The 60,948-nt window shown below is 32.3% G+C and overlaps 7 protein-coding genes, 1 long non-coding RNA gene and 2 pseudogenes across 10 annotated transcripts; 5 read left to right on the top strand and 5 right to left on the bottom strand.

Moving 5' to 3' along the window:
• Positions 1-6,837: 6,837 nt before the first annotated feature.
• LOC146926724 (protein FAR-RED IMPAIRED RESPONSE 1-like) lies at positions 6,838-8,092 on the bottom strand. The gene is made up of 3 exons (XM_085706958.1): positions 7,256-8,092; positions 7,094-7,169; positions 6,838-6,899 (listed from the first exon to the last, which is right to left on the bottom strand). The coding sequence occupies exons 1-3, from the start codon at positions 8,090-8,092 to the stop codon at positions 6,838-6,840; spliced, it is 975 nt and encodes a 324-aa protein (XP_085563084.1).
• Positions 8,024-9,339, bottom strand: LOC146926725 (protein FAR1-RELATED SEQUENCE 5-like; annotated as a pseudogene).
• Positions 9,340-10,865: 1,526 nt separating this feature from the next.
• LOC146926726 (uncharacterized) lies at positions 10,866-12,081 on the top strand. 2 transcript variants are annotated; one of them, XM_085700223.1, is made up of 2 exons: positions 10,866-11,059; positions 11,465-12,081. In XM_085700223.1, exons 1-2 carry the CDS (start codon positions 10,982-10,984, stop codon positions 11,801-11,803), a joined length of 417 nt encoding a protein of 138 aa, XP_085556349.1. In that variant the 5' UTR covers positions 10,866-10,981; the 3' UTR covers positions 11,804-12,081. The 2 variants fall into 2 exon arrangements, with proteins under 2 accessions (XP_085556349.1, XP_085556348.1); XM_085700222.1 differs by having other exon boundaries at positions 10,874-11,092.
• Positions 12,082-19,204: 7,123 nt separating this feature from the next.
• LOC146926727 (rop guanine nucleotide exchange factor 7-like) lies at positions 19,205-21,393 on the bottom strand. The gene is made up of 4 exons (XM_085700225.1): positions 21,248-21,393; positions 20,893-21,171; positions 20,044-20,400; positions 19,205-19,741 (listed from the first exon to the last, which is right to left on the bottom strand). The coding sequence occupies exons 1-4, from the start codon at positions 21,362-21,364 to the stop codon at positions 19,574-19,576; spliced, it is 921 nt and encodes a 306-aa protein (XP_085556351.1). The 5' UTR covers positions 21,365-21,393; the 3' UTR covers positions 19,205-19,573.
• A 2,639-nt stretch (positions 21,394-24,032) lies between these two features.
• LOC146926728 (uncharacterized) lies at positions 24,033-25,695 on the top strand. The gene is made up of 2 exons (XR_015008139.1): positions 24,033-24,807; positions 24,939-25,695. It is a non-coding gene; the product is annotated as an uncharacterized LOC146926728 (long non-coding RNA).
• A 300-nt stretch (positions 25,696-25,995) lies between these two features.
• Positions 25,996-29,775, bottom strand: LOC146926729 (protein FAR1-RELATED SEQUENCE 4-like; annotated as a pseudogene). The gene is made up of 6 exons (XR_015005476.1): positions 29,664-29,775; positions 27,302-29,455; positions 27,159-27,230; positions 26,962-27,057; positions 26,823-26,879; positions 25,996-26,734 (listed from the first exon to the last, which is right to left on the bottom strand). The product of XR_015005476.1 is annotated as a protein FAR1-RELATED SEQUENCE 4-like (transcript).
• Positions 29,776-30,606: 831 nt separating this feature from the next.
• On the top strand, positions 30,607-31,087 carry LOC146926730 (uncharacterized). The gene is made up of 2 exons (XM_085700226.1): positions 30,607-30,699; positions 30,785-31,087. Exons 1-2 carry the CDS (start codon positions 30,661-30,663, stop codon positions 31,061-31,063), a joined length of 318 nt encoding a protein of 105 aa, XP_085556352.1. The 5' UTR covers positions 30,607-30,660; the 3' UTR covers positions 31,064-31,087.
• A 4,510-nt stretch (positions 31,088-35,597) lies between these two features.
• Positions 35,598-40,517, bottom strand: LOC146926731 (rop guanine nucleotide exchange factor 7-like). Its single transcript, XM_085700224.1, has 7 exons — positions 38,870-40,517; positions 38,463-38,585; positions 38,203-38,357; positions 37,765-37,839; positions 37,409-37,687; positions 36,443-36,799; positions 35,598-36,160 (listed from the first exon to the last, which is right to left on the bottom strand). Exons 1-7 carry the CDS (start codon positions 39,147-39,149, stop codon positions 35,801-35,803), a joined length of 1,629 nt encoding a protein of 542 aa, XP_085556350.1. The 5' UTR covers positions 39,150-40,517; the 3' UTR covers positions 35,598-35,800.
• An 11,608-nt stretch (positions 40,518-52,125) lies between these two features.
• On the top strand, positions 52,126-54,410 carry LOC146926732 (putative glutathione S-transferase). Its single transcript, XM_085700228.1, has 2 exons — positions 52,126-52,514; positions 53,903-54,410. Exons 1-2 carry the CDS (start codon positions 52,191-52,193, stop codon positions 54,239-54,241), a joined length of 663 nt encoding a protein of 220 aa, XP_085556354.1. The 5' UTR covers positions 52,126-52,190; the 3' UTR covers positions 54,242-54,410.
• A 3,550-nt stretch (positions 54,411-57,960) lies between these two features.
• Positions 57,961-59,392, top strand: LOC146926733 (putative glutathione S-transferase). Its single transcript, XM_085700236.1, has 2 exons — positions 57,961-58,369; positions 58,780-59,392. Exons 1-2 carry the CDS (start codon positions 58,049-58,051, stop codon positions 59,134-59,136), a joined length of 678 nt encoding a protein of 225 aa, XP_085556362.1. The 5' UTR covers positions 57,961-58,048; the 3' UTR covers positions 59,137-59,392.
• Positions 59,393-60,948: the final 1,556 nt, after the last annotated feature.

The raw sequence follows: 60,948 nt of genomic DNA on the forward strand, positions 1-60,948 counted from the left end.
TATTTTTGTCCCTAAATGTAACCCCCTTTTCAAATTACTAGATGCATTTATTACTTTTTTCCTAAACATACCCCTAATTAATACTACTAACTTATCTTGAAATATGAATAGTCAAATTTAATACACATACAAACAAAGGACAATTTGGTAATATTAATACACAAAACATACACATTAATTACACTGACAACTTTTCTTAAGAAATGTGAAAAATGCAAAGGGGGGTTACATTAAGGGTGCGTTTGATGGTCAGGATAGGGGGACAGGATATGATAAATTAATCATATCCTGCTTAAATCTCATGTTTGATGCACCAAAGGGATAGGATAAAATAAACCATTTTCCTATCCTATCCTGACTTTCCTTTGTAATTTCTATCCTAAGTATAGGCTGTGTTAGAAATTATCCTGATGGGATTAGAAGATCATTCCTTATTTATTATCCTGATATTCTGCCATTTTTAAAATATTGTCATTTTTAAAATAATGATAGCATATATTTTCTATTATAATTAATAACATTCCATTTTTATAATATTTAATTAATTATGAGAGCAATTTTTTCATTTAATTATAATGATATCATGTTTGTTATCATGTGCGCATCAAACACATGATAGGATTAATGTTTATCATGTCCTTATCATATCCTATCTCTATCCAGCTTTATATCATATCCTGCCTCTATCCTATCATGACCATCAAACGGACCCTAAGGGACGGAGGGAGTAGTTTTTATTGCCTTTAGAATTGCTCAAAATTATCTTTTATGACATTTCATAAGTGAGCATATAAACAACAAGGCAACAAGAAATTTATGCAATCATATACTTAATATTTGGTGCTATGATTGACAAAACTGAGTCTAAAGTAATTTCACAATTACAACACTTTAATAGAATAATTCCCTTCTATAAATGAGATTTTCACAAAAAATATTTTAGACTCACATCCTTAGGAATATATGTCTCTCATTTTTAATCAACACCAAAGATATACACATTTCACAAAATAAAATTTATTCCCATAAATAAAAATATGAAATCAATGTTTGAAAATTATTCCCAATCAAATTACTTGATTTTCAAAATAAATCAATCCACCAAAATCAAATCAAATCATTTTAAATATGCAAAATTTGATCCATAAAATATTAATCATGGTGTCTCCTTCCGAATTTGAGATAAAATAAAATAAAGCTCGATGGAATATTCATATGGTAATCATGCCAATGTTTATACACATTAGATGCACATACACAGTGAATCACAACATGTAAAATTTGTTTCAAAAAAAACTGCAAACCTTTTGGCAACAGAAACAAATGTAAAATCAATATGCAGTGACAAACACAACATCAAAAGGAGTGGCACAAAAATTACATGATATAAATTTGAACATGGCTACTCAAAATTGTCTTTGGATCCACATAAGCAATTATAATTGAACCATGATAAACATAGTCTTAAAACCAATTCAACTTCCCAATAAACCAAATCTCAAATCCACTCAAATAATAGAGTAGAAACGATGATCATATATAAAGGAAACTATCCATAAACTTAAGGGAAGAAGGCAATCATAGACAAGGCAATCATCAATCATCATATCATCATAAAAATAAAAGGAACCTTGCAAGCCAAATCATAAATTATTATCAAATATTATATTGATTCTCATAAATTATTCACCCAAAAGATCACTATATCACAAAATATATTGTTCCAAAAATTAAGGAAACAAACAATAAGTCTGGGTAAATGATTTCCACAAAAGAAATAAAACAACCCACAAAATAGATGATCGGAAGTTCGCAATTTTTCATGAAATAATTTTGCGTTCAAATTGATTTTTGAGATATCAATTCGCATTCAATGAACTCTCTTCTCTTTCAAAAAAAATTCGCATTCAATGAAATTGCAGAAAGCCAAGTTCAATAACAATTTTAGTTTCGATTCCCACCGAAAAAAATAAAAATAATATTTCTAGTTCACTTTGATATTATAAAGTGGAACCAAAAGCAAAAATTTGATAAGGATTAATAATTATACACAAAAATAAATAATCAAAAAACTCTATATCGTTTTTACCATGAAATATTCACCATAAAGGCAATTGAAAAATACGGTTAAAGCAACTGTACAACCTTAAATTACAACACCAAATCAATTTGAATTGTATATATATATATATATATATATATATATATATATATATATATATATATATAGAATAACTAAAATTCACTCAAATTTAATTGAGACGAAAGGTGTTTATTAACATGTTTACACAGTGCCATAAAAATAATGATGTTAATTTGTTTATATACAAAAGCAAATCCCAAAAAATTGAATCAAACAAAACGTGATATCACTGTGCATATTTGCCGAAAAGAGATATTCACAATTAATTGAACATAATCATGACATGTAGTTTACTCAAAAAAAATAAGGTTTAAATGTGTCATTAGTCCCTGCAGTTACACCATTTTTTGGGTTTAGTCCCTGCGCTTTTTTTTGTTTGGTTTTAGTCCTTGCACTTTATAAAAAATTTGGCTTTAGTCCTTGCCGTTAGTTAGCCGTTAAAAAAAAGGTTAAAATTAACTGAGTGCCACGTGGCCCAATCGTTACATGTCATGTGGCACATCAAAAAGAAATATTTACAATTTTAATTAAATAAAATAAAACAATTTATTTATAATTTGTTTTATTATTATTATTAGAGCTTACTGTTCATCATCCCCTCCAATCCCACATCAACACTTTCATTTCATTGTTTTGTTCCGAATCACTCACACTTCCTCAGGATACCCATCAATTTATTCATCAATTTTTACCATTATACCCATCAGTTTCCACATTTCCCTTTCATTGTATCGGAAAAACTACCCATTCACCCAACCCAACCGAACAAAAAGCACTCTACAATGTTCTCAACTCCATCAACCCAGATTTCCCATGGACTACTCGCTTCCCCGGCGACCTCTGTCGCTTACCACCACCCGACGTCGTTTGCCGTTACTCCTACTTTCGTTTTCTGAAGTTTCTAGTAGTAATTTTTGCGAACTTGAATTGAAGCTCAAATTAAAGTCAGCTCTGAAAATTGTATGGATGGGATGAGATGCGTGTGTTATAATTGTTTTCCTTTACAATCCATAACAATGTTAATCGTACTAGAGTAATTTGCTTTTGGAAATTGGAATTGAAAGTTAGAGAAGGTTAATAATAGTAGTCCTTTGGAGAAAGATGGGACTCTTATGTGTATAATTTGGTGTTGGGTGGGTTGTGTAAAGCCAAGAAAATAAAGGATGCACGGAAGGTTTTTTTTCCTGGGTTGGATTGGGATTGATATGAAGAAAGGAAGAACAGTAAGCTTTAATAATTATAACAAAACAAATTATAAATCAATTGTTTTATTTTATTTAATTAAAATTACAAATATTTCTTTTTGATGTGCCACATGGCATGTAACGATTGGGCCACGTGGCACTCAGTTAATTTTAACCTTTTTTTTAACGGCTAACTAACGGCAAGGATTAAAGCCAAATTTTTTATAAAGTGCAAGGACTAAAACCAAACAAAAAAAAGCGCAGGGACCAAACCCAAAAAATGGTGTAACTGCAGGGACTAATGACACATTTAAGCCAAAAAATAATCATGACATGTAGTTTACTCAAAAACCCCTTTGCCTTTTTCACATTTCTTAAGAAAAGTTGTTAGTGTAATTAATGTGTCTATTTTGTGTGTTAATATTACCAAATTGTCTTGTTTGTATGTGTATTAAATTTGACTTTACATATTTCAAGACAAGTTAGTAGTATTAATTAGGGGCATGTTTAGTAACAAAAAAAAAAATTAGGGGCATGTTTAGAAAAAAAATAATAAATGCATCTATTAATTTGAAAAAGAGTTTACATTTAGGGACAAATATAAAATCAAATGGGTGGTTACATATAGGGACGGAGGGAGTACCTTTTAGCCATAATTGATCAATATGTTGGAACTTTGTTGTGCAAGCAAGACCCTCCAAGTTAATACAGATTTTGAAGGTTGAATGTCCTTGCTCCAAATGGACTTTGTTTGCGTAATGTAAGTGTTGCCTAATGTCTCTGCGTCTGGCATATGTGCACGCAGGGGTGGACCTGGACTAGGTCCGGTGTGGCAAGTGCCACACACCAGTCTAAGCCATTTTTTTAATAAATTTTTGGGTTAATAGACTTTTACCCCCTGTAATATAGGTGTCTTTTGGTTTTGCCCCCTAGGAATTTTTTTTTTTTAGATTCCGTCCTCGTAAATTGAAGATTCTTTGGTTTTGCCCCCTGACCCCAACGAGTCAGCAGAATCTCCTACGTGGCACGCTACGTCAGCAGATTCTGCTGACGTGGCGCGCTGACTGTATAATTATTTTTATTTTTTTATTGGGGTACACGTGGCATTTTTTTTAAAAAAAAATTTAAAAGAAATAAAAAAATTCTGGAAAATTGAAAAATTAATAAAAAAATTAAAAAATTATGGAAAAATTAAAAATTAATAAAAAAATTCTGGAAAATCGAAAAATTAATAAAAAAAATCTGAAAAAATGAAAAATTAATAAAAAATTCTAGAAAATCGAAAAATTAATAAAAAAATCTGAAAAAATGAAAAATTAATAAAAAATTTTAAAAAAAAAATTCTGGAAAATTGAAAAATTAATAAAAATGAAAAAAACGGAAAAAATTAAAAAATTCTGGAAAAATTAATAAAAATAAAAAATGATTAAAAAATAAAATAATCTAATAAAATGAAAAATAATGAAAAAATTCTGGAAAATATTTAAAAAAAATCGAAATTTAAAAAAAAAATAAAAAAGATTAATCATTTTTAAACAAATGATATTTTTGAAATTTTCATTCGTATTTTTCGAAATTTTGATTAGTATATATGTCGAGCTTAGGTTTTTTCAGTGTATTTTTTCCCTTATTCTCGGTTTATAAATACACAAAAGTTCCCGGTTTATAAATACACAAAAATTCCCGGAAAAAATACTAATGAAAATTTTGAAATTTCGAAAAATACACAAAAAACCTAAGCTCGGTTTATAAATACACATATTTTTCCCCTTATTCTCGGTTTATATATACAAAAAAATTCCCGGAAATTTTTTGAGAAATACTAATGAATATTTCAAAAATTCGAAAATTTCGAGAATTTTTCATTAAAATTTCATTTTTCCAGAATTTCATTTTTATTTTCGAAAATTTAAAATTTCATTAAAATTTATTTTCCAGAATTTTTATTTTCGAGAATTTCTAGAATTTTTATTTTCCAAAATTTCATTAAAATTTAAAATTTTGAAAATTTGATTTTTCCAGAATATTAATTTTTTTAGAAAATTTCGAAATTTTATTTTTTCCAGAATTTTTTCCTTATTTTTCATTTTATTAGATTATTTTATTTTTATTAATTTTTTCAGATTTTTTTTTATTTTTTCCGTTTTTTTCAATTTTTTCATTTATATTAATTTTTCAATTTTCCAGAATTTTTTATTAATTTTTCATTTTTCCAGATTTTTTAAATTAATTTTTCGATTTTCCAGAATTTTTTAATATTTTTTTCCATTTTTTATTAATTTTTAATTTTTCCAGAATTTTTTATTTTTTTTAAAAAAAAATGCCACGTGTACCCCAATAAAAAAATAAAAATAATTATACAGTCAGCGCGCCACGTCAGCAGAATCTGCTGACGTCACGTGCCACGTAGGAGATTCTGCTGACTCATTGGGGTCAGGGGGCAAAACCAAAGAATCTTCATCTTACAAGGACGGAATCTAAAAAAAAAATTTCTTAGGGGGCAAAACCAAAAGTCACCTATATTACAGGGTGGTAAAAGTCTATTAACCCTAAATTTTTTAGCTAAATGTTATATTATATAATTCAATCTTTGTAAATTAATCACATGTGTATGGTGTAATTTTTTAGATACATATTTACGCATCATTTAATTTCCTCCTTTCTTTGGCTCTATTATACTATACATATACGAGTTATTTTATCTCCTCTTTTCTGGATTCGGATTGACGGCAGTTGCTTACACTATGTTTGGTAGAGGAGAAATAGAGAAGGGAGAATGAAGGAAGAGAGAAGTTGAAAAGAGAAAGTGAAGTTACCCTGGTAGTGAAGAGAAACATGGAAGAGAGACTAAAAACATATGGGTCTCAGAATATTCTTTTCCCCAAAACCTATAAGAAACACAAGAGAACGAGAAAGAGGAAGAGTCACACATTTTGACTATAGTACATTCTTTTACATTGACTATAGTACATTGAACGTGGGTGGGTGATGAATAGGCAACGTGGCTGCTTGTAATAATAGTGGATTAATCCAATGGTGTAGCCTTGCATGACTGCAGTGACTGCACGCTTTAGCGACTGCAGTCGATCAAGGTCCCTCTTTCTATATATACTTCTTTCTATGTGCTTTCTCGCACGCACTGTTCTCTTTCTATTTCCTTTCAACTCTCTCTTTCTCTTTATTCTATTACTCCATCACGGGGTGGGATTTGCTGCTGTAAGAGAATCCCCAAGTTTCACGCTGTAGCTTCAACTTTTTAAATCCATTATATTTTATTGTTTTTATTGTCCAAAAAGTACATGACTTTTTTTTGTCCACTGTTACAGCTGCATCTAATTACATAATAGCCTTCACAAATAACATGTGCAAAATACTACATCTTTCAATTCTTCAAATAACATCTTTCAAATACTACACCAAAAAAATTGCCTAAGCCAACACATTTCAATTGAGATTTGCTGGCAGCGCAGGTAATAAACAAAGCCGAACAGAAAATGAGAGTGCAGGCCATCATAGCAGAACAGCAATAGCTGCAGGATGCAAAACCAAAACCTGCATGAAGATGCTAACAGCTGCAAAAACATTCAAGATGGAAGGTCTGCAATGTTGAATATTTTCATCCATCATTGAGTGGCTCCTACATTATTCAATTAAAATATACATTGTGAATACAAACTGTAATAAAGTAATTTAGGTGGTGAAACTACAATTAAGAGACACAAATATCTCACCATTAATAATCTAGTGAAACTAAAGTTGTCCTCACTTGTTTGAGAAAGCTCACATGCTGATTGTGCTAAAGTTGATGTCCCAGATTCCATTTGACTTAGAGAATCACGATCCTTCAAAAAATATGAAAAATTAACACCTAGTTAATGAAATTGAAATAAGCAAAAGTTTAAGTAGATGAATTGATTAGGATTTACACCTTTGATCTTTGACGTGGTGTAGGTTTTACAATTGTTGCTTTGCTTTTTTTCTTAGACATAAGCTCGACACAACTCTTAAGTCGTCTACGATTTTGTAATCCAGGCTTAATCTTAAACCCCTTTGCTTGTGTCTCATATTCTTTTGTTACTGTTGGGACATCACCTTCATCATCAGCATTCTCTATTTCTCGTAACCGGGCCTCCATCACCAGCTTACACAAGTCATACAAACCCTTTTCTACAAGCTTATGTAGATATTCAGATGTTGACACGTCAGCTGCCAATCTAATCATAGTGGAGCATAATCTCTTATATCGATGTGTACTAAACAATTTAGGATCATCAACAACCTCATTTCCAATATGATCAATAATAACACCATCACGGGCATCTCTTGTCCATCTTTTTAAGATGTATTGATTGGGGATCAGTTTAACATCATTTGCCTCAATGACTTTTAATGCATGACAACAGAGTATGCCAAAAGTCTCAAATTTTTTACAAGTACATGATATAGAGAAAGTTGTTGGATCAAATAGTACTGTCCACTCTCCTTCCACTTCAAACATGGTGATAACATATTCAAATGGAAGTTGAGACAGATTCTCACTTTTTTTGCTAGCAGCTAAGAATAAGGAAAACTCATCATTGAACATATCAAAGATTTTATGTGTGTACACTTGTGCGAGTTGCATTAGAATCGGAGAATGTTGATATCTTATCCTTGGTAGTTTATGTCGAGACTCATACTCACATACTAACTCGTTGTATCGTTTCTCCTCAACAACTTTATCAAAGTGTTGGAATAATTGAATAACACTGACACCAGGTCTCATACAAGCCTTAAAACTGGAATTTAAACTCTCACTAAGTTGAGTGCTTCGCATTCCAAGTGTGATAGCTTTGTTCATGTGACATGATGCCCATTTTTGCTTGATACCATACATTGATTTCACCCAATTGTTATCAAATAGATCAAATTTTGCAACCAACTTGCTCCAAGCTGCTTCAAACTTCACCTCTTGATCGTATTCATACATGCACTTCTTAAAGTCAAATAGTAAATCACTTCCCCCTTTCATCAAGCAACCTAGGTGTTTGATCCCATTTTGCATCAAATTCCATGTACATAACCCATGTCGAGTCTCTGGCATCACCTCAACTAGTGCTTTAGCCATTGCTTGGGCTTGGTCAGTGAACAAGGTTTGAGGCTTTTTATTTCCATGTGCTTCAAGAAATGTTTCAAATAACCATTTGAATGAGTCAGCGGTTTCATCATATAGTAGTGCAGCCCCAAAAAGGATTGTGCCTCTATAATGGTTAAAGCCTGAAAATAATGCAAGTGGTCGATTAGCACGGTTGGTGCTATGTTGTATCCAAAGAAACTACATCACCGAAATATCCATAATCCAGTATCATTCTTGCATCAGCCCAAAATATGTTTGTGATTTGTTCATCACAGTCCATTTGATATGCGTGGTAAAATGATGGATTGTCCAACATCTGGTGTTGAAAATACTGCATAAGACTACCAACTTCCCCATACACCATGCTACGTTGTCTTCTTGCTTTAAGATAGTTTTTGACATCCAATCGTGTAAATCCGAGATTAGCTCTACCTCCTGCCTGTGTGCTCATAAGTTGAAATGAAGACTTTTGCATTAGTCCAGATTCCTCTGCCATTTCGATCTCATAAGCTTGAACTTCCGATATTTTACGATGTGATGCTAGCATGTGTGTTGTTTCTGTGTGTTGTAAAAGATGGTTGTGGGTTTCCTCAAACTCATGTATTACATACTTCCCATCTCTTAGACGGAATGAAATTCTTACTGGACACCCTGATCTCGTATCAGCCCTAGGCTTTTTAACCAAAGAGGATCTTTTGTCTTTCAACCTACTGCCCTCCTTGGAACAAACAAATCTGCCGGATGTAATCAAGCCATCTACCTTTCGTTTGTTCAAGTAATCATTTCTAACTCCAAAACCACATTTCTTACCATATTCAACCCAAAATTGCCAAGTCGTATCTACGCTATCAAATTCCAAACCAACACTCGGTTTCGCATTAAGTGCCATTGTTTTCCAAATCTACCTGGTACAGGGAATCTACTCCATTTATTGCTTTAAGTTCTAATATTTTCTTGGGTAACCCTTTGGTTTTAATTTATTTTAGGAAAATGCTATTTATCTAGAAAAATAGCATCAAGAATTTTTCAAGACACATGTGGCAAGTTTTAATTGCATGATTTTTTTGTCCACTTCCTACACATGTGGCAAATTTTAATTGCATGATTTTTTTGTCCACTTCCTATTTTTCAGTCACACCTCCTTGAATTGTGACAAATAGTGCATTGTGATTGGTTCCTCTTTATTCTTGAAGAATTCTTGATGTTTTTTTTCTAGATATATAGCATTGCTCTTTATTTTATGGCATGGCATTCATGATCCACTATAAACTTTAGAAATTATCATTTGTCATCTTCGTCTTATGTAATTTTATTGTTTTTACTTTTTTTTCCTTGCAAATGAATCACTAAACAATGTCATTGAAAGATACAATTCATACAAGAGATGATTGTTTCTTGCTAATAAATTAATTAAACAAATTTTTTGTAAAAAAACTACACTTTTTTATTCTTTCTAAAAAGTCACAAATTGTCATTTGTCAACTACGTTTTATGTAATTTCATTGTTTTTACGTTCTTTTTTTTTCCAAATAAATCACTAAAGAGTGTCATTGAAAGATACGATTCATACACGAGGTAATCGTTTGCAACTAATAAATGAACTAAACAATTTAATTGTAAAAAAAGTCTTGCACATTATATTTGACAACTTTTCTCTAGGAACTCTTCGTTGAATTCAATTGTCTCTTGTTGGTAAGCATCTCATAATTTATGTCTTTATTGAAGTGGTCCCTCACGACTAAATCCGATTCACCACTCAATGACGGGGCTAAATCCGTCACCACTCAATGAGGGCCATAGTTTTAAAACTCGGACCGGTCATTGACTCGGTGAGGTTACTGGGTCAATGAGTCATTGGTTGAACCATTGAGTTACTGGTTGAACCGCATGATGAAACCGGATTAAATCGGATGACTCGGTCGTATAACTCGGTCATCAAAAAAAATTATATGTGTGTTAAACTATATCAAATTGAATGACTTAGTTCGTAAAAATTTATAAAATAAAAATTCTCATACTAATATTTTTTTATTTTGACAAATTAACATAATTTCACAAACTCTTTATTTAAAAAAGAAAGTCTTTTAAGCAAAATTGAAAAGGTAAGAAGCAGTAGTACAATGAGTCAAAGATAGTTAGTTCCTAGGTGTTTACTTTTATTTACGATTAAAAGTAATAAAGAATGATTTGGTCAAAAAAATAAAATAAAGAATGATAAAATAAAGATTGATAAAAAAATAATAAAGAATAATAAAGAATGGGACCCTTATAAAAGTCAAAAATGAGGGCTAAATCCGTCAATAGCGTCAATACTCAATGAGGGCTAAATCCGTCACTCAATTTCCTAAATTCTCAATTTCCTCTTTTCTTTGGTTCTATATTTTTTTTTTTTTTTGAGAGATTCTTTGGTTCTATATATGCACCTTTTATTTCCTTTGTCACACGCACTCAAACAAACAAAGTTCTCTTTCTATTTCCTTTCAACTCTCTCTCTCTTTATTCTATTACTCCATCACACTTTACAATTTGTTTGGAAAAATGATGGACTATTTTTTCCGTGGACAATCTCTGCTATCGAATCTGGTTTTCCGTGGACTTTCTCTGCTATTGAATCTGGTTTTCCGTGGACTTTCTCTGCTATTGAATCTGGTGAATGCTCTAACACTTCATCTTACTTTTTTGCTTTGCATTTTTCAAACATTGTTAAAGTTATTATATCGATTTCTCTTCATCTTACTCAACATATTTTTCCCACAAAAAAAATTATAAAAATTGAAACTTTATGTGAAATTGTTGACAACAAAGAAAATTAACACTGACCCATTGTTCTCTTTTTTTCCTTTAGAACACTGAAAACTTTTTTTCTACAAAAATAATTGAAATTTAAACTTTTTGTTCAATGGTTAATTGAAATTGAAGACGTTAGCTTTTACTTTTTGCTATGTTTTGAGCCTTAACTCAAATGAGTTGAGCTAATCAACTGATCCTCAGTTTTTGACATGTTTATTTTCTGTTTTGAAGGGGTTGATCTTCGCCGCAGCTATCGTCCTCCAATGTTGTTTTGCATCTGCAACTAATGAAACGGGGAGGACAAGAAAGTTAGTGAACAGCCGTACAGAGTCACCACCATTGCAGGCAACAAATGTACAGGTTGATGTTCATAATGATTATAATTTGACTCTTGCAATCACTCTGCCCATTGGAGCTGTCATCTTATCTGTCATAGAATGGGCTATATATAGGATTTTCAACAGGAGACCAATACAGCAGGCTGAAGAAGCAGAGGTTGTTGCTGATAATCCACCAACAAAGGAAGCTGAAGATGCAGTTGCTGTAACTCTAAATGTAACAGCCCAGTAATTTCATATGGAATTGGAATAATTGAGTATACAAAGTTGATCTACAAGGGTATATCTGTAATGACCTGTAAATTTTCAACCACCTAGTTTTAATTACTGTTATCAATAAGATTAAAACCCAAAAGTCATAGGGGATGTTTGTTTGAGCGATAATGATTTATTCCTCATTTGTGTTATGAGTAGCTTATAGTTAGTTTTGTTTATGCCATGTTCTTTCATAGTTACTGTAATGTAAAGTTACAAGAAAGCAAATAATGGAACTACTTACCACTGCATCCATGTATGGTTAGTGTTATTATTAGATTCGTTGAATTTGGTTATTACTGCTTAGCATCGTCGAATTTGGTTTCTAGTTTTTTTACTGCTTGTCACGTTGATTGGTCCATTAGTTAGAGTGTTCGGCATAGCTTTGTCTTAGAAAATTGATGTTCACACATTAGAGAAGGCTGGGACACACATGTAAAATACGCTTTTGCCCCCTCGGCAGTTAACTGCCGAGGAATTTGAAATCCGGCTGCAGTTAACTGCCGAGGAATTCCTCGGTAGTTAACTGCGGAGGAAAGCATTTATGCAGACAGCAGGTTCTGCATTAATGCTAAGCATTTCCAAGCCATTTTTCGGCCAGTTTTTACCTGTAATTTTACCAGAGCATTTCCATATGCAATTCAAATTATACAACAATGAAACTCGGTCATAAACAAGAAAAATACAATATCTTTTACATATGTCCATAATTAAATCAAACCGACATTTGGTTCAAACCACACAAAAGTTTGAAATTCATCAAAACGGAACATAGTGTCCATAATCAAACAACACATTACAAGTCATTACACATCATTATACATCATTAAATTAAATCCCTACTTACATTCATTACAATTGCATATGGAACGAACATATATATATAATACATTATTTTCCACCATATTCCTAAACATAAATCCGACGTCGCTATCGTCTTTAATAAGCCAAGGCATATAGCTTGCCGTTTTCCATGCGAATTCATCTCTATCTTCTCCTAGGTCTATCATTGGCATTAGAGCAGACAAGTGACGTGTATATTGATTTTCACCAAGATGCTCAAAATAAGTGTTAAGTTGTGTCTTCAAATCATCAATAGAGTCTGTCGGTGTTATCATAACCTTAACCGTCTTTTTAAACGCGCAATACCTAACACGACCTTCAATTCTTGCAACCTCTGACATGTTTCACTTGACAAAAGCTTTAACAAAATAATCATAGATTAGAACAAAATTAAATGGAATGTAATAACGAATAAATCAAATGCGTAAACATTAATAAGCTATAAATAAGTATTGCACTAGTTTCAAGTCAATAAAAGTCATATTATCATATATATCAATATCATTTACATAATGTTACTTATATATTGGCCACAAAAAATTGGCATTACAATTTTGACCCCAAAATATACGTCGGTGTAATTTCTACCAAAAAAAAAGGACTAACACCGACAAAAAAATCCCTAGTTAATTGCCAAGTGATTGGAGAAGATCAAGCGACATAAAATCTTCCTCATCTTCCGCAATAACTTCAAATTGTTGCTTTGGTTTTTCGGGAGTGTCCAACAAAATAGGCGCCGCTTTGTTTGATTCCTTTTGTGGTTTCGGCGGTTTGTTTCCACTTTCAATAGCCATGAGCTTTCGGAACAACTCATGTTGATCCAAATACTCATCTTCCCAAGTCACCGCATCTTGTTTCTTGTGATTGTGCCACTCCGTAGATGATGGAGGTAGTGGACAACCATTCCTCAAGTAAATAAGCACAAAGTGATTAGGAATTACCCCAAGGCACATGATGGGAGTTTTTTGCTTGCCCGGCGGTGGTGGCCCTCTTAGTGGGAAAAAAGATTCTGAGTTACCAACTTCAAGATTTGTCAACACAACCACACACCTTTTGTAATAATTGGCAACAATGTGCCCCATGTCCGGAAAAGTCAACCACTTATCAACAAGATGTGCACAACTTTTTGTATTTGCGGGAGGATGTAAGCCATTTAAAATGTAGTTATAACGATCCTCACCCGCAAATACTTCAACATAATCATCTCTATGATCTTTTAATTCTTGAATAAGATGTGTACGAATTAATTCTTTTAATTCTATGCTCTTTCTTGGCTCCCTTGGTTGTTGCTTTTTGTGGTGGTGGAGACATCATGGTGGTTTCAGGAAATGCCAATTGCCGCAAAGCCTCCTTGACTTCAAGCTTCATTTGGAAAGGGAGTTTCTTGAGACGTTCTACAATACCCTTCAACTCATCATCCACCGAAAAACCAAGTTCATTACTTTCTTCTCCCATGCGTAACCTTTGCCAATGGTGGTGTATCTCATCCAATAAAATTGGCTTTTCTTCAAGGAGTTTAGTTGCAATTTCGCATGCACATGGTAAGCCGTAAGATGTCCTTTGAACACAACCACAAATTTCCTTGTTCATGCACAACGTTTTCCTACAACGTGACTCTTCCATAGCAATGTTGTCCAAAGCATATCTAGACACATGACCACCTAAGCCGGAGTACAAAGTGACATCTTTGAATCTATGTTCCAACACGGTAACGCTCTGACCAAAGGCTGTTTGTATCGCAGTGTGTTGAAGCAACAACATGTTATGTATTTTCTCCCAACAAGTACCCAAATCACCCACACTATTGTCTAAATATTTCTTCACCAAAGCATGAGCCGATTCTACCCTATTGGTGGATCTACAACCAAGATGCAACACACGGTCTGTCCATACCCTCACTATTTTCTCCTTCACTTTATTCAAGGTGGTCATGGCATAGGCTAGGAAAGGTGGGAAATCACTACAAGCATCTTGGAACTCCACTAATGCATTTGCATATAACTCTTGAGTGGACGATTCAACCATATCTTTCCATGCCCTCATGATCTTCTTGACAACATCGCGATTACTCACCTCTTTCCCATCCTTTTTTCCCATAGGATATTTACAATCTAAGACGCACCTTTGTTTAACATTTGCTTGCACATGAAAGTAACAATTCATACCATAACTTTCCGGGAAAACAATTCCAACCGCTTTCATCAAAGACCCATCTCTGTCGGTAACAATCACCTTAGGCATATTCATCTTTGAAGTAAGAAGTTTACGCAACATTTTTAAAACCCAAACAAAGTTTTCCTCTTTCTCATGCATCAAGAATCCAAACCCAACCGAATATGTCAAATCGGTCGAAGTTACCCCAACTACCTCAAACATTGGCATCTTATACAAGTTGGTTTTGTAGGTGGAGTCCATAACCAAAACCGTTGGAAAATTGTTAAACAACTTAACAGATGTTGGATGAGCCCAAAAGATATCTTCGATTGTATTACTTTCACCATGTGTTCTTGAGTAATAAGTATAGTTGTGCTCCTCCAACTTCGAGATTAGATATTGCAACGGCTTCTTGTCACCTCTATTTGCCTTCCATATTTTTTGACGTTCATTGTACACTTGCTTCACATTTGTCATGCAATGTGGTCTTTTGTTCTTCAAGTGTATCAAAATATTTCTTGGAAGCATCTTGCTCTTGGTCAAGTCATGTACAATCTTCTTGTCATCCTCCTTTAATCTACCGGCAAGAATGTGTCCTTCTAAAGCTGGCTTCATCGCATGGTTGTGAACTCCATTAAGAATGTTCAATCCCCATTCCTTTGTTTGCGTACTTTGATATCCACTAATCATGAACAAGCACCCGCATTTTCTTGAGCCCGTTGTCGCATGCTTTGGTTTTTTTTTAGGCACTTTGTGAGCTCCACTCCTTTCACACACTAGGCGCAATATTGGATGGATCAAGCTTGATCTTTGTGTAACAATTGTAAATCCCGCCTTATTTGCTTGACACCGTACCCACCCAAGCAATTCTTCTCTATCTTGAAACTTAACGTCGTCAGAAAAAAACCTAGCCGTGTCCACTTCGTGGGCTTGAAGTGGGACGACACCAGGGCTAACATATTTAGTAGCTTGTTCAATGTTTGGTTTGACTTCAACCTTAGGCGGCTTGACATCTCCGGAAATTTGGACAAAATTACGTTTTGTCTCTTCCGAAACATCTTCCGCGTTCTCGGTCATTACTATAATTAAACAACACATAAATATGAATTAACAACTAACTAATGCATAAACATCAATGCCATAATGAACTAAAACAAAAAAAAACAAAGAAAAAAAACAAAGAAAATTTTTTTTTGAAAAAATGGCAGTAGCTGCCATTTTTTCGCACCAAATTTTTTCCCCATGTGTTCCTCGGTAGTTAACTACCGAGGTTTTCCTCGGTAGTAAGGTACCGAGGTTTTCCTCGGCAGTACACTACCGAGATTTCCCATGCCAGAGTTCTACGTGACTGACGTAAATACCCATACAATAACCAAAAAATAAATCGATTAAAATGCTCAATACCTGTTTTTTTTACGTCTAGAGTGTGTTGATAGCTCCTATTCTTGATGCTTGAATCATTTGGATGAAGATTTGATGAAAAAAAAATTATTGGATTTGGGGGGATTGGATGAAATGGTATGGAAGTTGATGAAAATAGTGTGTAGGGGGAGCAGGTTTCCTGTTTCATCTGACGAAACATAATCCTCGGCAGTTAACTACCGAGGAATTCTTCGGCAGTTAACTGCAGCCGCATTTTGAATTCCTCGGCAGTTAACTGCCGAAGGGGCAAAAGCGTATTTTACATGTGTGTCCCAGCCATATGGAATGTGTGAACAGCAATTTTCTTTGTCTTAAGCAAAATAGCGGTAGAAAACCAAGTTACCGTGGATGCTATGTTTTTCAGCTTCTACTTTTTCACGACTAGTGGTCTTTGACACGCACGATTTGTACCAACTATCACACTAGATTTGTACATTACACTATGGTCCATTCCTAATATATAAGGCAATATTCCTACCTTTGAATCCATTAAAATAGTATACTAAAAATTTACAACCCTTTTAAAATATGCTTCTACTTTCTTTCAAAAAAAAAAAATATGCTTCTACTTAAATTTGGTGCCAAAAATTCACATATTTGCAAGTCTTGTCTAACAAATTATTAACGTTTATCCTCCAAATTGAAGATTCAATATCTAACACAATATATAAAACAAGAATAGTACGAACAATTTTATTTATTTATTTATTACATTTGTTTCCTTCTAGTAGTTTACCTGCTTTCTTCCCATATTCAAACATGACCAAATGATAACTTGTAATTCAGGACCCATGATTGTTTTGATACTCACATTTCAACCTTAAAGTTATCTGTTTTTTTTTTTTTTTTTTGAGGGTTAAAGTTATCTGTTATCTCTATCAATTATTCACATCAGTGCATCTTATACTACTCCCTCCGTCCCATATTACTTGACCTATTTAGAATATTTGCATTATTCATGTACCATGCTTTGACTCTATTTTTCAACTAATATATAAAAACAAAATATAGCATATAAGATGTTGTTAGATTCGTCTCGATTAATATTTTCAAAATATCAAATTTTCGTAATTTTTTCTACTAGATTATTAAAGAAATTTAAGTTTAAAATTGTGCATTGGCATACGTGACAGAGTCAACTAGGTCAAGTAATATGGGACGGAGGGAGTACTTTATAATGGACCACGTCTTTTCACTATTAGACTATTTTAATTTTTCTTCTGGCAAACACCCTATCTTAGATAGCTATCACTTATTACTAGTTTTCACATCCTTAGTTCATATAACTTAGAAAAATGTAGTTTTATTATCTTTGTCTCGCATATTTTTATTCAAAATCTATATCCCTTACAACACAATTCCTTCTCAGAATTCACTTATGTGATGTCATATACAAATTTTCATTCACTTCCTAAATTATTCTTAATTTCAAAAAAATTAAAGGTAGATTTTCGTTTGCCAAAGTCAAGCTATAATATACTAAACTTCACAGACTAGTATACCTCTTAAACTTTTAAGGAATTCCTTACAAATAAAATTTCAAATTTGTATCCTAAAAATCAAACTCATGTTGTTTATGTTACCTTACTTCTGTAACCTAAAACCCTTAATTAGAGACACTGCCTCTACCTAACATAAAAATAAATCACAACTGAACTAGTTAAAAAGTAGCTCAATAATCCTGACATTATCATAGAACCTCAAAATCACACATAGAAATCAGCAGCCAAAAAGAGATTAGAAATTAAAAGCAACTTTTTTTTTTTTTTTTTGGAGAGAAAAGCAACTTGTTTTTGTAAGGTTCAACCTACCACAAAACCCTGTCGATCACTAAGGGCCACAACTATGATTATTGCATTGCATAGTTTGCACTTTGCCGGATCACTATGGGTCCCGACGTGGGTCCACCATGCTCCTTTAGCTGGATCACTATGGGTCCCAACGTGGGTCCACCTTTGCCCTATATAGAGATCACTAAGGTTGAGGTTGATGAGTAAATTTTGAAACTGAGAAGATTATTCCCTCCAGTTTTGACTATGATTTTACCTCATTTGTTATGAATTACTTGTTTTTTCTACCGGCATTAATTACTGTTATCCGTAACTTTGAGTTTGGGTTATGTATGATGAGGAATGATTTTTACTTTTTAATAGTTATTGATAAAAGTAATTCGACTTACAAAATTATTAAGTTTCTCTTATTGAACTTAATAATTTTCAACAAAAAGGTTGAAGAGTAAATTTTCAACCACGTAGATTTAATTACTGTTATCAACAAGGTTGAAAAGTGAAAACCAAAAGTTATAGGGGGTGTTTGTTTGAGAGATAATGATTTTACCTCGTTTGGGTTATGAGTAACTTTTAGTTTGGTTTATGCAAGATCACGGATGTACCGTGTTTTTTCGTAGTTGCTGTAATGTAATGTAAGTTGCTGTAATGTAATGTAAGGTTAGTGTTATTATTAGATTCGTTGAATTTGGTTTCTAGTTTTTTTACTGCCTAGCATCACTCTTTCTTGCTTGTTACGTGGCTTGGTCCATTAGGCTGGAAAATACTTGGGTGACATTAAGTCACCGTGACATTAAATCTGGGCCACACAAAGGTGTTGTGTTGTGTGGCCCAGATGTGTTGTATGTGTTGTGTGGCCCAGATGTTGTGTGACAATGTGTGTTGTGTGGTCCAGATTTAATGTCACGGTGACATAATGTCATCGAAGTGCTTCCCCCATTAGACACCCCAAACACACATACACACACTTAGTCTAAGTAGTTGGTAGATTCCAAAGTTCGGTAAGATGTAGCCTTTCAAAAGAAAAAGAATTTTCAAAACATTCCGTAGGAGCGAGGTATCTCTCTAGTCTCTATTATCTGCTTCCATAATTTAGGTTGGTTGGTCTAAATGCAATAAAAAATCATAATTATCTATGATATAAAAATCTTCTCGAAAAATCATAATCAAAATTACAGAACAATGCATTATTTTCTATTCCTCATTTTCTCACTGAAATTCTTCCCTTTCACATTCACAAAATATACAAACACCCCAAATAGAAATTTAAACAATCAGAAGGAAAAAAAATGCACCATCTCATAGAAGGAAAAAAAATGCACCATCTCATCTATGAGATAAAAATCCTTTCACTCTATCCATGCCTGATCCATTAAATTGAGCTTATAATCTTCTATGCAATCACTAGATTCCATATCTGTTTCCAATTCTGCCATTTCATCAAATATATTTAATTTTGGAACCAACTTCTCGATTGGACAACCACTGTCTTCTTTTCTATCAATGCTAAGAAAATTTGTCACAACCTTACTATATGGAATTTAAATACTCTTGGTAGTGATTACACCAACTTTTGATAGAGATGAGAATTGATTAGAATATTTTGTTAAGTCATCTACGTAAAGCACATCGTCAATCCGCGCGACAATATTTGACGCCAAACTCTCTAGTACTCGTGAATAACTCTCCAGAATGGATTTTCCAACATCCTAATAAAACACGCCGATTTGTAAAACTAAGTTCAATCTTTTCAATACTCAAGAAGTAAAAATGAAAAAAAAAATTGACTTAATTACAATTTTGATCCACTATTTTGTCTCATTCAAGATTTCGGTCGTTCTATTTAAAAATCAAAGATTTTGAAAATGTCGTATATTTTGAAAACTCGAAGGCTAAATTGGCGTATTTAAAACTAGAGAAACCAAAATCGTAATAAGATAAAATTTGGGGATTGAAAATACATTTAAGCCAAAGATTTAGGATAGAACATGATTGAAACATAGTCACAAACCTTGTTGCATTGGATTTTGCTCACATCTAAGGATGTTTGAGGGAGAAAAGGAAAATGTTGCTTCAAAGATAGTAGAAGGGTTTCTCCTCTCTCTATAAGCATTTCACTTTTGTCTCCTTCAACAATTAGATCCTTGAACATTCCCCATGATGATCTTGAACTTGATCTCGTAGCGTGATTTGCAGGCTTTGAGTTGGTCTTTTTATGCCAAATATAAATAGAAGCCTCTACTCTATTTGCAATCTTTATGGCTTGATGTTCAGAGGATATTTCAAGACTAGTAAGCAAATTTTCAGGAGAAAAAATTTCTGATGTAATGTATTTGTAAATAACATCCCCCAAGCTACCTCTTGCATTCTGTAAAAAGGGTTGGATCAAACATTTTTCCACAATGTTATATACAAAGCATTGAGAATATGAGAATAAATATAACAATAAGTAAACACAATATCTAGACCATTCGATCAAGATTAGACAATCCATATTTTATGTTCGTAATTTAGATTTAAAATAAAAATCAAAATCGACATTGAAATATGGACCGTCTAAATATGGTTGAATGTGTGCAGTCACGCTGTAAAAAAGTTCAAGTTCATGTGTTAAGAGTCCTACATTAAATGCGACATGGTCTGGAAAAATATTTGTAAGTGAGAGACATCTCTCACCTTATAAACTGGTTTCGCATAGTTGAGTTACACTCGGCCAAATTTTAAGTTGGTATCAAAGTCTATCTAAATCTCTTAGGCTATTTGCTAATAATAGGCCATCAATCCTTAGCGAAAGGGTGGTTTCTTAGTGTATATTTGTTATGCTAACATTTGAAATAATAAAAAACATGAGTAGTAGTACCTTTGGAAGAAACTCTAAATAAGTATCAGGAACCTGCATTTCAGCTAAAGTAATGTTGTTAATAGCCATTGCAGCTTTTGATATTTGGTTTGCGCATTCACGCTTATGCTGCAACTGCTTTCTTGAATTTTCATGGAGACCACAAGGAGGGACTTGAGGTACAGGAAGCCACCATTTCTCTTCTTGTCTCTGAAAAGAAGATGAACCGTCTTCATTGCGAGCCATAACACCTTGATCAACATACCTGAATTCTGTATTGACAAAACTGTCTAGTATTTCCTGTATAAAGAGAAAATGTTTAGAAAGTTTGGATAGAAAACTGAATTAATGTGAATAAAATGTAGAAAAATCTTACAAGAAGCATGTTATCTAATTTTCGCAAAGCTGGCAGATTGATATAGAGGTTCGAGCGTGGTCTACAAGTCATGACCTGATTCACATTTGAGAATGAAGTGTTATGCATCAACCACATGGTCCCTAATTATTGTAAACAAAAAAAAAATTGTCACTGATTGGGACAAAAGTTTACGATTTAACCCGACTCAAAGTTTCAGCACGATACTGACGTGTTTCTCACTCATAATCTAAGCCAACTCAAAGTTTGGTTCCTAAACATTGCAAAGAGACCCAAACACACAGCAATTGAACTACACGCGCCCCTTGTTATTTTACTACACGTGCCAGACGCGATGTGGATAAGCTATCAAGAAAGAGAGAAGGGTTTGAAAAAGGGTTATTTTATGAAATTTGCTCTTCACCCTGCACATTTTGCTCGTGCCCTGCAGTCATGCCCAAAATGCCCCCGCGCTAGTTAACTTGCACAAGTTTAAATGAATGTGCATGTTAAGTTACGTGGCGCAAGGCTACTTTTTTTTAATTTATTTACTATTTTCAAATTATGTTATTAACTTTATTCTAAATTATTTTGTTTATATTAATCTAAATTATTTTCTTAACTTTATTCTAAATTATTTTCTTAACTTTATTAACTTTATTCTAAATTATTTTATTAACTTTATATTGAAATTATTTTGTTTGCATTAATCTAAATTATTTTCTTAACTTTATTCTAAATTATTTTCTTAACTTTATACTAAATTATTGATTCGATATTATTCTTTAAATAAATACAAATATAAATAAATGTAAATACAACATTAGAAACTAAAAGCAAATATAAAATAAATGAACAAAATTGAGGCATATAATAATATCTCATTTTATTAATAATTCATACATTACAATAATTCATACAATAATTTTGAACTTAATCACTAAATCTACTTATTTTCTCCTTGGGGTAAAAAGTAATCAATCTTTGTGGGGTAAAATAGTGAGCAGCCTTCTTGGGGAAAATACATCATCAACCCTTGGGCTAAATTTAAATCTGGTTTTTTTTACCACAAGAAGTTCTTTTTACCCACGGTAAAAGGTTTCTGCCGTTAAAAAAGCAGGTTTAAAATTATCCCAAGGGTCGATCACTTCCCCAAGTCGGCTACTCACTACTTTACCCCGACGAAAATTGATCACTTTTTACCCCAAAGAGAATATTGAAAAGAAAAAAAAGAAAGAAGAGAAATAGAGGGAGAGAGTGAGGAAGGGGAGAAAGTAATTATATGGTGTGAGGAATTAGGGAAGTATGGAGGGGTATTTATAGGTAGAAATGGGAGCCTAGGTTGTAACTACCATAAATGTGGTAAAAAAAACGTGTAAAGGTTGTAAAAAACGTGTAGATTGAAGGTTGAAATTGTGACCACCGTCCACAAAAACGTGTGTTCTTGAGGACAGACCACCGGCCAACGTGCATGAGTTAACTCGCGCATAGGCCAGTGGTGCGTGACTTAAGTCACGCATTGATTACAACGTGCGTTAGTTAAGTCACGCAGCGTGACTTAACTAACGCAATGGTATATTTGGAAGGCTTGCAGGGCGCGAGCAAAATATGCAGGGTGAAGAGCAAAAATCTTATTTTATACCACACTGTGAGGCAACAGTGGTGGAGCCACCCATAAGCTTGGGTCGCTCCTGCTTGCATGCACAAATATATTTCCCCCCACCATATTTGTAATATACCACTATTAGATTTTGCAGGCAAATTAAATATATGAATTGAAATATACCCAATATAGATTTTGCACTCAATTTATTTACTTTATTTTGCAGGCAATTTATCCACACAAACAAAACATGTTATACTCTCATATATTTAAATTTTTTTTTAAAGTTAAAATAAGTAGTTTTTATTACACCCCGTCTCACTATATGTTAAAATGTCTCACATCGGTTGAGAGATTATATGGATAAGTGTTTAAAAGTGGTGGTAATATTCACATCACATCCGTTTTTGTGTTTGACTTGTATTTTTAAACAAAATTTGTTATTGCAGGTCCCTTAAAAAAATACCCTTAGGCATTTGTTAGCAAAACCTATACATAAATAGTCAACGATTATGTAAAATAACCTCACAAAATTCTTGATCATTTTAATTGAGTTAATTATACTTTTATATTCTTAAAGAAAATTTATTTATATTTTTGTCTTTACGAAAATTGATTTTAATTCTTATAAATACTATCCCCTCGAATAAAAATTCCATAAATTTGTGGTGGTCGATGGTATCTAATATTTTTCATAGAAAATATGTATAGAAAAAACATGATTGAAATATTAGAAGAAAAAAAAAGGAAAAATAAAAACAGGTGAAACTGTATGCAGTGTTTCAGTTGTCTGTTCGAATTATTTTTCACTATTTTCAGATTACATAGACACGTGGTGTTTTGACATTACAGACACGTCGCAGACTAGGAATGGTTCTTTTGTCTGATATTTTTTAACTTTACAATTGATTGAATATTTTTATTTGGGAAAATGCTAGATATTAAGAAGAGAAATTCTTAGGTGGTTCAGGACCAAGAAATTTTCTTTGGTCACAACCAAAGAAAGAAGAGAGAGAAGAGAGAAAAGAGAAGAGAGAGAAAATGGAAAGTATTTGTTTATTTGTGAAGAGAGAGAGAAGACAAAAACTCTATGTGTGACCAAACCAAATTCAGCCTTGCTATTTCTCCCGACAAATTCCTTCCCGAGAGTGTCCCGAGTGACATGTTGATTACGTGTAAACACATCTGGACAAGGCACTGTAATCCTCTATTCCGCGACCAGCACACCCTCATCCTCTCATCCTGTTTCTCCCGACTCCTTTTTGTGTGTGTTTCGTCTCGTCGTTCGCTTGTTATTACGCCATCGTCGTTCCTTTGCCGTGTTTGGTTGTCGCCGTTCAATTGCTGTATTTCGCCGTTATCGTTCCTTTGCCGTATTTCGCCGTCGCCGTTCCTTTGCTTCCTACAGCGATTTTATATGGAAATTGGGTCTATATTGACAAACGGCGAAGGTGTTCATTCCACTGAAATTGCTGGTTTTAGAGTAGGGGAACTCTCTCTTCCTAATGGCAAGCCATATTCTGGATCCCTTCTCGGCAATGTTCCTGAAGGTCAGGGTGATGGATGTGTATATGATGGTGAGTGGAGACAGGGATGAGAAATGGATTTGGGAAAATACAATGGCCTTCTGGTGTGTTGTATGAAGGTGAATTCTCCGGTGGCTATATCCACGATAATTTTCTCTATCGAATTTTAACAGTAGTGGTATAACTCAGTTCTATACATAGCACTCAATTCATTTCATGTATCAAAGAAAATTTACACTTACAGAAATTATTTTTCAAGGCATGTAGCAGTTCTTATATATCAGCAAAAGTATATTGAATTTTTTGCACAGATGTGTCTGGTATGAAGCTTAACAGAAGAAGAAAAACATTATACAATTTGTAATGCTGGCTTATCATGCCAGGAGGACCTAAAAAGAACTAGAGAGCACTCAAGGGTCTCGGATACTGCTGTAGTTGAAACAAGCGTGAAGGTGAGTTTCATAATTTCATAAAAAGTACAGATGCATAAAAATTAAATGTATGCAGGCATAAGTATCAGTGCATTTTATTGAAAATATGTGGTTGCTATAAAACTTCTACTTATTGAATTTGGTTCTTGCAGGCTTTAGATATTTGTTCTCAGCCAGTTGATGAAGATAATGTGAAAGATGAAGAGAATATTGTGACTGATTTGGCCAGAGAGATGGATCTGAAGTGATTGATGAACTGTTTTTTGATGTGGATGCTGGGGTTTTTTTTATGCCGGTTGTGCAGCAGCTGAGAAGGAAAGCTAGGCCTGCGGTTGTGCCCCATATAAGATTGAAGGCATGTTTTATCCTCTGATTCTTGCACAAGGCAGTGCCAGCCAAAGTGTCTGGTTACCTTATTTTTTAAAGAATCAAATAAGGACTCAGATTACTCTACATGGCTTACTGCTGGACACTACAAACATGATGGCAGTGCATGCCTTCACAAGGAAACAAAGTGATGACATGAGACTGATAAGGTACAAGTGAATTGAAAGACGACAGCAAAATGAAGAAGAAACTATTTATTGATTGAAGCGTGTTCAATTGTATTTCTTAGTTCATCTCACTCAATTAAGGCGGTTTTGCTCATGGGGTTTGCGGACCTCTACAGTAGTAACTTGGCACTAGAGTAGTGATTTTTTTAATTTTTTTTTATATGTTGAGTCAATGTAGGATTTGATTTGTGGTGTAAACTTTGTAGAAACAACTGTGTAATTAGTTTAGCAAATAAGTAGGGGGTTAGTTACATAACCCAATAGCATTGTTAGAGTTGGGCTACTATAAACATGCTCTCTTGTAATCACTTTTACACTAATTGAATAAGATGAGATTTATCTGACTTTGCTCTTCTCTCTCTCTGTTCAGTTCTTTTCACTTTACTCATAAACTTATTGGCAGGTTATTACATATTGTGTAGGAGGTTTCATTTAGTCAACTTTCACTTTGATGTTTGTAACAAAATTTATTTGGGTGTGATATTTCATATAACATTTGTGTTGCCTTTTTCATTTTATGCAGGGTTCCTTTGTTCCTTTTATACTCAAATTTTATCTAACTAAAACAGTTCCAGGCTTCCCTTTTGAAATCTTATTTTCATGTTTTAATCCATTTAAATGAAAACCCTGATGAACAAGTTCTAGCTGACAACAATTTGCAGGCCCAAAAGGAACATGAAATACTAGTTTCTGGACCACAAGATGATAAAACCAGAAACAGAGAATTGTACAGAAAAAAAAATGTGCAGCCTTATGCCAAGCTTCAACATGTAGCATGAGCCCTTACAATGCAGCCTTACATAGCAGATTTAAAAATGAATAGAAACCCTGTGAAGACAAATTTCATCGAAACATGGATATATAACCTCATTATACCACTCCAATTCTTAAACGTTAGACATATCTGAAAACGTACAAAGACGTACAAGACGTAACAGTTGTGGCTAGGAAACCAACACACGAAAACCAAAACCAAGGTATCGTATATATGCGGCTACAATGGGAAAAACCAAACAGAATACACCCTAACACTACTAACAGTAACTAACATCAGCAGCACCCCCTAATGCAAAAGTCTATGCTGTCAAGGAGGCCAACTAGCCCAGACCGAAACCTGTCAAGCACATGACGGCCAAACCAAAACTTGTCAAGCACTTGACAGATGCAGCAGTTCCCCCAGACTTAAAACCTTTGCTGCCAAGGAGGCCAACAAGCCCAAACCAAAAGTCCAACACATGACAGCAGCAGCAGTGCCCTAGCAAAGGAAAAACACGAAATAAAACACTCCACCTAACGCAGCAGCAGTGCCCGAGCAAAAGAACAATCTTCACTACTTGTATTTATGATTCACGTGTTATTGATGACGACGACAGATCATTCACATGGTGTTGTGCCTACAAAGAGAACAATCGACATAATTAATGAATTTGTATCAAAATATTTAATTTTAAAAATAACAGTGACTATAATAAAATATAGTACCTGTAACAATTCAAAATAGGAAACACCATGATTCATGACTTGAGAATAAAATGGAACCTAAATAACATGGAAAATACTTGTTAGATCCACAATATTAATGTTACAGGAAACTAAAGAGCACTAGATTTTATGCTTGCACCTGATTTACTTTACTCATAAGTATTGAATTTGGATTGAAGGGAGCTAAATTATTTACACCACCATGTCCATTCCTCCCAAAACTAATTTGTTCCCCCTAAAAACATATACGTATTAAACATAGACAATCAATATGTAGTGTCTCATTGATCATTTAGAACTAAAGTTGAGAAATAAAAAGAAATTAAGTTAACTTACTTGAACACTCTCTTGTGTGCCAACTACATCAACTACTTGAACACTCTCTTGTACTTTAGATGCACACAGGCCCTGCCATTAAGTATTGAATATTAGACATATTCAAAATTATTACTTTAGATGTACACAAATCTTAAAATTACCTCTTGTTGATTTCCACTCTGTTGACTTCTTTTTTGGGTCTTTTTTTTTTGAAATTTTCTTCACAATTTGGTCAACTTTAGAAGACTTCCTTTTTGAAGGAGGACGCCCTTTACTTCGAGTCGGTATAGGGTCAAGAATTTTAATCACTTGATTTTGAACTGAACCATCTTCCACAATGCCAGGGGATGCTTCTTTAGAGGTAAACTCATTTTTTACTTCCTTGATCCAATTCCTCATTTTAAACAAATCATCATCGGTATTAATCACCTCAGAAGCAACTTCATAAAAGTCAGCACATGCTTTATCAACTCTTTGCAATTTAGCATTTCCAACTAAATGATCAAAACCACATTTAACAAGGGTATGTCTTCGTCTTATATCCTTCCTCCACTGAGAGAAAATATAAGAGGATGGCAATGACTCTGTTTTTCCTGTTAACTTAAGAACACAAAGGATGTGCCTACATAAAATACCTTTGAATTGAAACAAACAACACATACAATGTAACTCAAAGTCTTTCTCATTGAAGGATACCTCAAACACTATATCTTTAATTATGTCAAAGTTTTTATTGCTCTCTATAACAGAATATATAGAATTTGATCCTTCCAATCTCTCAAAGCAAGTATGACAGTAAATCATAGAAGCAACCTCCACTTGAAATTCTTTGAATTTTTCATTGGTGAATGCTTTCTAGAATTGCAACTCAAAGCCAAAATGACTTATACAAGCTATCATTGTATTAAATGAACCAAAATCAGCCTTGTTTTCCTTTTCAACTTTATCTCTCAATGCATTGTCATATTGTTCAACAAATTGCTTCAATGCTGTCTTTGAATTTACATATCCATCAAAAAACGAGTTCATACTTTCACTTCTTTGAGTCGTTGACATTCCCGCCCAAAACGTGTCTCTCACATATGCAGGAATCCAACGATTTATTTCATCAAATAACCCCTTCAACCATTCATTATCATGAAGTTCAAAATCTTCAATCATTCTTTCCCACTTTTCCATGAAATCACTCTTACTCAAAGAATCATATACAGCATCATGCAAAAGTGTTTTCATAGACTCGTAATTGGAGTATCTACTTAGCTTTTCTGGAACCTTTTTCATTATATGCCACAAACACCATCGATGACGAGCTTTTGGGAAAACAGCCGCAATTGCATTTTTCATGGATCTGTCTTGATCGGTAATTATGGCATTTGGAGCACGTCCATGCATGCACTCTAACCATGTTTGGAATAACCAAGTAAAGGACTTAGTATCCTCCTTCGACAATAAAGCACAGCCCAACAACACAGATTGGCCATGATGGTTTACTCCAACAAATGGGGCAAAAGGCATGTCATACTTATTTGTTAAGTAAGTAGTGTCAAATGTTACGACTTCACCATAATATTCATATGCAGCCCTACATCTCGCATCTGCCCAAAAAACATTTCGTAAGCGACTTTTATCATCAATGTCTATTACATAATAGAACTGACTATTTTGCTTTTGCATTTTAACGAAATAATTTTGAATAGCCTCAGCATCTCCAGCCCCAAGTCGTAGTCTCCTCACTTTATCTATATAGTTTCTGCAGTCCTTTTCACCAAATGTCATATTCTCATAGCCATTTGCTTCAACAACCATTGATCGAAAATTTCTGCTTACATTTATTCCAGCTTGATCATTGAGTTCTAACCTCCTTTTCAAACGAGGATCCAAAAACTTGCTACTTCTAAAATAGCGTGCTTTGTCAGGGATTAGATCATGATTATGCTCAAGAACAAGTTTTGTAATAGTAACTGTTCCATCTAAAGAAATACATGCATTCAATCTAGCCTTGCACTGGGTTTTTGTTAAAGGATTTGGGTTCAAAAGCTTCTTCGCCTTACTCACATACTTTGATCCACGACTACATGCTAGAGTAAAGTATTTTTTCCCATCATCTGTATTTTTGTTACTAAGTTTAGTAACTCCAAAACCCATAGATTGGGCATAACTCTTGTAATACTCAAAAAGTTCATCTTTAGAGCTAAATATAGTTCCAACCTGAGGTTTTTCATCTTCATGAACAATATCTTCTTCTAAACTATCATCAAAATTATTATTTCCCTCTCTGATTTCCTCTTCATCAGAAGATACAAATACTTCTTCCACTAATGCTATAAATTAAAAAAAACTTATGTTAGTTGACTAAAAAATATAAGTGATAACAACATCACAATAAGCATTAAATACAAAACTAGGCTAATCCAAATCAGTTTCAATATCAAAAATCAAAATCAAAATTGATTTATCATATAATGGTAGTTTGATCAGTTGATGAGGGATGGGTGATTACCCAATTTAAGGTAGTTAACTTACTTGATTTTTGCACTGTTTCCATTACAACTTGACTTCTGGAATTTTGCTGTTTCAATCAAAGCTTTGCGGTTGAAAAAAGAGTCGATAACCGTCAGCGCTGTGGGTCTCTTGCCGAATTTGCTTAGTGCAGGTTGCTAATTTCTAGTTAATTAGCGGTGGATGGGATCTGCTTATTTTGTTTTGTTTTTATTTTATTAATTAATTGTTTTAATATTTTAAAAAAAAAAACCACGTCACTCTCGGGACACTCTCGGGTTGAATAGTGTCGGGAGAAACAGCATTTTTCAACCAAATTTCTTGGTCCTGGTTCATACAAGAGTTTCTCTATCAAGAATGGATTTTCTTGATGAATTCAAGAATGACATGGCAGAATTATCATCCTTAGATTTCAATCCTATTTATTAAAGTTTCATAAAAGAAAATACATAACACCCACCACCCGATGATTTCCGGCCAAACTGAAATTTTATTGGCTAACATTAATTTCGGGACGATTTCTTGATAAAATCTTTTTGATATACAACGTTGCTCTTTTATTTGTTACTTTAAGTACAGCCTTTACTTTCTTTCCTTTTACGTTGAAACGTAGCCTAAAGTTTTCCCAATATTCGTTTGTCCCATGCAAGGCAATCTCAGACCCAGCTCAAAGTTTTCCCATATACACTATCGACTAGGGTACGTGGGTCAAACTTGCCTTTTTGTTATCTAGTCACCTAGGGGGACCTGGATTCCCTGCTGTAACTGCTTCACTCAGTGGTCAATCTCAGCCATAAAACACTGATCCAACAGTTCAGATTTGTTCTGCATGTTTTTACACAGTTTGATCTCAGCCACTTATCTTTGATCAGACGGCTCACACGTCTTACAGCATCCTGCTGTTACAGCAGGAAATCTGCTTCCCTCTCTCTATATGTTGTGGGAACGCTAACATTTTTTCATTCAAGTCTTTCTCTTTCTCTTTATTCCATCACACTTTACAACTTGTTTTGGGAAAACGATGGTGTATTTTGCTAGAGATTCTCTGGTAGAGGCTCAGGTAAATGGTCTAATAAGAATTGTTCAGTAATGATAAATGCTCTATAACTTTCCCGTTTTTGACATGATTATTTTCTAATTTGAAGGTGAAGATGACGAGAAAGTTAATGAACTACAGTACACAGTCGCCACAATTGCAATCAACAAATGTACAGGTTAATGTTCATAATCATTTTAATTTGACTCTTGCAATTGCTTTGCCCATTGGAGCTGTCTTCTTATCTGTCTTAGGATGGGCTATATTTAAGCTTCGCAACAAGAAACCAACACAGCAGGCTGAAGAAGCAGAGGTTGTTGCTGAAAATCAACCAATTCCGGATGCCGAAGATATAGTGGCTGCAGCTGTAAATGCAACAGCCCAGTAATTTCATATGGAATTGGAATAATTAAGTATACTCCCTCCGTCTTTTTTTATAAGCAAAAAACACTAATTCACACTTATTAAGAAAACCAATACTTAGTGATTTGAGGTATAATTTTTTGTGTTCTCCTTGGAATAAGTTTCATGGAAAGATATAAAAATAATTCTCATTGGTTAAAAATTATGGAGAAAATAAAAAGAGAAACAAATTGAATGCAACATGCATTTAATTTTATATTGGAAAAGATGATTTGTTTGAAAAAACACAATAATAACATAAAAGTTGGTGTTTTTTGCTTATATTTTGATACAAAGAAAATGAGATTTTTTTGCTTATATTTTATGACGGAGGGAGTAGAAGGTACAAGAAGGTTGAAGAGTAAATTTTTAACCACTTAGTTTTAATTACTGTTATCAACAAACAAGGTTGAAAACAGAGTTACATGGAGTGTTTGTTTGAGAGATATTGATTTTTACTAATTTGGGTTATGAGTAACTTTTGGTTTGACTTATGTAACATAACATCACGGATGTACCGTGTTCTTTGTTTTTTCAATTAAGGTTACGAGAAGTAAGTGTGAAATAATAGTTATGTTTTTATCCTTCAATTATGTGTCTACTTATTATGGAAAACAAATTAGGGGAAGTACTTTTGAAAATCAAGAATATTCATCACTTATTAATATGGTTGTATATTCAAGAATGAAAAAGAACATCACTTATTAATATGTGATGTGCCGTGTTCTTTGTTCATTTTAAAAATCAAGAAAGTACTTTTGAAAATGAATATACCATTTTTAGGGGAAGATGAAATATATTTTTTACAAATTAATTTTGTTCAAAAATAAAACTATATGAAATTGACGTAGTAAAGGCTTTGCAAGTTGAGTTAATTAAAATTAGGGTTAATATGTGTTTACCCCCTGTAATATAGGTCATTTCCGGTTTTCCCCCTGTAAAATATTTTTTTTGAATTTCATCCTTGAAATTTGAAAATATTTTGGTTTTAGACCTTCATTGAAAATTTCACCCCCTGTAATTTGAGCAAATTTAGGTTTACCCCTCTTGTGATTTGAAAAAAAATTGGTTTACCCCCGTTCATTTGAGCAAATTTCGGTTTACCCCTGCCATATCTTTGACTTTGTACTGTCAAAGCTCATGAAGGTCCAAAACCAAAAATCTTCAAATTACGAGGACGAAATCCAAAAAAAATATTTTACAGGGGGTAAAACCGGAAATGGCCTATATTACAGGGGGTAAACACATATTAACCCTTAAAATTACAAGTCTGAAAACGTTTCTGTAAAAATAAAAGTCTGAAAATATCACTGCATTTAAATGATGATTTATTAAATGTAAAATGTGGACACGTACTTGGCCAAAAATGAGCTGAAATGTCATTTTCCTAAAAACATTTCGTGCTTAGATATGATGAGATAGTCTTTTCTCTTTGTTCTTGTCATGAAGCATAAAGATGTTCAAGTGACTGACGAAAACTTGTAGTGAAAAAGTAGAGTATTAGCCTCTTTTGCAAAATCTTTTTTTTTGTTAAAAAGTGATAGATCATTGCTCAATCTAACTAAGAGAATTTTGAATCAATTATGAAATTTTCTTTTTCAAATGTACAATGAGATTGAATATTTTAATTGTGAATTATTAACTTTCATATTAACTATCCCCGTGAACTTAGCTCAGCTATTTTATAAGCAGGGGTCGGGGTTTGAACCCCGGACACCCTATTTCTCCACAATTAAATTGTATAAGCTCTAGCCACTAGACTACTTGACAAAAAAAAAACTTCCATCATCGGTGAAGTCAATTAAGTTTCTCACCGGTGAAGCACCAACAAAAATACCATTAGATTGAATCAATGGTCTAGATTTTTTAAAGTAAACAATAACAACATCTATTCCTTTTCACACACGACCCTACCCTCATTTCTTCCCAAATTACATCATTTTCAATTCACCACAAATACGTAGAAGATGCTTAAAGTAAAATGGAACAATGATGATAACCAACCTCAATGAAAATTAGCCACCATGATGCAATTGAATGAAGATTATGGATATTTCTGTATTTCGATTGGTTTGATAGCAAAGGTGGAATAAAGGTTAAAATTTGACCAACCACCTGAATTAAATTTCCATTTCCATTACCACTATGACCATGACTCGATAAGATGCAATTTATTTGATTGAATGAAGAATTCTGCTCTTTATCCAATAAAAATTGCTCGCTCCCAACTGAAATTCTAAAAACATCTTTGCGTGAGTTAACACACGTTAGTGTTAATCTCTGCGTGAGTTAACTCATGCATGGGAATTATGAGAATTTCAGTTGGGAACGAGCAAAAACAGTTGGATGAAGAGCAGAATTCTTGAATGAATGTGTCGACTTGGATTGATTTTGTCCCACCACCCTCAATTTGATTATAGTGTGTTATTGTTTGTATACATATTTTATTAAATTGATGAAAGATAATGGTTACTTATTTGGTCTTGTCCAGTAAACAAAACCAACCGCACATAAGATCTGCATCTTCTCAAGTTGCAGAGGACATGCGTGGAAAAAAAAAAGTTGAAGAGGATAGAGATATGAAAAAAAATTGTGAGTGAAAAGGAATAGATGTTCTCGTTTTTATTTTTAAATAATTTTGATCATTGATTAAATTTAATGGTGTTTTTTTTATACTTCATTGGTTATGGACTTAATTGAACTCTCACCCTAAAATCCACCTAATAAGTGATGTCCCTTGCGCACTGACACAACATACAAGGTTGTTCTTTTTAATTCTTTTTTCACAAAGATACAAGTTTGTCTCACTAATGATCCCATTTGAAAACTTCAAATTTTCCCAAAGAGTTGTGGTGGGTTGGATTCATCTTTAAGAGGACACTAAAGATCTATTAACTTCCATATGAGTAATGCATTTTTATTTTAAATTAACCAGTGTTATGCACAAACAAAGGGGCTCTTCCTTTTAAACGACCACCAATGAGCCATCTAGGTGCTACACATGTAGATTTAAATTTGAACTTTTCAGGCAGAAAATTTATCGAAATGTATAATCACTATATTGTTTCATTTTACCTTATATTTCGTAGTGAAAGCAATGAAAGCAAAAAGTGTAGTATAAATTAGTTATAACAATTATCTTTAAATAATAATCAACATATACATATAAACATCAATTAAATAGAAGCAAAAGAGATATCAATAAATTTATATGTCCTAAATATTGATGTATAACTAGGCCAGTGACATAACTATATCAATATCCTTCGCCAACAACTCAAATGGCAGAGCTACACTACCCTGGAATTTTGGAAATCATACCTACCATCCTATTGAAAATAAGATTTGCGCACGCTGAATAACTAAGGTTGTACCTTGCATATGTTAGAATTTCTCTCTCACATATTTGACATCCGGTTAGGATCAATCTCTTTTCATCTGATTTAGTACGAAGATTACTCTTTAGGAACCTATGAAAAATAAATTGTAGTTAAATACCGTTCAACACACTTTTTAAATCGGATGAACCGATTTAAAAAATGTTACAACTGGTCTATATTGAACGTCATTTATCACACAATGTAGAACCACGTTGAATTTCATGGAATTTTATAGCACGTCATGGACCCAAGTAGTGTTCGGTCCACTCTCCCAAGTCTCCAACTAGGATAAATAAAGATTTCTGCTTTCCCCCTGCACAAAACACCCGCGCCCTGCAGCCTTGCCGAAAATGCCTCTGCGTGAGTTAACTCACACAAGAGTTAAACTCTGCGTGACTTAACTCATGCAGGAGTATTTTAAAACATGATAAAACCCAGGAAAACCATTTCTCCTCCAAATTGCAAATCGATAGACGTAAGAAATCATATTGCAATTGCTGCAAATCGATACACCTGAGTAATATTCATGCAATTGCTGCCACTTCATTCAGCTTTGAATTGGTTTTCCCTTGGATTATCGTTGCTGCCAAATCATATTTTCCTTCAAGCTTTGAATCGATTGCTGCCAACCAACTTTTCCCTTGGATTATAATTGCTGCTTAATCATCTATCAATCAATAACATTCATAGGAATCGATTTGCAATTTGAGGGAGAATTGGGTTGCCATGTGTTTTGTGTTTTGTCAAAATATTCCTGCGTGAGTTAAGTCACGCTGCGCTACTTAACTCACGCTGCGTGACTTAAGTTGCGCAATTTTTAACACTTGTGTTAGTTAACTAACGTAGGGGTATTTTGGTCAGTTCAACTGGGTGGGAGCGAAATGTGTTGTGGAAGAGCAGAAATCATAAATAAATGGAGCATATACTAAGAAAAAAAAATGAGTTTCTTTATGTACCACTTCGCTATAGAAAACTGATCAAAGAGATAAAAAGGTTATATTTCTTGTTCAATTAAGGTAGGTGTATTTGCCAATATATCATTTTTGGTGTTGATCCTTCTATATATTGTTATTAGTCACACATCTTAGGAGAGAGGTGAGGAACTTTAAGTGTAACTAAGCCCTGAGTCGATAATAAGTATATATAAATTTGTCTTAATTGTGTAAAGAAGCTTCTAAAAAAATACAATCAAACTTACAGAACAATACATTATTTTCTATTCCTCATTTTCTCACTGAAATTCTTCCCTTTCACATTCACAAAATATACAAACACCCCAAATAGAAAATTAAACAATCAGAAGAAAAAAAATGCACTATCTCATCTATGAGATAAAAATCCTTTCACTCTATCCATGCCTGATCCATTAAATTGAGCTTAAAATCTTCGATGCAATCACTGGATTCCATATCTGTTTCCAATTCTGGCACTACATCAAATGTATTTAATTTTGGAACCAACTTCTCAATTGGACAACTATAGTCCTCTTTTCTATCAATGCTAAGAAAATTTGTCACAACCTTATCATATGGAACTGAAATACTCTTGGTAGTGATTACACCAACTTTTGATAGAGATGATAATTGATCAGAATGTTTGGTTAGGTCATCCACATAAAGCACGTCGTCGATCCGCGCGACAATATTCGACGCCAAACTCTCTAGTACTCGCGAATAACTCTCCTGAATGGATTTTCCAACATCCTAAAAAACACATTGATTTATAAAACTAAGATCAATCTTTTCAATACTCAAGAATTAAAAAAATAAATAAATTGACTTACTTACAATTTCCGGTCCTCTATTTTGTCTCATTCAAGATTTTGGTCATTCTATTTTGTCATATATTTTGAAAACTGAAAGCCTAAATTAGCGAGTTTAAAAATAGAGGGACCAAAATCGCAAATAAGACAAGATTTGGGGATTGAAAATACATTTAAGAAAAAAAGATTTAGGATAGAACATGATTGAAACATAATCACAAACCTTGTTGCATTGGATTTTGCTCACATCTAAGGATGTTTGAGGGAGAAAAGGAAAATGTTGCTTCAAAGATAGTAGAAGGCTTTCTCCTCTCTCTATAAGCATTTCACTTTTGTCTCCTTCAACAATTAGATCCTTGAACATTCCCCATGATGATCTTGAACTCGATCTAGTAGCGCGATTTGCAGGCTTTGAGTTGGTCTTTTTATGCCAAATATAAATAGAAGCCTCTACTCTATTTGCAATCTTTACGGCTTGATGTTCAGAGGATATTTCAAGACTAGCAAACAAACTTTCAGGAGAAAAATTTTCTGATGTAATGTATTTGTAAATAACATCCCCCAAGCTACCTCTTGTAGTCTGTAAAAAGGGTTGGATAAACCATTTTTCCATCATGTTATATACAAAGCATGAGAATATGAGAATAAATATAACAATAAGTAAAGACAATTGATTACAAACAATGACATTGATTATGATAATAGAATATATGTTGAGAGATCTGGGCTGAGTGCAATCACAACTCTGTGACTGCACGTAGTTAGCCATATCTAGACCATTCGATCAAGATTAGACGATCCATATTTTATGCTCAGTAATTTACATTTACAAAAATATCAAAATCGACATTGAAATATGGACCGTCTAAATATGGTTTATTGTGTGCAGTTACACTGCAAAAAAGTTCAAGTCCATGTGTTAAGAGTCCTACATTAAATGTGACATGGTCCGGAGAAATATCTATAAGTGAGAGACATGTCTCACCTTATACATTGGTTTAGCATAGTTGAGTTACACTCAGCCGAATGTTAAGATGGTATCAAAGTCTATCTAAATCTGTTAAGCTATCTACTATTAGGCCATCAAATCACGCTTCATATGTTCAATCCTTAGCGAAAGGGTGGTTTCTTAGTGTATATAATTGTTATGCTAACATTTCAAATAATAAAAAAACATAAGAAGTAGTACCTTTGGAAGAGACTCTAAATAAGCATCAGGAACCTGCATTTCAGCTAGAGTAATGTTGTTAATAGCCATTGCAGCTTTCGATATTTGGTTTGCGCAATCGCGCTTATGCTGCAACTGCTTTCTTGAATTTTCATGGAGACCACAAGGAGGAACTTGAGGTACAGGAAGCCACCATTTCTCTTCTTGTCTCTGAAACGAAGACGAACCATCTTCATTGCGAGCCATAACACCTTGGTCTACATACCTGAACTCTGTATTGACAAAACTGTCAAGTATTTCCTGTATAGAGAGAAAATGGTTAGAAAATTTTGCTATAAAAACTGAATTAATGTGAATAAAATGAAGAAACATCTTACAAGAAGCATGTTATCTAATTTTCGCAAAGCTGGCAGATTGATATAGAGATCCGAGCGTGGTCTACAAGTCATGACCTGATTCAAATATGAAAATAACTAGCGTTAAGCATCAAACAATAATGTGTGTTAAGCACTCACATAGATACCGATATTAGACATGATATCGATACCAACACGTAAACATTAATAATAAAAAAATTATAAAAAAAATTTGTCGAACACACAAGGTGATTTCATCCTTGCCAATTGTGTTTTCTTCATACAAAAGAGTCTGAAATCGAACCACTGACCACTTGCTTAAAATGTCTCAGTCATTAACTACTCGGATCAACCGCGTGACGGTGAAAATTATCGATTTTATATTATATATAAGAATGATCACAGATACATCATACCCCTGTATAGGTTCACATGAAATTTCTAAAGTTATACTTGTACCTCAAACTTGCTTCCATCTGGAAATGTTTGCCAAGTAGGCTTAAATTCAACAATATGATCACTAACACATAGAAGCCATTCCATCTCTCTTTGCCACATTGCTTTCTTTTCTGGTGACAGAGGTTCTAATCTCCAAAGGTTGCCAAAAACAGTAGCTACAGATTCAAGAAATGTATAAAAATATCAAAACTTTATAATTCAAATTTCATTAAATTTCAACACCAAAACTAGCATGAAGAAACTGTTTTGTAAGTGCATACCACATAGATTAGTTATGGCATTAGATATAGCCAAAGCTGTAGGGACACCATTTCCAGAACCTGACATATCTTCTCCAAGTAACAATTTTGCAAACCTCTCCTTCATCATCTCAATCTCTAGCACTAATAATCAAAATAAAATTAAAAAAAATATTCTGTTGAACTCATCATACATAGCACTTCACTGCAAAAACTATAAATTAATAATGCAAACATGGTTTTTGTAAACGGTATACTAGCGCACTTGTATCTGCAACCAAGGTGTTAAATAGCAGTAGAGGTCACTGTCGCGTCAAGGATTTCACGATTTTGGCTGCTACCAATGTTGCATTATGAAATTTCATTTGTCGCTGTGTGAAATATTAATCACAACATTGCAGAAATCTTAATAAAATAATTTGAAATACCTGGCATTGGCAATACTGAAACTTGTTTCTCAAAATTTTCACTGCTTGAATCCTTTTCCTCTTCGACTTCACTTCCATCTCGACTAGTACAATCACATGAAGAAACTTCCCCAACCGGCAACTCCATCGATGACTCCATAACACTACTGCTAGAGTTACTATCTACACTCTTTTCTTCATCCAAATCAACCAAAATCACATCATTACACCCATTTTCACATTCTTTGTTTCCTTCATCATTGTTAACTTCATTTTTCTCAATTAAATCCACACTCTTCATTGTAATTTTCACCTTCTTCAAGAAAACATAGACTATTTAGCACTTTTCTATAGTGCTGTTAGTTGTTGATGTTATTGTTGAGGTTATATTTTTTCTATTTGTTTGGTGTAGTCACTTTCTAATTAGTTGTTAACATGATGTTTTTAAATGATAGATAAGTTCTTGGAATGTTTTGTGAGTTAACTTTGATTGCTTACTTATATTTGAAGGATGAAGACAATCATTATTTCTCAAGATTGATCAAAGCACGTGATATTGAGAGTGACTTGTGAAAAAAATTAAAATTTGAAGAATCAAATTCTTTGGAACGCTCTCTTTAGCCTTATCAATATACAAAGTCAGTATCTGTTCCTCCATGTGACATACATACATGATACGTATATACCTTTTTGAAAGGAGCCAAAACATATATATAGTCTTCATTTTTCTTTTAGTGAATATATAATAAAAATCTGTAAAAAATTCAAATACTAATTAAGGATTAAAATGTTCAATACAATATCATTATAGTAAATGTTAGACTATGTAATCATTTACATTTTTTATTAGTTTAGTTTTTTTTTTTTTACTTTACAACGAAAAAAATCTGTAAAAAAGAATATAATTTACATTTTTATTAATTTTTTGTTAATGTTTCAGATGTATGTTATTAATACTTATAATTGTCTATTGTTGATCCAACGTTCCCTTGTACATGAGATCGAAGATACTCCATTTGTTTCTAAGTGACACAATTGGTTGTTTCAAATATGTTATTGTACAATTTTTATCTTTAATTATCTATTAGAAAAAATTATAAATATTAGATATTTTAAAAAATATTAATCGAGACAAATTCAACAAAATTTTATATATCATTGATCTTTATATATTAATAGCAATTAATAGAAAAATATAGTTTAAGAATATGAATAATGTACATGGTCAAACTATATCAATTAATAGAGAACGGATGAAGTAAATATTTCACATTTTTACATGGTAGATCACACTTTAACTTATTATTTTAACCAAATTATTTTTGCACGCAACTGCACAAACGGACAAAAGCGTGATGCACACATTTCACATTTAATAGGAATACATAAACTATTTACTCTATAGTACATTTCAAAATTCTACGGGAGCCAATGCGAATTAAATGAACTATGTACTAAACATGTGACTCTAAGATTTACTACTTGCTAGTATCTCTATCAACTTTTCCAATTCACCAACCTAGTTGTTATGTTGGTCTTTGGTAGAAGCTCTTTAATTTTTGCTTTTACGAGTTCAGTTGGAACAACCAGCAATAGAAAATTGCTACTTTTAAGATTAGGGAAAGCCTTGTAAGGAAAGTTAGAAATTGTGTTATCATTTGAGGTTAATCTTTATTATATACATTTGCCTTAATTTTTTTTGAAGAGTACATGTGGCATCTTCACATTCTTCATCTCATTTAATGCTTTCTTATCATCCAATCAAATTGAATTATGACTCATTCATTTTTTTATTAGCCAATCAAGATGAACCATGACTAATTTAGTTTTCATCAACCAATCAAAATTGATCATGCCTTGATTTTTTCCCCTATATATAGACAATTTGTTTTTCATTATTTTCATGTGTCTCTTCTCCCATAATTTTTATTTTGTAATAACAAGTATTTTATGTGTTTTAAAAGATAGAAGTTTAACCATTTGGTTGTAGATTATAGGGTTGATTTTCTTTTTTATTTGTATCTAATTGTTAATTGTTGATGCTACTTTCTCAGGGTCCCATTGGAGAGCATGTGTCTACATTCTACGACTTCAAGACGTTCAACATCAACAATATTAATTTTTAGTCAAGGCAATGTTTTGTATTTGATATAGAATCATGATGTTAGAGTTTAGATACCTTAGATTGATTGAATATTTTTAATGAATTGATATGTCGAAAAACTAATCTCAATAAATTGATTTAGTCTTTATCTATATTTATTTTATGAACTTTTGTCTTACACAAATAATATATTACACATGAACTCTTATTTGATGAATCATAATTGATGCTTTTAAACACATCCCCAGACATGTCCAGATATGTTAAACATCATCCTAAAGGTTGCATACAATTGGTTCACATCATCTAATTTGGACAAACATTTTCTTATAAGAAGACATCTAAACTTCATCATGTTTTACTATGACGGATTTTCACTTAACATAGTTTCTTCAATAGAATGTATCAAAAGCTTCAATCAACCATTGATCAATAATCATGGTTTATTTTTTATTTTTTTGACAATATAGGACATGATCCTTTAAGTGTCATTTCATCTCATTTATTTGACAATCAATATATGACTTTTTTTCTCCTTTGATTTGTCAATTAGATAGTTACTATTAAATAAATTTTTTCAGGGACTATTAAAAATATTGTTAATTTTGCTATCTATACTGCATTATAAATAACCTCCATTTGCAAGCAATTCCACGCACAATTTCAATAAAAAAAAATGTATTCTTTTCAATCTTTTGTCTCAATGTCGTGTCTTTTTTCTTTTTGTTTTCTTTTTTTTTCTTTCTAAGTTTCACGTATTTGGTATTATTAACAAGCCAGAATGAATTATATACTTAATAATTTTATATAGTTCACAAATATTCTTTTTTTCCTTTTATTAAGGATAATAATGATAAAACAATTTAAGAGTAATTAATATGTCATTTAATTTAAATTAGAATGATTTCATAAAGGTTAAGAGGTCTCATTTAATTATTAAGAATGAAAATACCTCATTTGATGGATGAGAAGGAAAAAGAAAACAAATTAAATAACATCGTTAATTATAACCCTTAATTAAAGGAAACAACTAAACCAAAAAAAGATGGAAATAAACAAATATTGAAGTATATTATATCAAATAAATGAAAGATATTTAAAATTCAAAAAGTTCAATTTTTCTATTAGTATAAAAAAACTGAATTATTTGAATCTTTTAACTTATTTTTATTAATGTTTTACCTTCATTTCTTTAGAGGTACTATTTAATTTACAAACAATTCATTAATTTTGAAATATTATATTTTTATAATTTATAATACTTATATTTTATGCATCATTTTAATTGGGTTGATCCTATAACTATTAAATTGTATCGTTTAATAGGCCATACATTTTTTTTAAAGAGGTCAACCAAAAAATTAAAATGTTCTTTAAATAATATCCTTAATTGTAGCCATTAATTAAACGAAATAAAAAATTTAAATTATATTGCAAAGAAAGAGTGATGTGCTATCGAAATTCAAATACTTGAGATTACTTAGAAAAAAACTATTGAATATTTTAAGTTTTTTTTAAATAAACAAAAAACAAAAATATTTTTTGTTTTTTGGGAATATTTCATGTATTTGAAAAAATTATCGTTAAATTTTCAAAAAAACAAATCTCTAAATTTCAAATACTTTAATTTGAATAATTTGACATATTTAATATTTTCTTTTTTTGTGATTTTTTTTCATTTTATTAAGTATAATCATGATAAAATAAATTAAGAGTCATTAATGTGGTCATTTAAATTAAAATGATTCTATTAAATGTCTCATTTATTGGATCAGATTAAAAAAATGTTATTTAAATGATATCATTATATGGTAACATCTTTTGATTCACTATTTTTGCTATTTGTACTAATAATAGCATTCCTACTTAAGGTTGACTCATTCTTATGATTCAATCCCCGCTACTAGTGTAATAATCTCTTTGACAGGGGATCTCTAGGTAACTTTGTAAGTGTTCATTGAGTCATTAGACATGTCCTGACCTTGATGTGTTCTCCAGAGTCTAACTCACCTAAATATTTTACGATAAAAAAAAAACAATTTTGTTTAAATTGTAAATTGTAGATTCCGATAGTAGTCGTTGAAAAGCCTCAATCTTTTTATGAAAAATTAAAGTTTGTTGGACGTATTCTAAATGAACTTTTTTTAAAGAAATAACAATAACAAACACAATATAAAAGGAGAATTGAATGATATCCAAAATTAAATTTTTGCTATAATTCAGTGATTTTTCAAATTCAATTTTACGAATTTTCTACAATGTTTATCTTGATTTTTTTTAAAATTATGTCATGTCTTTTAATAACAAATGCACGCAAATGTGTTTTAATACAAAAAAAAACTATTTAATACATATACGGCTAATTTTAAAAAATAAAAATGTACACGAGATATCACTAATGATCATTGTACCATAATGATTCTTGGGGTATAACATTTATGGTGAGAGAGTGTTCATTTTGTCCAATGTAGGAAAGACCTTAGACCATCCACATGGAGCATCTATTTTAGGTGCTTAAGTGGGTCATATATATACACATCATCAATTTTACAATTTTTAAATATTAAAACTGAATAAGCACTCAATCTCGCCAACCGAGCACCTCACAAAAAAATGACCAAATTAGTCCCACCAATAACTCTAAATCGTTAAATTTCAACAATTTTTTTTATACAATTTATTTAGGTAGGGCCTCAAAAAAGTGAAGAGAGAGAGAGGGTGCTTCCATAGCCACCCTTCTCTACAAGCATCATATTTATTTGCTCCATAATTTGGTGCTTATTTAGTATGGTGCTAAATAGATGAAGTACCCACCATTGTGGATAGTCTTAGAGATAAAAGAGCACTCAAAAATATATTTACCTATCTCCAAGGATACTAACAGAGCTCGAAACTCTGAATCTCGAAATTCAAAGTTTGTCCTTCTACTGCTAGGTTAAACCCGTAAGTTGGAAAATTGCCGTGAACTTGAAAATGAATTTTTATTTCAAATTAATCATGAAAAATGAAATATCCCTTATACTTAAACCATCTCTAATCTTGATTTTTTTTTACTGAAAGAATGTGTTGGTTTAATCATTCATGCTAATTGGGATTGCTCGGTCAAACATATTGTCCGAAAGTTGTTGGTAATTTTATGGTTTTTATTAAGGAGTTAAAAAAATAACACCACATAATGAACCAAAATCTAAGCATGTTTGTTTCAAGGTAAGAAATTACATTCCTTGAAATGATATTCATAGGAATGATATTTCTAGGAATAGCATTCCAACTCATGTGTTTGTTAAAAATTTAGATTTCATGGAAATGTTTTAGAAATTATTTAGTTAAAAAGATAAAAATGAAAATAAATGTGAGTGGTAGTGGGAAGTTATGGCAAGCTGAGTTCTATTCTCATGAGAATGTTAGATTCTCATCCTTTAAGCATGGGAATAACAATAGAAGAAATTATGTGCAAATAACATTCATGGGAACAAATTTTCAAAACTTGAAACAAACATGGGAATGTTGCATTTCAAATGTCACATTCCCGGGAATCATATTACAAACCTTGAAACAAACACACCGTAAGTCATCAGGTATATTGGTCATCTCACTTATATGTTGTTTAAAATCTACTTTTGCATCCAATGTGGAACTTTAACTCACATTTGATATATCAACATCTCTCCCTTAACTGTGAGACTCTTTGCGACCCTGATATAGAGACATAACAATATAATGTTAGACGGATGCACGGCATGCTAAAAAAGGTAGGTTGATGGCGGTTTCATGCAAATGGTTTTTTCCCTTTCTTTCATGAGAAACAAAGGGTTAAGCAAATGAAATCCAAAAAGGAAGAAAACAGTTCATCATAATGTAACGAATTTCGCGGGAGCGTAAACTGAGTTGCATAATCACACTAGACTAAGAGAAACTACTCAAGCGAGATTAACATCACATCTTCATTCAAATCCTAAAGGCATTGAATTTATGGATTATCTCACTTATATGTTTGTCACTATATTCTCTTGCATCCAATCTGAAAGTTTAACTCATATAAGACATATTAACATCTTTCCCTTTAAGTGTGAGACTCTTCCCTTCTGTGATTTGGTAACAAAGCGAAATAAAATTAGATGAAGACATATCATGGTAAAGAAGGTGGGTTGGTGGTGATTTAATGGAGTTTATGTTCCTTTCTTTCATGAGAAGTTATGAAATAAATTAGAAAAGGAGAGAAGATAAAAAAATAATTTGAACATGAGAGAAATGATAAGGAAAATAAGGAGTGTGTGCTTTTCTATGAGCGTGTAAGGAATAGAGTGAATTGCCTATAATTTTACTGGTTTGATTAAGGAGTTGGAGATTTTTGAGTAAATATTTAACCAAAAAATTATACTAACTAAAAAAACGCAACATTATTTTAAAATTTCTAATAAGCATTTATTTTGTCAATTCAGCAACACACATATGCTTATTTCCTTTGTCAAATTTCACCAAAGAATAAAAGTGAAGGAATTTGAAGTAGTTGAGGTTGAATAAAAAAAAATATAGCATGAAAGAGAATAACATCTAATAACTAAATTTTAAGATAATAAAAAAATAAACAATTGACAACCGAAAACTAACAAAATAAATTATCATAATGGGATTTCCAAGTGATTTTTTACCGGGTTGGATGATCGTATTAGGTCAATAGCAACCATACAAATGAGATTGACACCACAACTTCACATGAAACCTTAAGACATTAGGTATTTTGGTCATCTGACTTATATGTTGCTGAAAATCTACTCTTCCATCCAATGTATAACGTTAACTCACATTTGACACATTAACATATCCTAATCAATTGTGCATCTATCTACGTCCATAATTATGTTACGTAGTCAAATAAGGTCAAAATTAGACACAACATGTTCAAACAAGTTGAATGATGGTGATTTCATGAAGGAAGGTTTATATTCCTTTCATCTACTAGAATAGAGAAAGGAAACTAGAAAGAAAAATAAAACAAATATCAAGAAAAAAAAATAACATGAGAGAAAAATTAAGGTGAAAAATATGTACTGTGTGTTTTATCCGTGAGAGTACATAAAATAGATTGAATTATCGGTAATTATGTGGTTTTGTTGAAGGAGTTGAAAATTTTTGGGTAATTATTACCAAAAAATTAGACTTAATTAAAAAAACGTTGTATCATTTTAAAATTTCTAATAAATATGTATTTTTTTTGACAAAAATAAATATGTATTTTGTAAACTCATCATAACACATGTGCATTTTCCATTGTCACACCCCACCATAGACCATATGTGAAGGAGTTTGAAAAAATAGAGGTTGAATAGAAGAATAGAATGAAAGCGATTGACATCCACAAATGAAGTTTTACCGAAAAAAATGGTTAATTAAGTAAATGTTTCCTATAAATATAAAGATTTTTTTTAGTTTCTTGAAAAAAAAATTGCATTTTTTTAATCGTTGTAACATTTTTATTTGGCATTTTTAGGGACCAAAAACACGGACTAAAAATTTTACAGGGACTAAGAATGCTGATAAAAAAACTTGACAAAGGCTAAAACTGCTGACGAATTTTTTTACAATAACAAAAAAGTGCGATTTATTTTTGTATGGACTAAAAATGAAATTGTGGATATTTATAGGGACCATTTACTTAATTAACTCTAAAAAAGAATAACAAATGAAATCAAAACACCAATAAATTAGTTCGTCATAATGTTGGGAAACCTACATTGGGTCGGAACATCATATTATGGTAAGAGCAATGACACAAGTGAGATTGACACCACATCTTCACCTGAAATGTCTAATAAGCATGTATTTTGCCAACTTAGCATAACACATCTACATTTTTCCATTTTCAGATCACACCAAAGACCAAAAGTGAAGTAATTTAAAATAATAAAGGTTGACTAAAAAAATTGCGTCAAACCAAATGACATTCGAAAACTAAAATTTTAACATGATAAAAAATTAAACAAATGACATCTAAAACTAACAAAACAGTTCATCGTAATGTTGTGACTTCCAGGGGGAGCCTAAACTGAGGTGGATAATCACATTTGGGTAAAAGCACCCATAAAAGTGAAACTAACACCACATCCTCATCCAAAATTTTAAGGCATTAATTATTTGTGTCATCCCACTTATATTTTTTTGACCACCTACTCTTGCATCCAATATGAAACTTTAACTCACATACGACAAATTAACTTCTCTCTCCTAAATGTGAGACTTTCTACATTTGTAATCTGGTGACATAACCAAATAAAGTAATATTGAGACACAACATGGTAGAAAAGGTTGGTTGATGGGGGTTTCAAGAAGAGATGGTTATATTCATTTATTTCATGAGTATAGAGAAAAAGAATGAGAAAAGGAAATAAATAAAAAAGGAATTTTAACATGAGGGAAATGATAAGGAAAAAAATGAGTGTGTGCTTTTACAGTGAGAGTATATGGAATAATGTGAGTTGCTGGTAATTTTGCGGGATTGTTGAAGAATTAGGAGTTTTGGGGTAATTATTTTACGACAAATTAGACTCAATTAAAGAATCGCAACATCAATTTAATTTTTTTAATAAGTAATGTTTTGTCAACTCAGTGGAACACTGCATTTTTCCATTGTTAGATTCTACAAAAGACCAAAAGTGAAGGAATTTGAAATAAGGGAGGTTGAATAAAAAAAATAGCATGGAAGCGAATGTTCCATAATGTTCAGAGTTCAGTAACAAAAAAAAGGTCCAGAGTTCTGATGGTGACTACAATGAGTTGGATCATCACATTAGGTTAAGGTTAACCATACAATTGACAGCACATCATCATCCAAAATCTTAGTGTATGAGGTATATCGATCATCTCACTTATATGTTTCTTAACATTTACTTTTGCATCTAATGTGGGACTTTAAGTCAAAATGGACACATTAACATATCTTCCTTAAGTGTAAGACTCTTTGTGTTTGTGATATGGTGACATAGTAAAGTAAGATCACACGTAGGCACAATATTGTAGAAAAGGTGGGTTGATCATGGTTTCATGGATGAAGATTTATTATGTTCCCATGTTTCATTAAGTGAGAGAAAGAAGAGTAGAAATTTTTTTTATTTTTTTTTTAACATGAGACAAATGATACGAGAAAAAAGTAGCGTGTTTTGTCCATGGTAATATTAGAAATAGAGCTAATGGTAATTTTTTGGGTTATTTGAAGGAGTTAGAGAATTTATGAGTAATTATTTCATCAAAATTATAGTCAATAAAAAAAACGTTCACATTAATTTAAAATATCTCATAAACATGTACTACAACTAAACATAACACATATGTATTTTTCATTCAGATCGCGCTAAAAACCAGAAGTGAAAGTACTTGAAATGTAGAGGTTGGATAAAAAAATTGCATGAAAGGGAACAACATCCAAAAACTTATATTTAATATAAAAAATTAAGCAATTAAAAACTAAAAAAAGTTCATTATAATGTTCAAAGTTCTGGGGGAGCCTATAATGGGTTTGAGCATCATATTTGACTACGAAAAAAATCCTACAAGTTAGATTGACACCATATCTTTACCTTAAAAGCTTAAGACATTAGATGTATTAGTCTTCCCACTTATATGTTGTTCAATATGTACTATTTCATTCAATTTATAATTTTAACTCACACATGGTACATTAACATCTCTTCCTTAAATGTAAGACTCTCTGTATATCTGATCTGGTGTGATAGTCAAATGAGGTCAGAGGCACGACATGGTAAAAATGTGGGTTGGTGGCGGTTACATATATGAATGTTTTTGTTTGTTTTTTTTCATGAGAAGATATAAAGTAAATTAGAAAAAGAAATAAGATGAAAAAGGAATTTGACCACGAGAGAAAAGATAAGTGAAAAAACTAAGGAGTGCGTGTTTTATCCGTGATGGTATAGAAAATAGAGTGAGTTGCATGTAATTATATAGATTTGTAAAAGGTGTTAGAGATTACTGAGTAATTATGTTACCAAAGTATTAGTCTCATTAAAAAACATCAATTTAAAATGTCTAATAAACATGTATTTTGTAAACTCAGCATAACACATATATATTTTTCCATTGTCATATCCCACCAAAAACCTAAAGTGAAGGAATTAGAAATAACAGAGGTTGAATAAAAAAAACTGGCATGAAAGTGAATGACAAACTAAAATTCAAACCAAAAGAATTCAATGACACTCAGAAACTAACAAAATAAATCATCATAATATTAGGACTTATGCGGGAGTCTACGATTGATTGTATCATCACATTGGGCTAAAACTAACTACACAACTGAAATTGACATCACATCTTCTCCTGAAGTCTTAAAACATTAGATATATGGGTTACCTCACTTATATGTTTCTTAACATAAACTATTTCATACAAAGTGAAATTTTTACTAACACTTGACACAATATCTGTGTTCCACCACCAAGAACTTCTCCCCCGCAATGTCAAACATAAATAACATACCATCGTTGGACTTTCTGGAGGAGTCAGCACCGGTCGATCGACACATTTGAGATGGAACAACCACATAAGTGAGAATGATACTGCATCTTCATCCAAAAATTTCATGGTTAAGTATTAGTTTTTTTTCCCTCTTATTAGTTAATAAACCTCCGTTGTTTTATCCCATGTTTGAATTTAACTGACACTAGATACATCATAATATTGTCTCCCGCAACTATGACAAAATTTTAGCCCGTACTTGGCACGGGTGTCCATACTAGTTATTTAAATTAGATCTCACTAAACTCATTTGGCAATTATTATATCCGTAATCCGTGCCCTTACATGTGTCTATTATAACCCCTCAGAAATAATCTTGTCGGTCAATAATTTTTTAGACTAATTCAATTTTACTTGATTAATTGGAATCCTGTATTTGAATTCAAAAAGTTCATATATGAACGAAATTTACTTCCTGTATTTGAGATGGAGGAAGTACGGAATTTGAAGGATATAAAATCATGAATGTGTTGAGACTTCCTAGAAAATTAATAGACTAAAGTGATATTTAAATAGTAGAGAAAGAAAATATGAAACAGAAATTGCAAACGTGTGAGGATGAATTCATTGTGAAATTGTGAACAGTAAATCGTTGTCGGTGACTCAGAAAGCACAAACAAAATGACAAACAATGAATCAAAATTGCAATTAGGAATTCTAAATCGAGATTATAGTCATGGATTAGAGTTCTTTTGTAAATTGCTGACGAAATCTCAAATTATTTTCTCTTTTAAGAATTCGAGTTAGGGATTAATATAATTAAATCTAAAAGCTTCGGTATTTAATGTCCAATATATTAAATCAAAAAAAGGCTCATTATACAACATTACATAAAGTTCACAAAAAATAAATAAAGACAAAAAAAATATAACACATACTAGCATAAAAAGTAAAAAATATTGGGGGATTGTGACCTCTGTTGGTCTTCTTCTAGCTCCGTCTATGCGTAGGGAAGAACTAATGTTTTATCATTCCCATCCCCATCCTCGACCACATATATTTATCCGTTATCCTACGCATATCCAACGGGAATGAGAAATTAGACCTCATCCCCGTCTCCGACGGATTTGGGTATGCCCGCCCCATCTCCACAATGAATCATTTTTTTAATAAAAAAGAAGTTTTTTTTTCCCAATCCTGGGGGCAATGTTGTAATGCATTATCCAGTAATATGATCACTTTAACATTTTCTTGACCAAATAAATGAGTTGCTCCTTTAAATTTCAATGACAGATTTTACAACATAACAAATCTCGATGGGTAATAAAATAATTTTCTACATTCTAGACAGGTTTGGATATGAGTTCGGGGTGAATACATATATCCTCGTTACTCATCCCGTACACGTGTTTTGAAATCGGGAAAAACTCAAACTCATATACACCTCAGTCAAAACGGGAAACCCCATTAAAACGAAGAGAGTTCGGGTGGGTAGCCACATACATGAATTTTGTTGCCATGTCTAATTTTAATATTTTGTAGTGGTAAAAGAAAAGTACAGTGGTGTAGGGTAATTTTTCAGATTACGCAAAAGGCCTTGAGCGTAGTCCACATGCCATGCGCTAAGGCCCAATATATATTTACTGAACATTAGCCCAACTAATGCTTTTGCTTTTTTAATTCTTAAAATGCATAAATTTATTTTTCTTCCACATATAAGAATGGGTAGTTCCTACAAAATATTTTACATTCTTTACTGAGGCAACTTTTAGGATGGTTAAATGCTATATGTGGTCTATGGTGGACCCTATCATTTAGCCTTTGGTCTCATCGTATCTTCACCATCATACTATACACTCTTCACATGTGGTAATTTGGATGCGGTTTCTCTAAAGTGAACAACTCATTTTAAAGAGTAAAATGAATAATATCAAATGTTAATTCATGGGATGCCTCCTCTCCATTGCACCTCATTATCTATAATAAAAATGTTAATTCACAATACTCCATATAATAAATAAATAAACAAACAAACAAAGTGAACGAAGAAAAACTACTTGATGAGTGATCATTAACTAGATCAGTGAAGGGTCTGAAAGACCTAACTCAATTGCTAATATTGTTAAGTTGGATATTTTTCAAATTTATATGAATTCAAATGATGTTTGTCTCTTCGTCTACATCTATGAAAAATTAGACTAGTTAAAAAATATATATTTATTTTATGAGTCATGTTAACATGTACCCTAAATACACATGATAAAGTTTTCACAATTAGTTAGAATTTTTTATTGAAAAAAAGTAATTGTCAAAAGTTTAAAAAATAGATTGACATAATTTTCAATATATAATTTTCATCTTTAACATTTTCCTTGTTTTATAAACGTAGCCAAAAACAATAAACCCCAATAAAAGAATTCTCATCTCATAAACTATTTCAATGAAGGAGGGAGCACAAGATGATGATGATAAAAATGATAATATAGATTTATGTACTCAATAAAATTATGTTACGTAAATATTTTTTAAGATATTTTAGAAATTATTTTCTAATAATATATGATAGATTAGTCAAGGTAGGAAGCTTACCTACCCAGTAGCCACCAACCCACCATGCTCTAGTCCATCAAAGTTGACCAAAAACATCACAAACCAAACACTAATCCTTGTCCTCTATAAACAGCAAAAACTTTTAATCAAAGCTATTACAATCATATCCTAAAAATCACATTTCTTAGGTACAAAATTCATTTTGAGCTCACAAAAAAAATGGCTACTGCAAATCAAGAAGAAGTGAGGCTATTAGGAAAATGGGCAAGTCCATTTAGCAACAGAATTGATCTTGCTTTAAAACTCAAAGGTGTTCCATACAAATACTCTGAAGAAAATCTAGCTAATAAAAGTGATGATCTTCTTAAATACAATCCTGTTTACAAGAAGGTACCTATTCTTGTTCACAATGGAAATCCAATTGCTGAGTCTCTTATCATTCTTGAATACATAGATGATACATGGAAGAATAATCCACTTTTGTCTCAAGATCCTTATGAGAGAGCCTTGGCTCGGTTTTGGTCTAAGACTCTTGATGACAAGGTTAGTATCATGATTCTTTTTTTGTTACACTTTTAAGGTTCATGTTTTAAATTCTTATTTGTAATAACCACAATTATGATAGCAATAAAGTAGAGGTGAGAGAGTTGTTAAGGTGAGACTCTATTCAAGAAAATTATGATAGCAATAAAGTAGAGGTGAGAGAGTTGTTAAGGTGAGACTCTATTCAAGAAAAATAAGTGTATGTTTGGATTCATTTTAGGATAGGCAAAAGTGATTCTGAAAACTTAAAGGCTCTGTTTGGTAAACCCAAAAAAAGAGCTTTTAGCTCTTAGCTTTTAGCTTATAAGCTCATTTGACAAAAAAAACTCTGTTTGGTAACACAAAAGCTCTGTTTGGTACAACGAGCTTATAGCTTATTTCAGGAGCTTATAAGCTATTTTTCAGAAGCTACTTCAATTAGCTTTTGAGCTTATAGCTTTTAGCTTCTCATTTTTTCTTCCATATTTACCCTTATTATTCAAAGCAAAAGCTATCAGCTAATTTTACCAAACAGAGCCAAAATAGATTTTAGTATGTTTGTGTTGTTTTTTATTGGAAATGGTTTTGTCATTCTAACCTGATACTACTAGGATTTGTAGTTGTAGCATGCAGACTATACTTTTGCGGCCATTACTTTTCCCACCCTATGAGTTTCTCGCACGTTCTATTAGGATTCTAAAATCCGAAATATTTCAACGTATTTTTGGAGGTTTTATATGCAGTTCAGATTCTAAAATTCGAAGTGCATAAGGCACGTGAGAACCTCATAGGCACCTCATAGACTGGGAAAATAAACATTCTACTTTTGGACTTAAGTTTATTGTTCAACACTTAAATGTATCCACACAAAATCATTCTAAATTAAATTCACTTTTAACTATGATCAAGTTTACAAATCAATTGTGTTCAACAAAAAGAAAGTTTACAAATCAACTCAATCAAAATCAATTTGTGCAATAGTAGAACCTAATAATAAACACTCAGGAATTAGTCTCACTATGCTGGTTCAAAACCCTGACATAGCAATCACCATTGTGTACCCCCAACTTAGAATTGTTGGACAATCATCGGTCATGGTTACACTTACATCGCAATCTTTGATATTGCAAAGAATTTGCGTCAAAATGCAGTCACTGTTTGCCTTAATAATTTGAAGTCTGTTCCTCCTCAAGGTTTCAGGTTCGATTTTGCCTAATGTTAATTTGACTGCGTTAGTTTAGCTTTTTCAAAAAAATGTTTGCCTTAATAGCGACCACATTGTTGTAGCAGATACATCAAAAATCTTGATGCCGCGGTCCAAATATAGTATATTAAAAACAAACTTGCTAGTGGCATACGTTGTATTTGTGCACAATTTATTTACATAAGATTTTTCTTTTTGGATTTAGATTTTGCCTGCAATATGGAATGCTTGCTGGAGTGATGAGAAGGGACGTGAGAAAGCTGTGGAGGAAGCCTTAGAAGCTCTAAAGATACTAGAGGATGAAATAAAGGACAAGAAATTCTTTGGTGGAGAAACCTTAGGACTTGTAGATATTGCTGCTAATTTCATTGGTTATTGGGTTTATATATTACAAGAAATTGCAGGGTTGGAGTTACTCACTCTTGAGAAATTTCCTAAGATATATAAATGGAGTCAAGAATTTATCAATCACCCTGTTATCAAGGAAGGGTTGCCTCCAAGAGATGAACTATTTGCATTTTTCAAAGCTTCAGCTTCAAAGTAGAGCCAATTTTAGAGGCATGATTTATAATTGTTTGTCATGATTTAATTTTCCTTCATAATAATCATGTTGTAATGAGTAGAAGCACTGATTTGAGTTGTAAGCAATAAACTTGTTTTTTTTTTGCTTGACTTCCACTTTAATTGAACAATGCCAAGAGTTTTTTTTGTTAGTTCTCAGGTTAAAGAGACTATGGTAATTCAGAGTTTAGCCAGAATGTAAGTAAAGTCTAGCCAATAATTATTTCAGAATTGACTCGGGTTCTTCAAAACAATTCGTCTTTAGTAGAGTTCATTAACCACTTCAGCCTAATTGTTTGGTTAACAATGCCAAGAACTTGCTTACATGTGATTCCATTCGGATAAATTAGTACAAGAGGATCAAGAGTTGTATAACTTCATTATCAATAGTCCTATCTCCCTCTTTCTTGGTGCTAGTGGACATAAATCACATGTTAAAATGAGTGAATGATCATTTAGTCTCTAAAATTGCATGAACAAAATAATTTGGTTTTTAATTTTAAAATCTTTGATCACATTAGTATTTTTTTAGTTTATCAATTTGTAATGGCTATAACGATATTATCAAGCTTCAATGATACTTCCTTAAGTGTGCCATTAATCTGCTTAAGTTTTAGCTCATCAATAATGAACTGAACTCGAGTCAAATATTGGAATAAATGTTGATCATTCATCTGCTCTTGTACTCTGTTTTTCTTTGTGTATTTTAATCTTTTGCATTATTTCTATTATTGTGCATTTCTTCTTATACTCGTTTATGTTTTTAGAATCAGTTTTTTACACGCAGATCATTAGATTCCAACACCACATTGGGATAAGTTAATCAAGTACATGACAAAATAAATATTTTTCCGTATTTTTTACTAAAACAATATAAATATTTCTTCATTATTCCTTGTTTTTATCTATTCATGATAAAGTGTTAAATATAAAATTGCTCTTGTAGTTCTTTTTTTTTATTTTTTCTTAGATGAAGTGGTAAACCGCTGAAATTAAACTCACACACAACTGTGAGGTTCTGGGTTCGAACTCGAGTCACGACGTCCGACCTTGCAATTTCGGCATTTACCAGTTGAGTTAGGACTTCTAGATCTCTTGTAGTTCTTTTAAGTTAGTTTATTGTAACAAGTTAATCTTTTATTATTTTTCCTACATATTGGTCCTTTAATTTTCATAACATTGACAAAATCGGCCTTTTGTTGAGTTTCCTTTAAAAAAAAAAAAGGCATACGTGGTCATTACCCTGATGATGTGGATGTTATTGAGCTCATATGAATTGTCCAACAAGATTTTTAGTGAAAAATTATCAAATTTATCAACAAAAAGTAGCAAACAAACCTAGTCCCTAGAAAATCTATTCATTTAAAGGCTAGCAATTGAATTTGCAACATGGTGTAGAAGGTAATAATAAGGGCTTTGTAAGACAAATTAGCTTTGGCCTAGATTTTGATCAAGTAAGACAAGAGGGTAAGTAATGGGTTGAGATTCGGATTTGAGGCGATATAGGAGGGAGATTGTCTAGAAGAGAGAAGTGTCCAGAGGGACAAAATTTGAAGAGACAAGGCCAACTTAAGGGCGAAACCTTCAAGTTAAGATTTTAGAATTTAAAATTGAGTATAAAAAAATTTATAAAATTCAGTTTAGTTATATACATGTTTGTCCAACTCAAATAGTCGAGGGTCTCGTATCCTCTTTAATTTAGGTTTTTTTTTTCCTCAAAAAAAATTTGAATTTTTTTATTTATTAGTTTTGTGTTGGTTTTCTTTATTTTAAAAGGAATTATTATGTCCTCGTGAGCATAGCTCAGTTGGTATGGACAATGCATGCAAGGTCCGGGGTTCAAACCCCGGCCACCGGCCACCACAAAAAAAAAAGGAATTATAAAAAGGAATTATAATAAAATTTATTTTTAAACCTCTAAACATGTTAGGACGGTACTATGGAGAGAATGAGGCAGCAACACTTGTTCAATAGGTCCCTCATATTGGTCCCTCATATTTACTTAAAAGTCTCTCAATTCATTAGAACATATTTTCGATCGGCTTTTTCTATAGTTGAGTAATATGAGGGGTCTACATAGCAACCTTATGAGGTAGGTAGGATGAGTAAGTGTAGCGGAAGTTGGGTTGGAGGGAAAGGTAGTTGAAGATTCCTTTGGCTTGGTCAGCTTTGAGTTTCTGGTTTCTAGCTGAATGTCCAAAATAGAGAAGGATTGCTCTATAAATGGAGTTGGAAAGTAGTTTGCTGCTTTTGTGACGGATGGGGTATTAAATAAGTTTAGATATTTTTTTTATGGTTTTTAATATGAATCTCACAATAGATATAAGAGACTAAAAATGTGTGCAAGTCTATAGGATTTAGAAATGAAACTCACATAAAGTGAAAAATTGTGAGTTTAAACTTATGTCTAAAGATATCAAATTTCTCTATAATCTTTTATCATCTGAGTTGTATTTTGATGACAAATTTGAATTATACTTATATGACGAAAATCAATAATGTAGTTTTGAAGTAATTAATAGTTTTATGATAACTTTTAAACAATTATCTCTCTTATACTCATGTTGAGTTGTTACTCTTACTTTATTTTTCTCTTTCAATTATAGTTTTTACCGATAAAAAAAGAGAAAACGAAGATTGTCTCAAATATCATTATAAATGGTTGAACAAATATCAATACTTTTAATAAATTACCAAAGTTGTTGTTCATTAAAAAAAATGATAATTAAGCCCTATTACTTCTTTTAAAATAGAAATAGATGTTGAACTTCTACCTTTAATAAGTTTTTCATAGAGATTATATTTTATGTTTGGTTATGTTTTTAATGTGAAAATGGCTTCAATATATTTGTAGTTTAGTATGGTGGTTTTGGCTTTTACTCTCAAAAAGATTTAGTCCCATTTATGTCAATTTTGGTCCTTATAGCTATCTTTATCAATTGCAAAGCGTGTGTAAAAACTATCAACTCTTGGTTGCAACTTAAATGTACTTGGATGGATGGTTGCAAGTAATAATTTTTGTACCAATACACTCTATCTTTTTTAAGTAGGTGCTCTAATCGATTAAAATAACTACAATTAAGGTATATTTAGAAATAAATGACTAAAATAAATAAAAAACTTGTTGAGAACCTAATGCAAATATATATATATATATATATATATATATGTGTGTGTGTGTGTGTGTGTGTGTGTGTGTGTTGGGTGATTGAAATGAAACATATATACTACATGATTCTAAAATTTATAATATTTAATTATACATAATATTCATACAAGTTCAAATACACCAATTCAAGTTGTATTCAAATATTAAGTTCAAATATTCATATATTTATTAACCATTCAAGTTGCATTCAAATACACCAATTTCAAATGCTTAAATATACATAATATTTTTTAAAGCAAAATACACATAATATTTATTAACCGTAATTTTGTACTTAAATACATACTTAGTTGTTACACCTAATCATACTCATTAATCATTTAGTGAACATGATTAATCACATATAATAATTTATGGTTGAATTTTAATTTTAAATTTGTGCCTGAAAATGTTAATTTCTTGTTGACAATTTGGTAGTATGGTCTTACGTAACTAAGTGTAACATACATGAATACGTGGTGAATTCTACATCATAAACCCTACCTAACTAATCTATGACAATATATATACCAAAGTCCCCACTTTTAAAGAGTCACAACTCCCAAACCAAAGAGTAAAACATGTTTGAACCAAAATCCACATCCACATTTTGTGAAGATCTTAAAATTTCTAAACTTTGAAATGGCCAATGATCAAGGAGAAGTTCAATTATTAGGTGTAGGAGGAAGCCCATTTGTTCGAAGGGTGCAAATTGCTCTAAAACTAAAGGGTATTGAATACACTTACATTGAAGAAAATCTAAGGAACAAAAGTGATCTTCTTCTTAAGTATAACCCTATTCACAAGAAGGTGCCTGTTTTTGTTCATAATGGTAAACCCTTAGCTGAGTCCCTTGTGATCCTTGAATACATTGATGAAACATGGGAGAACTATCCTATTTTCCCTCAACAACCTTATGAGAAAGCCTTGGCTCGATTTTGGTCGAGGTTCATTGATGACAAGGTGAGCCATATTTATTTTCTATTTTAATTATAAAACTATACTAAATACATGATGTATCCGGCCAGAATCATAGTGGTTTATCGTAATTCTGACAAATTCATTATAATATCGTGCACACATTTCCTTCGTACATTAGTGATTAGTGATCCAATGTCAAAAATTTCACATTATTTTTAAAAGGCCTTGTTTAAATTTTGGCTTTAGGTCTCAGCCATACGTTGGACCGGCCCTGTGTATGAAACATCATGAAATTCATTTCAATTCATACCCATGATGATTGATAAATTACATCCATCATCATAATATATTTCATTTTCAATTCTTATACCTAATATCTTTTCAACAAATAAAAAAAATTTGTACCTAATAATATTATGAAACAACATAAATTTTATTTTCTATGATTCTAGATCCTGCCAGCAATATCAAAGGCTGCATGGACAGTGAACAAAGAAGAACGTGAGAAAGGCATTGAAGAATCATTGCAAGCCCTAGAATTTCTTGAGAATGAACTCAAGCACAAATTCTTTGGTGGAGAAAACATTAGCATTGTGGACATTGCTGCTTCATACTTGGCTTTCTGGCTCCCTGTGATTGAAGAAGCTGTAGGGTTGAAGGTTCTTAGCAGTGACAAATTTCCTAAGCTCTATAAGTGGAGTCAAGAATTCAACAATCATCCTATTGTGAAAGAGAATCTCCCTCCAAGAGATGGACTCCTCGGCTTTTTCAAATCTCGATATGCAGCGATTAGTGCTGCTTCGAAATAGACCAATTTCAGGAGGAGTGATGCCGCATGCTCGAGAGCCGTTGGATTAAGAGAGATGAATAGGTTAGTCTTTAGACTAATCTCAGAAATAAAGCAATGTTCACTCATTTTAGTTTATTTGCGCAGTATTTTGAGTTTTATTGTTACTTATTTATGAGTACAAATTTGATATTTATATTTAGTTCAAGTATCCTATTTGATATGTAGTGCAATCTTAATGATTGAAAGGTTCCAATAATGAGAATAATTTTGGTTAACTGTCAGCTGTCAACTAATCATAGACAATCATGTGTATGACTTGCGAGGAAAATCGATCTTTTCTAATGATCATCGATCGGTTATGATTGATTAACAACGTAAAAACAATTAACATCGTCGGTGCTTATGAATTAAATAACCAAGCTTTGTAACTTGAGAAGTTATGCACAATTTCAATTTAGCTGAATTTTAACACATTTCATATTTTTTGTTTCAAAAGAAAAGTTTAGAATTTCTTTTTGTTTATATGTAAACAAATGTACTTAACTTGTCAATGTATATAGTTGTGATTACGATTCAGACGTTTCAGATATAGTTATGATTTTATCTTTCAATGTACATCTTGCAAGTAACTCAATTCAAATTACATGTGAAGGATACTCATTATTTAGAGGGATCTCATGACACATTACCAATTTCTATAAAATACATCTATTTTATTAGAGTGAAATAGAGAACATTTATATGTGATTAATAACTGATTTGACACACTTTTCAAAAAGCAACAATCGTTTATAAGCTCCCCTCAAAAAAATCGATGATAAGTTGTTTATTTCGACACATAAATTAGTGCACAAGTCCAAGTTGAACCGACAAAACACCAAAATTATTAGGTCGGACGTCATGGTTTGAACCCTGCACCTCCACTTGTGTGTGAGTTTAAATTTTGGTGGTGTAATTCGATATATTTTGGAATAGATGAAGGGATCAAAATCTCCTCATACAATTTTGGTTCTCCTCTCGGATCAATTTATTTGGAGAATTTGTTAAATTATTTTTTCTCCTATTAGTTTACTAATATTTGCCTGTAAAAACTGGGAAAAAGAATCATTATCTTTTTTCTTCACCCAAACGAATAAATTGAAATATTTCTGCCAACATAACTCTAATCACTTCAAATAAAATCTCTTCACTTGGAGTGTGTCCATTTATTATACCAAGATTAACATCTTAAAACAACATATGATCAGAGATTTCATCCCTAACTGTAGCGTATGGATCTCGAGTAATTAGAACTAACCGGCGATCATACCCCGGATTCAACCATGCCATTAAAAGAAAAAAGGTCAATGCTTACTTCTACTAAATATATGCTACCAACAAACATAAACCTTTCTAACTTCTTAGTGCATACACATTTAATAAACTCATCATCATAATTTGGTGGAGAGAAAATTAGTATTGTGGACATTGTTGCTTCCTACTTAAGCTTTCTGGCTCCGTGATTGAAGAAGCCGCGGGGATGAAGATGATTACTAAGTACAAAAATGCTTATTTCAGTTTAGCTTAGTGTGCAATCACTCTGTCACTCGTTACTAACATAAATGTTTGAAATCTGCATCTTTGAACTGTTGGATTGATTATCTAGCTAAAACCATTTTTGAATTGGTTGAAGTCTTTGAAAATGTAAGTATTCAGATTTGATAAAAGCAAAAAAATAAATTATAGTCAAGCATTTTCAACACTATAGAGCCGGCAAGTTCTACCGGTTGGCACCGTGAACCAATACTTAAAATCGCCATAAACTTTAGCGATGATTAACGTCGGTCTAAGA

This window comes from Medicago sativa, chromosome 4 (genome assembly GCF_051527215.1).
Source record: "Medicago sativa cultivar Bolivia chromosome 4, Bolivia_mono, whole genome shotgun sequence".
In the NCBI taxonomy this organism is placed as follows: domain Eukaryota; kingdom Viridiplantae; phylum Streptophyta; class Magnoliopsida; order Fabales; family Fabaceae; genus Medicago; species Medicago sativa.

What these genes read in the sequence shown, in the direction of transcription:
- LOC146926733 (XM_085700236.1), top strand. Translation starts at nt 58,049, where the DNA reads ATGGCCAATGATCAAGGAGAAGTTCAATTATTAGGTGTAGGAGGAAGC. An exon ending in CGAGGTTCATTGATGACAAG is followed by an intron (nt 58,370 to 58,779) that starts GTGAGCCATATT and finishes CTATGATTCTAG; the next exon opens with ATCCTGCCAGCAATATCAAA.
- LOC146926726 (XM_085700222.1), top strand. Translation starts at nt 10,982, where the DNA reads ATGATGGACTATTTTTTCCGTGGACAATCTCTGCTATCGAATCTGGTT. An exon ending in TTTCTCTGCTATTGAATCTG is followed by an intron (nt 11,093 to 11,464) that starts GTGAATGCTCTA and finishes TCTGTTTTGAAG; the next exon opens with GGGTTGATCTTCGCCGCAGC.
- LOC146926730 (XM_085700226.1), top strand. Translation starts at nt 30,661, where the DNA reads ATGGTGTATTTTGCTAGAGATTCTCTGGTAGAGGCTCAG. An exon ending in ATTCTCTGGTAGAGGCTCAG is followed by an intron (nt 30,700 to 30,784) that starts GTAAATGGTCTA and finishes TCTAATTTGAAG; the next exon opens with GTGAAGATGACGAGAAAGTT.
- LOC146926732 (XM_085700228.1), top strand. Translation starts at nt 52,191, where the DNA reads ATGGCTACTGCAAATCAAGAAGAAGTGAGGCTATTAGGAAAATGGGCA. An exon ending in CTAAGACTCTTGATGACAAG is followed by an intron (nt 52,515 to 53,902) that starts GTTAGTATCATG and finishes TTTTGGATTTAG; the next exon opens with ATTTTGCCTGCAATATGGAA.
- LOC146926727 (XM_085700225.1), bottom strand. Translation starts at nt 21,364, where the DNA reads ATGTGGTTGATGCATAACACTTCATTCTCAAATGTGAATCAGGTCATG. An exon ending in AATTAGATAACATGCTTCTT is followed by an intron (nt 21,172 to 21,247) that starts GTAAGATTTTTC and finishes CTCTTTATACAG; the next exon opens with GAAATACTAGACAGTTTTGT. An exon ending in ATTTAGAGTTTCTTCCAAAG is followed by an intron (nt 20,401 to 20,892) that starts GTACTACTACTC and finishes CCCTTTTTACAG; the next exon opens with AATGCAAGAGGTAGCTTGGG.
- LOC146926724 (XM_085706958.1), bottom strand. Translation starts at nt 8,092, where the DNA reads ATGAGACCTGGTGTCAGTGTTATTCAATTATTCCAACACTTTGATAAA. An exon ending in CACCACGTCAAAGATCAAAG is followed by an intron (nt 7,170 to 7,255) that starts GTGTAAATCCTA and finishes TATTTTTTGAAG; the next exon opens with GATCGTGATTCTCTAAGTCA. An exon ending in ATGTGAGCTTTCTCAAACAA is followed by an intron (nt 6,900 to 7,093) that starts GTGAGGACAACT and finishes ATGTTTTTGCAG; the next exon opens with CTGTTAGCATCTTCATGCAG.
- LOC146926731 (XM_085700224.1), bottom strand. Translation starts at nt 39,149, where the DNA reads ATGAAGAGTGTGGATTTAATTGAGAAAAATGAAGTTAACAATGATGAA. An exon ending in TGCCATAACTAATCTATGTG is followed by an intron (nt 38,358 to 38,462) that starts GTATGCACTTAC and finishes TTGAATCTGTAG; the next exon opens with CTACTGTTTTTGGCAACCTT. An exon ending in AATTAGATAACATGCTTCTT is followed by an intron (nt 37,688 to 37,764) that starts GTAAGATGTTTC and finishes CTCTCTATACAG; the next exon opens with GAAATACTTGACAGTTTTGT.